Source organism: Seriola aureovittata, chromosome 15 (assembly GCF_021018895.1).
Source record: "Seriola aureovittata isolate HTS-2021-v1 ecotype China chromosome 15, ASM2101889v1, whole genome shotgun sequence".
Lineage (NCBI taxonomy): Eukaryota > Metazoa > Chordata > Actinopteri > Carangiformes > Carangidae > Seriola > Seriola aureovittata.
In genome coordinates, this window is record NC_079378.1 from 24077432 (window position 1) to 24149520 (window position 72089).

Genomic DNA, 72089 nt, shown 5'->3' on the forward strand with positions numbered 1-72089 from the left:
AATGAGTGAATCCTCTTTCTTTTTGTGTTGTGAAAGCAATGGCACACTTACTCAGACTTTATGAAATCGCTCCGTGAGCTTCTGAGTGCTGGCCAAAAGCCTCGTGCTGGAGGATGAGTAAGAGAGATCCTTTGTCGAGCATGTCTACTCCTGCCGTCTTACCTTTTGTCCTGCTCTGACTCAGTGGTATTTACACAAGCAACTTTAATTTTGCAGCAGCTAACATCTGTGAATAGAGCTCAGAAAACTGAGTCATGCAGTGCACACAGAGCTGCTTTCATTTAATCATGCAGGTCAACCTAAGAGATACTGGAAGGATAAAGACATATTTTTCTGCAGCAGAATATTCCTTTGCTAAAGGAACACTGGGTGGATAGCACTAGAGCTGTTACATATTTATTTTTGAATGGATAAGAGTGAACTTGAGACGCCTTCTGAATATGTTAGCATCACATGCTTTCTGATGAGTGTAAATAGAGGCACATTGGAGATGAGGAAGTCTGTTCTTTGTGTTTCTCTTCGTCCCACACTCGCTCACCTCTGTTGTAAAAGAGCCCCCACTAACCAACAGGTTCTCAGAACAAAGAAACTGTGTATTGATTCAGCAGCTAAAAAGCCATTTTCAATTCACATACCACTGAAACAGCCTTCCTCACACTTTTTACTCCTCCAGTTCCATTAACCTCACCCTCCCCTCTGGCACCCATCACCCCTCTCACTGGCCGTTAACCCCGTACGCTCCATTCTCATCTCGTCATTTCTGCCTATCATCACCTTTCTGCACACGTCCATCTTTAGGCATGATTGTGCAGTGATACAAATACCACTGTGATTTTAAGTGTGTTGTAAAAATGTAAAACCACCAGTGTTAATATCCACAGGACAGTTTCCCTGCCAGTGATCCACTTTAACAAGCCTGTTCAGACTGTTATAGATTCAGTTGGCAGCGGTGACGCCATGTGCAAACAAATAATCCAAGTCTGTTAAAAAAAAGGTAAACACCCATAAGAAAAAAAAGAGCTTCAGCAGGGCGGAGCTGAAAAGATGACGAAGCAGCTTTTAAACATGTTGAATATGTCACAACTATTCAAGAGCGCGTAGCGTGAAAAGAGCTTCCACAAAGAGGAGGAAGGAGCAGGAATGAAAAGGGTAAAAATCATGGAGGGTGCACGGGTGTGATTTCTTGAGCTTTTGCATAAGATAAATTATGAGGCATATCTATCTCTCCGGTATTGTTAAGTGCACCTCCTCGGTATCTGATCTGCAGGGCTGTGAGCAGTTTATTAAAAATGGAAGTCATTCTAAATGAGCCCGTAATGCTCAACCCTTTCAGGAAATCTTAATGGATCCCAGCCTATCTCTGACAAGGTTAAACGCTTGAGGAGACAGCCAGAAACGTTAAGAGACTAAATCATGGAGAGAGATAGATACTAACCAGCACGTGCTGCAGATCCAGCTGCAGCATTAGACACCATCATGGATAGATTTGGTTTGTTTACATGCACCAAGTGTCCCAGAGATGAGCAGCTAAACAATATGTCTGAGGTTGAAAGAGCTCATGTCACTGATCCTTCTCGCGCTGTTATAATGAAATGACAACACCTCTTTGAAACTTACAGGAGAGCAGGTGTAAGTTTTCACAGACGTGGACGTGGAGGAGCCGTCCAGCCTCCAGCATCAGCCGCCCTGCAGATCTTTGCTGTCGCTACTGGCCACATAGTAAAATCCAAAATCCTCGACTAAAGATCATCAACGCAGCCAAATAGCTGGATCGAGCTTCACCGGGTCACATGGAGTTATGTGAAATATAAAATGTAAATGTTTAACCAGGATGACCTGTCGACCCCTCTCTACATGTGAGTGTGTGTCCTTCAGATGACACCACTCAGAGGATAAATTCAGCCTCATTAACTCCCACTAACTCAAAGCAGAGGAATCTTGTGGTACAGTTTCACAACATGAGATGATCTGAATAAAACATTATCTTTGTTTGTTTGTTGAGCAGCGCCTTTAAGGTCCTCGGGATGAGCTGTTTGCATGCATCTTTAATGTCACGCTCACACGTCTCCATGTATAATGAATAACTATAATGGGGATATGTTCACAGATGCCATGGAAACTGTGTTTAAGTTGACATCCTGGTATGTGAACATGTACCAGGAGTATTTTTAGAGCTTCTTGTGCGTGGAATGAGATCTCATCTGAGATTTTTGTGAATATAACATTTAAATGTTCAAAGTCAGAGCCTCACATCTTGTATATAAATGTGAGATCTTAATATTTGGACATTTTCCTACATGACCTCTTAATCTCTGCTGTAAAGAAAAAAAAAAAACATGAAGCGCAGCCAAACTTTATGTACGTTTCTTTCACATAGGGGAGACCGGGGATGGTTGTAACCTAATCATCGAGCTCTTTTAAGTCAGTTTGTTCAAAATGTAACACAAACTAGTTCCACGTGTCTGCTATTAGATGGTTTAACTGTTGTCTCGGCAACACAATCAGAAAATGTGTGTCGTTTAGTCTCAGACACAAGAAGTGAAATGTTTCATATTCATTCATATCCTGGGGTGAAAAGTAACATCATGATATAAGATGGTGTGTGTGTGTGTGTGTGTGTGTGTGTGTGTGTGTAGACTCTTGTAACCATGAACTAGCTTAACTTACAGTTAACAGCTACAACATTAGCACTGACAACTAGCATGAAACAGATCTACATGGACTCACAATAAAAAGATATTACAAAATATCTGCTGCTTCCTCATGTGGAATAAGGACTAAACTAAACAGACCATGGATGTACAGTTCAAACTTTTTTTACAACAAACAGGAAATATGTTGCCATGGATACAGTGAGTTAAACTGTGGGCTTCAACTTGCGCTATTTTGGAAAATGAAATGAAATGAATTATCTATTTTAATGATTTAATGTTTGTAATGAACCATTGATGAACTGACAACTATCACTGATCACTGACTGTGGAGCTTCTTCTTCTCTGGTTTCTCATCAGGTTTATGGAGGTTTATTTACAGTGGTGTATTCATGACTGTGTGTTCAGGTGTGACTGAATCATGACTCAGATTTAAGTCTGATGTGAGTTTCGGATATTTTTGTATGTTGATTTTTGATGACTTGTTAAATGATCTTTTCCATCTGATTTGTTGAGATCAGTTTGAGTGTTTTGATACAATATGTGAATAAATGTAACCAGTAATATGAGACACGAGGAGCTCTCAGCTGCTTTTATTGTGTCAAGTAGCTCTCAGAGGAAAAGGGTAGGAGACAGTTGGAGAAGTAACCCAGAAGCCAAGAACTTTTTTGGCGTAATTCCAACAGAGCTGAATGGGCGCCATTTTTAGATCCTGAATCCAGGTCTTACCGATGATCAAACTGCTGACCTCTGGTGGACGAGAGAGCGGAGTATGTGGGGTCAAGAGCGCCGCGACTGGGGCTCCCCCACCGGCCACCGGCTGACAGCGGCCCGCCAGCAGCCCCCCGAGAGGAACAGGCCGAGGTCAATGACAGTCAAGATAACACAGGTAACACTAGGCCGATAATGTCTCTAATGGTTGTTTGAATGACAGCAGTCAAAAGAAAAAAAGTTTTACTGTGTGAAGGTGGTTTTTGTATGCTAACGGTTGAGCCGGTAGCTAGCTGCTAACGGTTTAACGGTACTACTGGCAAGTAGCACGTCATCAATCGCTACAGCTTGGCCTTCAGAATAAAGTAGTGATGTTTATTTTTCTTAGCGACCCTGTCTATTGACGGTCTGGGTGAGACAGCAGAACATTGCTCGCTCCGTAATAATGTTAGCAAATCACAAATTATGAACCATGTTTTCTTGTTTTTTGTTGTTGGGTGCTACTGGCCAGAACAGGTGTGACTGGTTGTTACCATGGTAACATTAGTTAGCCTTGAGTTAAGTTGCCTAATGTTTTTTGGCTTAAAAGTAGTCGGTCTTTACTTTTGTGAAACAGTCTTACTTGCATTAGACTGATCTATGAGCCAAATGAAAGCTGGTCACACAGTGCAGACATACAGTGGATATAAAAAATCTACACTCCCCTGTTCAAATGCCAGGTTTTTGTCATGTAAAAAAATTACATCAAGATAAATAATTTCACAACATTTTCCACCTTTAATGTGACTTATAACCTGTACAACCAATTGAAAAACAAACAGAAATCTTTCAGGGAGGTAAAGTAAAAATAAACAACTGAGATAATGTGGTTGCATAAGTGTGCACACGCTTTTATAACTGGGGATGTGGCTGTGTTCAGATTTAGCCAATTACATTCAAACGCATGTTAAATTGGAGTCAGCACACACCTGTCACCAAATAAAGTGCCTCTGATCAACCCCAAATAAAGTTCAGCTGTTCTAGCAGGCTTTTCCTGACATTTTTGTAGCCACATCTTCCAGCACAAGCCATGGTCCGCAGAGAGCTTCCAAAGCATCAGAGGGATCTCATTATTCAAAGATATCAGTCAGGTGAAGGCTACAAAAGAATTTCCAAGGAATTAAATATACCATGGAACACAGTGAAGACCGTCATCATCAAGCGGAGAAAATATGGCACAACAGTGACATTACCAAGAACAGGACGTCCTTCCAAAATTGATGATAAGACGAGAAGAAAACTGGTCAGGGAGGCTGCTAAGAGGCCGACAGCAACACTGAAGGAGCTGCAGGAATTTCTGGCAAGTACTGGCTGTGTAGTACATGTGACAACAATCTCCCGTCTTCTTCATATGTCTGGGCTATGGGGTAGGGTGGCAAGACGGAAGCCTTATCTTACAAAGAAAAACATCAAAGCCCGGCTTAATTTTGATAAAAGACATCTGAAATCTCTCAAACGCATGTGGGAAAATATGTTATGGTCTGATGAAACCAAGGTTGAACTTTTTGGACATAATTCCAAAAGGTATATTTGGCGCAATAACAACACTGCTCATCACCAAAAGAACACCATACCTACAGTGAAGTATGGGGCTTTGGGGCTGTTTTTCTTCAGCTGGAACTGGGGCCTTAGTCAGGGTGAAGGGAATTATGAACAGTTCCAAATACCAGTCAGTGTTGGCACAAAACCTTCGGCCTTCTGTTAGAAAGCTGAAGATGAAGAGGAACTTCATCTTTCAGCACGACAATGACCCAAAGCACACATCTAAATCAACCAAAGAATGGCTTCACCGGAATGAGATTGAGGCTTTGGAACGGCCCAGCCAGAGTCCGGACCTGAATCCCATCGAACATCTGTGGGGTGATCTGAAGAGGGCCGTGCACAGGAGATGCCCTCGCAATCTGATGTGCCACGCTGATAGGCTCCTACCCAAAAAGACTGAGTGCTGTAATAAAAGCCAAAGGTACTCCAACAAAGTATTAGTTTAAGGGTGTGCATATTTATGCAACCATGTTCTTTTAAGTTTTTTATTTTATATTTTTCCCCTTTAAAGGTTTCAGTTTGTTTTTCAATTGCATTGTACAGGTTATAGGTCACATTAAAGGTGGAAAAAGTTGTGAAATTATTTATCTTGCTGTCATTTTTTTACATCACGAAAACCTGGCATTTGAACAGGGGTGTGTAGACTTTTTATATCCACTGTATGTTAGTGAAACTGGCCCATGCATTGTCTCCTCTACAAGCACGCATCCCAAAATGTATTGTAATTTTAGGGATAATGTGTATAAAGTGATGCCCAACACCTCTACATCTATGGAAAGGTGCAGCCATTTTGGGTTTGAATATTTCACTCAAAGTTAGCATCATTTAGCTTTAATGGATGCTGGAACAAGCAGTTTCTCATATGTGATCCTCTCATACAGTGTGGATTTGTTTTATAGATTAAAATAAACATAAAGTGAAACTCAGGGGTTTATGGCAGATCAGTCCCTTTGCCATCAGGGTATCAGACATGGAAACTGTAAGTGGCCAGTCTGCCTTTAAGGACACAGGGCTTTCAAAAGGACAACCTGTCATGCATTATTACGTCTATCTGTGATCTGGGTCAAGCCCTTGTAATGCATGAGTGCATTTTACAGGCACACATAAGACCTCCACGCGACACACAGGACCACCGCTTCAGAAGAAACACAATCAAGTGTATTGTGGAGTGTGTGCTGCTCTGATTAACAGCCTCTAAATGGCTCTCAGCTGATGCGTTCGTGTACAGCAGCTATCAGAGCGCCTGCAGCTATCAGTCAAGCCTCACAGCGGCAATGCATTCATGTAGCACGTATGTGCTGCAACTGGCACAAGCCACTGAGGGAGTCATGAAGTGCTTTCCTGTCCTTGTGCACAAGCAGCAAGGCATCATAAATACAATAGAGAGAAAGGGGCGAGGGAAGGGGGGTAGTAATGCACACTGAAGGAATAAATCTGTGTTGTGGCTCTATTATCAATTTAGCCCCTTCTCATGCATCTCACAGTCATTCTCATGTATTATTCCTGCACATACCTACACATACGAGAGCACAAACAGGCACACACTCCTCATGAGAGAGGATGAAGATGTTCTGTATGTTCAGTATTCAGTATGTTCAGTCGCCTGCTTGCTTGACTAAGTTAAAGATCTGGCAAAGAACACTGTAACTACACACCCCAGCAGTGTCATGCAATCATTTGTTCGTGAATGACAAAAAAATGAATTTAGAAATGCTATTTAATCATAATATATCTGCTGATGTATTTTTCTTATTGACAAGACTCAAACCAACAATTGATCTCACTAACAGTCATTGCCTGATGTAGCTCACTGATATTCTATCCCATTCTATTGTCCATAAACCACTAAAAACACATCAATGAGCCAGACTGGTGATATGTACTTTCATCATGGTCAACAGGGCCTTTATAGTTCATTTTGAATCAATCCCACATACACTGTCCTGCGGCACCAAATACCACCTGTCCAAATACACACAGTGAGTTTTAATCCACAGCTGATCCCAGCTGTTTTAGAAATTTAAAAAAAAAGGAAACTATATGTTTGTGAGCAGTTTTTAAAGATTTACATCTTCAGTGAAAAGAAATGTATTCTAGTGCCACAGACAGGATAGAGAAGCCAGAAAGTCCTGACAAAGAACTAAGATGTTGGTGGTTTTGGTCTTTTCATGGAATTTGTTGACAACATGAAAAACACTGGCCAACAACCCTATCCTTTAACACTGTGGGGATGATTGCCAATGTCACTGATTTAAATTAAGTCATTTTTAATTTAATTTAAAAAGTCCAGTTAGCAAAGTCAACACTGAGTCTCAATTTTAGCAAGAGGTCGTTTACTGTAAACGCTCAGGTATAAAAGGGGGAACATCTGTCCCCGCTGACCTCTTTGATCCTGTTGAAGTTCTGGCAGATGTTGCACTGGGCAGGACAGATGAGAGAGGTGTGACAGAAAATCAACAGCAGCAACATCCAGAGCCACTCTCACAGCTTGGCGTGACGCCATTTACTGCACCAGGGAGCTGGATGCAGCTCTGACCTCCTTGCAGACTCGGAGGCTTTTTCTGCCTCCTTCTGCCATAAAACCATTTTATGTAGGTTAGTGGAATTAAAGGACTGTATTGCACCCGTGACTCCAGCCCACATGCAGAGCGGATGACTGGATCGATAGCTGCCCTCAGCTTCTCTCCCCTGTGGCTCCTGCCGGGAGAGCGAGGGCTGTCACCGAAACTGTTCCTTCAAAGAGAGCAGTTTCAATGGTGCCAAACATTTCTATCTACAACCCCAGACCATTTTCACTGTTGACTAACGGATAGCATCATGCTATACATGTCCCCTCTCGTTTCTTTCAGGTTAACTCATTTAATACCTGTTTATTATCTGCTGTTATCACTAAGGCCAAACATCACTTCTTAGTTCATAGATAAATAGCTTGAATAGTTCTCTACTTCTTAATATTAAGGTGAGAAAGAAGGTGTACAGCACTGACGTTAAAGCTGACGTTAAAGCTACAGAGCCGCATTAAAACTTAGAAATAGGAACTAAATGGAAGTAATAATCTGAACTAAAAATTAAGAAATGAATGTGTTAATATTATAATTGTAATTCTTATCTCTGTTACGATGCTTTTTCACCTTTATGGCACATGGCATATCATATTGTAGACATTTCTATCCGTGTGCATTAATTAGATCTTTTCTCTTTCTCTAAAAAAGGACCTTTTTCAATTCGTGTGTCATCTGGTCAGTGAAGCTGTTTTCACCTAGACTTAATGAGGAAGGTTGAACTAGTGGCAAAATAAAATTCTGAGTTTATTGCTGATCAAACGTTCCTTTAAAAATCCAGTAATCATTACAAGGACAAAATGAGATAAACTCAAACAGATGCTCATCACAAGTTACAAGGGCACAAAGTGATATCTGAGGAGCTGCTTAGTTAACAGTTATTACCCTCAACATTTTCAGTTTTGAATAATACAAAACATAAAAGCAGACAGCTCTCTGCATGAATGTGGCTGTTACTGATTAATATTAGGAATTATCGTCTTATTGACATAAATGGATAAAAATCTGAATCAATTCTTCATCTTTATTCTTGAATGAAATAATGGATCAGTGGTTTCACCAAATCGACCCCTGCTGGACACATGAACTGCACCAGTATATAAAGACGTGGGAACTGGAAGCACTGGTTTTACTTCTAAACTGGAAGAAGCTCCACTGTAATTGTGAGTTAACAAGATTAGATTAGATTATATTAGATTAGATTAACTTTATTAATCCCACAACTGGGAAATTCATTTACCACAAACAAACCAGTATAAATAAATCTTATATGCATTTACAGAGATGATTTTGTGTGAGATTGTTCCACTGCTCTCTCCTCTTCATGCTGTGACACACCGTGATACATGCTGGACTACAGTATATACAGTCCATGAGAGGGAGGTGCTGGCGATGTGAGGAGAGAGGATTCCCTCTTAATACTCATTCACCCCCCACCCCCATCAACAATATGCATCTGTGGTGATTTAGTCTCCCTTCCCTGCCTCCAATATTTCTGTCCCGTATGCTGTGGGACGCAGTACGTCAGCCCAGTGGTGTGGAAAATTAGATCATTAATTGGGAATCATCAACAAGGTATCTCTGATATGTAATTTAGTGAGTCTTCAGTTGTGGGGGATGAGCTTTACTCACCTTCTACAGTCTATTATAGGATGAGGCTGGCTCTATCTTATATTTTTGTACAGTCAAATCCCTTAAAAAAAAACAAAAAACAAAACCAACACAGTGTTAGTCGGTCTAATACTTTCTGACCTCTCTATCCAGTCTTTGGCACTCAGCCCAAAGCCCATTCATTCCTACAGAAGGAGAAAGTCTCACAAATATATATTTTTATTTAATTTACTAAAACAGCTGCAGCTGTAAACCCGAATGCTCCAATTAATCAATTGAAATAAGTAGTGTAAACTTAAAATTTTTTTAAATTTCTACTAACTCAAAAATGTTGCCAGTAGCAGTTTCCTTCTTTTGTGTTTATTAAACTGATCATTTTTGATTATTGTGAACTGTTTGCGGATTATGTAACCACTACTTAAAATAATTAAGTCACAGTTACTTAAAACTCTACATTTTAAACATGCATTTATGTCTTATTTTGAAAGAATAAATCAATTACACGTTTAAATAAGATACGATTAGTATTGTTATTATATTGGTAAACAGGATATATATATATGTGTGTGTATGTACAGATACACACACACACACACACACACACACACACACACACACACGGAACAAGGAATGAATACTTTTCATGTTGCAAGGTTGACTAGATAATTACTTAATTAAATAAAACCAACAAAAAAAATTACTTCCACCAGAAGTGTCTACATGATTTTATTTTGTAGTATTTGCGTGCACTTCCTGTTCAGACAGCGGAACAGACTGTAGAGTTTTGTTAACTTTCGGCGCCATTGGATTAAATATAAGTATTCAACATAAAACTTGTTTAATTGTTTGTTTAGAGGTTCAACGTGTTTTTAAACGGACAACGTAAGTCATGTTAGCCATGTAACATAGCTAACGGTTAGGTTAGCAAGCTAACAAGCATAGCCGGGATGTAGTTGTAAAAACTGGTGATGCCAAACGTGCAATGGTGGATAACTGTGTGTCATGTATAAGACTGTTCATAATGCAAACTCAGATTCTGTGTTGGAGCTGTGTCAGCGTTGTGAGTGAAAGCAGAATGCTAACGATAGCACCGGGTGCTGTGCTTAGCCTTGTTGGCTTAATGTTACATGTGAGGTAAATTAACTGGTTAAATTAAATTTGTTTTGTTTGTAATTGCTAAGACCAAAAATGTCATCAAAAATGATTTTGCTGTGGCTTTAATCAAAATAAGATGAGCAATTTGTGGGTTTTATGTAGCCTAAAACTGTGAGGACAATGGGAAGTTAAAAACTGCGAGGAATAAAAGATTGTTGATTGACGCAGCGTTTGTTTCATGTGCGCGGGAACTTATTTTTGCTGTGGAGTGCTGTTCAGTATAAATGTGCACGCATGTTACACACTTTCCTTCAGCCCCTAGGTGAACTATACAATTGCTCCCTGAGATGTTATCTCTTGTGCCACTGATTAATCTCTCCTCAAGTTTAACTGACCCGGCAGTGTGTGAGTTTTACCATGCTGCTGCCACCAGCCCAACTTTCTGCATAAAGTTTAAACAACAAGGTTTTTGTTTACCACTCTCCAGTGATACTCTCTTGTCCTGTATGATTAGATATGGTTGAGTTATGAATGCTTGCTAGCTAGCTAAGGATCATAGGTTGACCATCAGCATTATATAGCTAACTTGTTAGCTGGTGATGAATGCCACATCACTAACTGAGCAAGCATTCATAACTCAAACATATTTAATCATGCACAGCAGGAGAGTTATCACTTACTGTGGAGAGCAGCTACCAAACACCATGCTGACCTCTGGGCAGCTGTTTGATGTTTGGTCTCTTCTCATGTTGTAATTCATAATTGCAGACGGCAGAGATGTAATGTTATGCGATCACATTAAATCACACCCTTGAGTCTACGCTCATGTGATCGGCTGAAAAGGACGGAGACATCTGATAGGCTACAGATAATTCCCTTTTGATAAAAATAAGTCTCAAAACACACACACGCAGTGAAGTTCATACATCACATGCCGTTTGCAGATTTAGGTTCAACAGTCTGTATATAAATGTAACAACATCAAATGTTTTTGATAAATTGTAAATACTTTGAAATGTATTTGTGGATTTACATTTATTTTAAACAAGAAATATTTGTGTGCATCAGAAATACATTTGTGAACCGTCCTTTTTATGTGTGGATTTTTTTACATTCATATACAATAAAAAAATTTTGTGCTCACTGAAAGATTTTTTTTTTGGGCAGAGTCATTTATATATAAATTGTATTTATATTGTTATATTGTAAATGTATTTTTACATGTATTTCAAATATTTGTTTGTGCTAAAAGACAGTGGGCAAAAAAAGTTTCTACTCAACATTTGAATAGAAAAAAATATTGACTTATGCTTTAATTTGATGTTTGTTTGTTTTTCAAGTTAAGAGTACTCGATGTAATTAAGGCAATCAGTTGCCACAAATATTTTAAGTTTGGTGGTAAATGATTTTGAGTTTTATTAAGTTAATGTTTTTGAGTTATGGTTAAAAAAAAATGAAATGATTGAAAGAAGAAACTAATAAATGTTAAGTTTATTCAACATGAAATACTGACTTAAAATGATTAAGTTCTGTTAAGTTATTGCAATGAAAAAGATGAATGAATATTCGGAGTTGCATGTACTGAAAATACTTGAGTTGGCTTAATCAATAATTTAATTTAACTATACTCAAACAGTACATGTGAAATTAACTCCATTTATTTAAGCTCTGATATACTCAAACGTGTCAGTTTATGAACCCAAAGAAATTGTGGCAACTGACTACAATTTGATTACTTATTCGGTTTTACACCCAACAATGGAGGAAACTGCGTCTCTTGGGAAATATTCAGCAGTGGATTAATACAGATTTGTTGCTCTTGTGAGTAACTGTGGGATCAATTCAAGATAAACTACAGTATCCATGTTCATGGTAATGAAGGAACAGTGCAACAGTGTGGATCCTCGTGTTTTATTAACTTTTGGAAACAATGGAGCTCTGACACACAGGGATGAGATATCAGGCTTTGGAGACACATATGATGTTTGTTAGTTTGATCAATCTCTGGTTTTACTCTTTGGTTTTTGTTTTTTCATGGGCTTTAAGAAACAATAAGAAACAAACAAAATATGACCAGACTTATTACAGCTACTGATCCTCCTACATGTGTCCATGCTGTGCCCGAACACCTAAACTCTGAGTCTCTCTCACGCTTCCTTTCATTTCCTCTGTAAGTTGCTCGCCCTGCTGTGCCAACCGGCTCTGAGCCTCACATCTGCCTCTGCAGGCTACAAATGATGGCTGCAATGTGGATTTAAGAATGTGTGCTTCTGTAAACATTTGGTTGTGCCTTGGTGAGTGCCTGGGGGAGAAATTGCTGGTCTGTATGGCAAAATAACTGAAGTGCTGGCTCCTGCTGCAACCTGAAGTCCAGCCTAACAGTAATTCCCCCCCCCCCCCCCCCCCCCCCCGGCAACACCAGCAGAAAGAGGATCCCAGGAGTATTTAGTGAAGTAGGGAGAAACAAGGACAGACGCAGCAGATGAGACCAACTTCAATTTTAAAAATATAATTCAATTACCCACAAGGACAGACAAAATATATGGATCAGTTAGGATTATTAGTTTGCAGTTCATGTCACTTGAATTTGACAGCTGCTGCAGGTTTAGTTGAGTGGTCTGCCTCAGTTCATCTAGTCAAAATGACTCCTATCATCTTGAAATGGATCACTACCCTTTGCAGCGCGGTTAGATTGTTTGTTGATTGCATGAATAGAAACAGTCGATATTAAAGTCTAAATTGAACATTTTAGCTCTTCCTTCCTTCCTTCTTTTCTTCCTACCTTCATGCATGCCTGTTTTTCACATTTCTTTCTCTCCCAGCATAACTGCTGATTGACGTGCTTTACCCATCTATTGCTCATTTTATGTCTCTTAAGAGAAAAGCCAGATGAATGGTTTAGAGGGAGAACCAACACTGAATTTTTCTTTGTAAATGACAGAGACTGAGAGTGTGATTGTGTTTATAGTCTGAGGCGCCATAGAAAAGTGATACGGTTGGAAAGCTGACATTGTTATGGTTCTCACAAAACCCATTTGCTTTCACATGAATGTGAATTTTCCAGAGGTTATTAGGAGTCCTTTGAACGTTACATGCTTTCCTCACTTTTATCTCACTGTCTAAAATTGGATGATGTGACAGGTAGGGAAATTGCAACTTCAGTTCTTTAATCTTTATACTGTAGCAATTCTAAAAATGCAAATGATGAAGAAGGCTTTGAGCCATTTATAGTAAAACCGGCTGTGATATGGCCCACTGTTGCAAGTTTCACAGACTGCACGCTAAATTTATTATCCACAAATTATTCTTTGATTGTGTTTTATGAGCTACTTACATTGGGTCTTGAGGGTTTTTTGGGGGGGAAATTTACTACAATGATTTATACCTGTTTTTTTTTTTAATTCAATTTCTGGTTTTATCTGAAAGGCTGTGAAAAATTTTAAGAAACAAATCATCCAAAAAGTAGTTTTCATCATCTCCAATCCAAATCTTGGACACAAGACTGACACTGGTCCACTGTGTTTTTTGTACATCTCTAAAATGAATGTGTCTGATGTTCCCATCCAGAAGTGACTGACTTCAGTCTGTAATTGTTCATCAGATGAACAAAGTTTTGGAGCTGAATCGTCAGCAAGGTAATGACTGTGCACTGAAATGAGAAAGTAATGGTTGCAGTGTGTTTGTTCCATTAGACCTAATTTCTGAATCAAATGAAAAATAGCACTTTAAATTGAAATATGCAATAAATCATTCAAATGGGTGGAAGTATTTTGGTGACATAAGTCGTGATTATGTGAAGGTTGTCAGGAGAAGAAGAGAGAGGGACTTCAGGGGCTGGACTGGAGGAGGGTGGAGGGGCTGGAAAAAGGGGAGATTTTTTGGCTGAATGAAGGATGGTTTCAGTTTTTGGGGAAACCAGGGAAGGATCTTATATTCTCGTCTCACCTATATGTTTATTTTATTTATGCTCAGTTCATGTACTCACTCTTCTGATACTTCACTTCTAATGTGCACATCAGTGGCCGGATAGAATCAGGACCACAGACTGTCAGTAAAGATGGATGCAGCCTCTGTGACGACACCCTCAGGTTTCTCAAGAGCTGCTCCACCGTTGCCATCTTGGCAGTGTCTGACTCCGCCCCCAACTCCTGGCTAATCCAAATATGGTCAAAGAGGAGCGGCGTGTGTGGAGCAGAGACTTAGGTGAATGTTATTTTGTGGCAAGCATATGCTCACCCACCTGTCACTCAAAGAGGCCACGCCCTCAATTCTCCATAACTTTAGTCCTTAATAAAATGTAAACAGGTGAGTTATATAAACAGGTGTCATGAAGGAGGAAATTAGCTTTGGAGGCCAAACGTGTTTTTGTACAAGGCTGTAAACATGTTTATTTCTGCTGTAAAGTTGGACATTTTAACATGGGAGTCTATGGTGACTGACTCACTGTTGGAGCCAGACTCTAGTGGTCGTTAGAGGAACTGCAGCTTCTGGTTCTTCAGTGTTGATGCTTCATGTTTCAGCCTTCACGGTTGATGCTTGATCAGTACACTTAAAAACAAAAACCAACCCCCCATCCTGATCATGTTTGGACAGTTCCTACGTAGCCTATTGTTTTGAATCAATTTAAAATGTTTTACTGGAAATGACTTGCATTTAAACCCACACAGAGACGCAGATGTTGTTATTTTAGTGCAGGATTCTCTCTGTAAAAATCATTTTATATATTAGATTTTTCTTGTATCTTTTTTAAAATCTTTTCATGACGCACTGTGGATTACCAGCATGTTTCATAATGCACATAAATAAACAGACATTTTGTCATTTGACATGTTCAGGACCGACCTCAGTCCAGGTCATAGTTACATGGCGTGCGCTGACTTCTGGCTCATCAGGACGACCCAGTGATATCATTTAGTCTGCTATAATTACTGAAGAAAGTTGCCAGATGAGCCGACTCTTTGCCAGCGTTCCCTGTGACCCGTGACAGATGCAGCTTATTTGCTGAAGTGCACGTGATTATTTTGATGCAGAATGCAGCTTGTTTGTGAGTTTGCTCTTTGGTTAGCTCTCGTTTCCCTGTGGCGACAGAACCTCAGCTCCACCCTGTGCCACATCAGCTCTTCATTAGCCGTTGATCATTGGTGGAGTCAGCTTCATGCTCCTCAATCAGTGTCTCTGCTTTCACCTAAAATCTAATATCTGCATGTCCTCTCCTCCACCACAGTCCTCTCTCCCCTGAAGCACCCCCCCATCCTCCTCCTCTGCTGTACATAATAAATCCTCTTTCTCCCTCTCGCACTCAAAATTCCTTGTTTCTTTAATTAGTGTTTCTCTATTATAAATGATGATTCTAGCTACACTGGAAGATTTGTTACATTCATTGTCAGGGCCCTGTGGCTTTGACTCTTGCACTCCTACTAATGGTCTTATTTTTTCTTGGCTGTAATGTTGGCTGTCCAGGACTTTAAGCTATTTCTAGCTTTACCCTCAATGCAATCTGCCTCTTGTACGAGAACTTAAGCTCAATGAGTAAATGTAAATCACGACTGTCCAATTTGGAGTGGCGTTTAGATTCATCAGTATTTGCTTCCTGTGTGATGATGATGATGATGATGGTGAATAGGAGCACGCAGGAGAGGATGCAGAGCAGGAAGATGACACTGCATTTAGTGTTTATTCTTTAAGCAGACTCAATCTGATTTTCTGTAATGTTTCTGTCTTTAACATTTCTCCACGCTTTCTTTTCCCATTCTGATCAGTTCCTGCTTCAAATTACTGTCAACAGCTGCATCAATACTGGGGATGGAGAGGCGGGTTTCCGCGCCAGCTGCTACAGTTGAGTATGCTGTTTTTCATTGGGTATCTTGACATTAGTCTGTTGGTGCAGTCATTAAGATTTTGTACCTTACCTCGCATGGTTTGCAAAAAGTCAATAGGAAGCACTGTAGCTGTTGTGAGGCAGCAGTATGAATGTAATCAATGCCATTTTTCTCAGCGGTGTCCGCAGCTTTAGATGCTTAGAAGTTAAGAAAACACAGGAGTAAATGCACTTTTGGAAAGACTCCCTGTTTGTGGTAAATTACACCCAACACATCACACAGCCAGTGAGAAGTGAAACACAGTGGTCGGGGTGAATTATTGCTCATGACAGTGTTGATTAAATGAAAACTCCTTTGCTTTACGTGGTTTACAGCCCGACGTCACATGAGTATCGGTGCTGGCCGTCTGCTGAAGAACAGGATGATAATGATCACTGACAGCGAGGCTGCAAATGATACAGCCATGAACATCTTCTGTTTCTAGTCCTTCCATCACTGAGCTGAGAGCTGAAACACAACGCTGATTGGAAAAAAACAACTTTAATGTGCAGTAAAACCAGTGGTGATGGATTTTACATGTGTGAACGCCATGTAGAAGTTGTACTTGACTGTATTCTGTAATATAAAGTCCATATGCTCCTGCTCTCTCCCCCCTCGTTCTCACTATCTGCTTCTCTCGTTTTCCCACTGGGTGAAGGAGCTATAAATTAAAGTGGGGAATTACTGCTAACTGTTGGAATAAATTAAAGCGTTTTTGCGTCTGTAAACACCGTCTGACTGCGTAATTATACTCCCACTCCCACTGAGACGCCATGGAGAGGGAGGATAAGGAGAGAAATGCAGCATGGATGGAGAGCAGTGGCAGTGGGAGACAGAAAAGATGAACGAAGTGTCACGAGGGGGGTCAGATATTAGATTCAGTCCATCGCTGAGTCCTGGATGCTGGCTGGGCACTCCTACAGACGAGGGGAGAAAGGTGACTTTGAACCTCATGATCTCAATCACCATGTTGTTCATTACATCTAAATGATACAAGGCAAAAGTGCAACTAGCTCCAAACTACAGCAAACTGTTTCCGTGGAGTTACAGCCCAATATTGTAAAGATGCTTTATGGGAGATTCACATGGACCTGGTGCATGTTCATCTAAAGAAAACATCACGTAACGCTCAAGCTCTCACTCAGTCTGTAGTGTGATTACAGTAGGGCCACGTTAATGGCAAGTCACATCCAGCTGTACAATAGTTCTTTGGATGGACTGAGAGCCACTTAATCACAAAATGATCTTCACAGCTGCGATAACAGGAGCCAGGAACACAGGACAGACGCCAGAGACAGCGATGTCGCCGGTCTGAGCGCATACAGCAAATCACTGTTAGCCTGTGTTACAAGAACCAGGCAAATTTAATTAACATGTTTGAGAATGCGCACGCTACTGTTACACCCACATCAACCGCTGACAGCCAGTCATACACTCAAACAAGATTGTTGACATTAGCCAGTACAACACATCTGGCGTAATAGTCCACTCACTGTTTCAATTTGCACCCCGAGCAGCCAAATAAATGAAGGGCAGAATACATAAAGCTCAGCTCATCTTACCATTTGATTGCATAGCTGCTGTAAAAAAAAATCAACAGTGGGTCTGCAGACCATCTGAAATGTCTGGACCTGCCAGCATGAGGCCGGCAGTGATTGGAGCTATCGGTGACTTGCATGCACATAACGGCAGATGGCTCCTCTGATGGTTTTGTATATTTCTAGTAGGAAATGTCTGAGGCGTGCTGCACATTCAGCCAAACACTAATGTCACACAGTTTGCCAGAGGCACTCACCTTTCACAAGTAACTGACATCTACCAACAAGCCTTCTTTCTCACCAAACACCTCATGAAAATCCCCTGTCACAACACTGGTATGGAATCATGTTAGCTTAACGAGTTAACAGAGCACATCGTCACCTCTGTGACTGTTTATTTGTAGCAGGATCACATCATAAGGACTGAAGTGATTTGCACCAAACGTGGAGGAGGGATGGATCACGGCTCAGGGAGGAGCTCGTTCAGTTTTGGGGCCGATCTGGATCATTTACTATGAATTTTTTATGAACTTTTTTCTCTGAAGTCTGGCGCATGTTGTTTGACACTGGCCTTGGCGGAGGTCTGCGCTCTCTCGGTGCCATTCTAGTTCAGGTTAGGATTATTAAGATGCACATTCCCGTGCACCCCACATCAGTGTGGTGCGAAGAGACTGAAACAACACATCAAACGGGCCTCGTTGCCTTTCTGTCAATCTTCATCTCTCGGGGAGTAGAGCCGCACTTACTCTCTCTTTTCAGAGGGCTAAGGTTATCATTTGTGCCACGCTGCAACACTCTCTGATGTTGCAGTGATTGTTTCCCAGAGAAACACTGACATAAATTTGAAGTGCCCAAAATTACATCAAATGCACTGTGAGCACAGGAGTGCATGATGGCATAGAAAACTATGAGTGCTGCACTTTTCATTTTTCAAGGTCCTGCTGAATCATTAATGTTATACGGTGATGCTCTGCATTGTAATCATATGAGCCACTGATCTTTGCTTACAGTTTTGCCTTATATCTATAAAATTTTGCTTTTCTACACAAATCAGAAACACGGCTTTTCATAGAATATGATCGAGGGGTGTAGAACAAGATGAAAGCTGTAGAAACGGCACATTTTGCACGCTGACATGTGCACATGTAGGTAGGGAAAGAGAGGCTGCTGGAGCCATGCCACGCCTAATCACAAGCTCTCAAGCTGGCAAGTATTGGTTTTTGATGCACAACTGAAATGTAAGCAGCTGGTCTGATCTCAGCTCCACCAGTGGGACTCACAACACTCAGTCCTCACACGGCTCCATTCCTCCCACAGCAAACCGTGGTCCACATCACTCTGGGGACTGGACCAGATGCCCAACCAATTTGAGGACCGCTTTGAAAACACTCGCTGTCAGCCCTCGGACTAACAGTGCCATGATGGGACAGAATCATAACCTGCCCAACATGCTGCTCTGAGCTGAGTGGAGCTCTAATTAAAAAAAAACACAAAAAAAACAAACAAAAAAAAACATCCATCAATCTGGCACAGAGGGACGGACTGAGACCAGCCACGACTAAGTCTGAGGGAGATTTGTTTTTCAGAATGCAACTGCACAAAGACTCATGGTGATATCATTCATTCACAACGACACAGAGACAGTAGGTTACAGTAACATAGAGAGATAGATAGATAGATAGATAGATAGATAGATAGATAGATAGATAGATAGATAGATAGATAGATAGATAGATTAGGTCTTAATGGCAAGTTCACATAAGAATAAAAAATGGGAACAGCTGAGTGACAGAGAGAGAGGGAGAAGGAGAGGGAGGGAGAGACATTTGGGAAATATGCACGGTACTGTTTTCCAAAGGACATATAGAGGAAAGGCTTTCACAAATGTGTTCCAGCCTCCTCCTCCTTCTCCTCCTTTAATCCTCTCCATCCTTTACGCCTCAGTCTTTCTCTCCTCTGCTCCTCTACTCCAGCCTCAGCCGGCAGATTGGAGGGTTTTTTTTTTTTGGTTTTTTTTCTCCTGCTAAATAAAAAACAGGTTTCATCGTCTCGGGGCCAATTTATTCAGTGCAAATAGCGGATGTAGCTCCGAGCCAGCATATTTTGCAAAGGTGCACGGATGAGCGAGCACGGACCGGTCCGGCGACTAATTACCATAATAAGGCGCACAAGTTCGCCAGCGAGTCAGGCACGTTTTATGTCTCCGTATTACCATGTAGCCAGTGCCGCAGCGGGGAGATAATCGGGCGGAGGGAGCAGTTACAGAGGAGACACACGGAGAGAAAGGAGCTGGCAGCACATGATCACCCAGGCTATCCAGTCACTGATCTACTGGAGCATTCGTAATTGCGCTGGCGACAACATATGGGAATACAACAAGGCGAGATTGTGGTCACACCTGGTTCTGGAGGACAGCGGAGAAGCGGTACGGGGAGAGGGCGGCCAAATCTGAGGGACACAGCCGAGGGAGAGAGTGTGGCTTCCGAAGCACCACCCGGTAGGTGAGCCTTGATTGATGTGCACGGACTGACAAATATGCTTTTCATCACCCGATGTGGCTAAAAAAAAAAAAAAAAAACCCACCTCACTCACACCTCAGCAGTGTTTTATGGCGCGTTAAAGCCCAACAAGTAATTGACACGTTTTGGGTTTTTTTTTGTCTTGTGTTTGTGGCACGGTTCAAGAAACAATTGGGTCTGTCTGTGTGAAACAACACAATCGACTCTTTGCAAATGCCAAACCACTTGATTGAGGATGCGGGTTTCAGGGAACCGCCGGCAGTCAGTTATATAATCCGCGGACTGTGGTTCGAAGGCCCGGTCTGGATATTAATCCAAACAAAGGAGAAGACACAGCACACAGATGGAGGGGTTAGGGAATGATTGGCGCAGGTCTTCACGCAAGAAAAAAAAAAAAACAGTATTGAAGCATCAACATGATTTTTGCACTGTGTCTTTAATGGAGTAAAGATCTGCGTTTTAGTTACAGGTAGGTCTGTTTAAAATAAAAGCTTCAGTCTGAATCTGCTTCAATCCTGCACGAGCCGCCGATCTGGTTTTCGGGGGGAAGGGGAGGGGAGGAGGAGGGGAAGGGGGTGAAGATTGTAGGCTAAAGTTGGTCAGGTGAGTTCTGGATAACCTGCAGCCTCTCAAACCCCACCCCCACCCCCACCGCTAGCGGTCTATTGACTTATCTGACAGAGACTTGTGGACAGAATCACTGCATATGTGACTCCTGCAGCAGCGCCTCCTGCCATGAACGCCCATTAAATTATCATTAAGTTGGTAAAACAGCTGAACACAACATGCCACAATCTAAACGTTAAAACAGGAATGTTGTGAAGCAGAGGATCTCAGCAACAGGGAGCAGCTCGTGTGTCCACAGCTTGCTTCGTGCACTCGATCTGATCTTGATTAAAAAAAAATAAAGAAAAGGGAAATAATGCCACTAATAATCAAAATGAGTCAGACTTGAATCATTTCGCTGCATCTCGTTCTGTATCATGTCCTCGCCACGTTTCAAGCATTCGTGTCAGATCATGGAAGGATTGTGGGAGATGATGTTGACCAACCCAAGTCCATAACCTCACCCGGGCCACATTCCCACTGCAGCTCACTGAGTGATCCCATGTGTTGAATGTCAGAGTGGAGGTAGATCTGGCAAAAGCCCCCAGAGGTGAAGCAAGGCAGAGATGAGGACTGGTGACTGCAGAGGCTTCAGACATGCCTGCTGCAATAACTTGGTCTAACCTGCGCCCGTGGCACACAGGCGATAGACAAACAGATGGCAGTTCATCTTGTGAAAGTTGGAAGAGATATTCTTGGATGGGCTACCCTCTGACTCGCTGGCACCGAGGCCTGCTTCTGGCGGTAATGATGGCAGTCATGGTGAATGGCCTAATTACATCACTCGGTCTTCTGACTTATCCTCACCTTTCAAAAATAAAGACATAAAGAAAATCCGCCCAAAATCCTGCTGGTTGCACCGTCGCTGTGATGCTGATGCTGCAGAGTGTTGCTGAATTGATTTGCATGGCTCGGTCGTACATCAATAGAGACGGGGGTGATTCAGATTTACAGTTGGATGACCAGCTCAGCTCCTCAGAACTATTAGATGTCTGGTCATTAACATGGTTATTGAATAGTGCGGCTGTTTAATTCATTTGTTTGTGCGCAGGAGGAGCCACGTTAAAGTGCGGTGCATCTGTCTGAGGGTCGATTGTGTTACTTTTGTGATACAGTATTTGAAGTTACTGCAGATCCCAGATTATTCAGACTTATGTGGAGAACACAATCTGTTTTTATCGTCTGTCAGAGACTGGACAGAGGTTCTGCTGGGTCTGTTTATGTTGCAGTCGTTCTCTCACTGTGTAGCCGTGGATGCTAGCTACAAACGTCTCTGTGGCCGCGGTGCTGAGCGGCCTTGCTAATTACTTTAGTGCAATAAGGAAAAAACATTTAAACTCAGTATGTTGTGTTAGGTGATTAATGCATTTCGCAGGCAGCTATGTAATAAGATGGATAATGTATAGAGAGTCATTCATTGTTGCAGTTCACCTCGGGGCATACATTCAGTAATGACCAGCTCGCTGTAAGTCTGCCTTACTTGGCAACCTGTAGCAGATCGGCGACCGGGCTGTTGCTGCCAGTGATAAGCCAGTCCCAAATCATTAGTGCTCGTTTCACTTGGCTGTGAATGCGACTAATATTGCTCACTGGCATTTGGCTTATTGATGTTATTGACATTTGACTGATGTTCATATAATTTTGTCCTGATCTTTGACAGATTAGTTTCAACACATCATATAACATCAACATGACTTTTTCATGCAGAAACTAAAAGATGAGATCTGTAACATCACAGCTTCCAGATGATGCAGCTTCAGTGCAGCCGAGCTAGCTGCCGTCAGCTGCAGCGGCTCTCACTCACACTAGGAATATGTGAACTTCCTGTCTATAAAACATAACAGCATAGCCATTATATTCATGACAGCACAGTCATTATAGGAATGACAGCCTTCCTGCTACCCATTGTTGCCATTACTGCTGAAAAATTGATGGTTTGCAGTGTCTGTGGTGGGCAGTGGAAACCTGTCAGAACAGACCGGAGATGGACTGAGAAACAGGATTAAAACAGCCCCTGAGAATAAGTTCTGGTTAGTTTTGATGGAAAGCACCTACAGTCAATATTGACTCATGATGTTAATTGCAAGGTAAGTCATTCCAAGAATCCCATAGTGTTATTTTCAGTGCCATAGTGGTAAACAATGCTGATTAAGGAACTGCATGAGTACCAATTAGTCCGACTCTGTAACAAAAGGGAAAATTTATGAGCAGGTATTCAGATGAAGGGTATAAAAGAGGCTGTTTGTCATCAAGGAGACGATATAGCTGCATATATCCGGTGGAACACTGTGAAGCGCTCTTACAACTTCTGAGATCTAATTTCTGCAGATTTTCTCTGGGTTTACATGTAATCTTTAAGGAATCTGTCATATTGAAAAATGCATTTTACGCCCATTGTTTATACTGTTTTAATGAAAGCCTTCCTCCAGCCACTTGCTATTTGCAGCAGCAGGAACAGAAACACAGTCCTTCTCTTCTTCAGTGAAAGCGTTAGTTAGAGGGGAGGGAGGGGAAGAAAGGAGGTGAAGGAAGGGAGGGATTTCTGGAACCAGTGTGGCCCTCGGTGCCCTTGCCACAGGCCTGTGCTGAGCTGGACGGACTCTATCTTTGGCCATGACCACAAATTAATTAGTTGTACATTTGCAGGGTAAACAGCACGTTGAACTACTGCTGACAAAACTGAGGTTCATTGGATGAGTGTTAGTCAGCTGGCTGGGAGACAAGAGAGGGGCAGCTTGTGACAGGATGTGTCTCTACCTCCAGTGAGCCGAACGACTGCAGCTCCGCAGCTCGGTCTCACGACACCCAGCTTCCTCCTTTTCACGCTGTAAATTCCTCCATTATGATAATAAATAAAATATTGTCTTAAATTACATGATAATTACGGTATTGCGTCATCTTCTTTGTGTGACTTTTTGAGCAGCCATTAGTGTATTTCAATGGAGAAGAGTTGGCAACGCCGACTTTCATGGATTTATCCGGACATTTATTGTAAACTTCCTGCCATCCTGTGCAGCAGACGCCGGAGTTTTATGAGCGCTATTTATTTGGCAGAGCGGGAGTGGCGATATCAGCACATGCACTCCAAACCCAAATCCTTCCAAGGCAAATAAAATACAAATGGACATGAAAACATTTCCAATTGTTCCTTAATTGCTGCTGATTGTTGTAATGTTGATTGCAAACTAGGACGAAATATAATATACTAATGAATCCTGATAGTTATGAATACTTTTCACCGTGTGCGGTCTTCACTGTAAGAGTCAGTTGTGTCCAAGGTAAAAGGTTTTGGTTCAAATGCTCCTTAAACACAATCATTTGCAGCAGCTAAAGACGCCCTTCATGGCTCTACCTAGCATGTAATTTAACAGCCACCTAAGAATCTAACACCTTTTAGCAGCTGTTATGTATGAAATGGACATTCAAACGTGGCCTTTTACATGTTTCCAAGAATCGAAATGTGCTGAAGTCAAACAGAGTGTGAAAAAAGACCGTAATGAGCATAAATGATTGTACCTGTGACACAATGCATGCTGTTCATCAGTCCTGACATAAATCCAGGCGGTTTGTACCTCAGCTTTCTGAATCAACAGCTTTCACTTCAATGTTCTCGTCGCACGCAAGTGAGAAGAATCCGTCTGCATGTGGATAAACAGGATATTAGTTCGTTAAGACGACGGTGCGAACAGCAGGAAGTCCAAGCTTGTCAAAGTATTAAGAGCAATAAACTCACCCAGCAATGACATGATGTGTGGTACGTCTGAGAGCAGACAGTACCACCAGTTTACGCCTGTTTCCTGTCTCACATTGTCGGCCGATACTGTCTTTTGTTTTGTTAGTTTTTTTTACTATTTTAAGGAGGGATTGTTGGAAGTCAGATGGGTCAGCTGTTTCGTCAGCCTCCTGTGCAGATTGATGGTGTCGGTGGTGCTGGGGTGGCAGAACTCACATTAGGCTTCCACGGAGGTGTTTGTGTGTGAGACCAACCAGAGGAACGTCTGCTCCGCCACCAGCTCTGTGGAAACGTTGTTCAGCAGCTCCAGCGATTTGAAAACAACAGAAATGATGAGCTGCTTTAAAAATGTGTACACATGAAACAGCGAGAAGTGATGGATAAGTAGCTGATAGTTACTGACGATCTTCTGATATAGATTGTTGATACAGATCCCCAAAAGTAATGGATAAATAATTATTATATGAATTCAGTAAACACAGGAGACAGGATGCGAGGTCTGTGGGTGAACGTTGGGGAAGCACTAAGCACCAGGTCTGTAGCCTGTGACAGTCAGTCCTGCAGCACAGACTCTCGGCCTATCAGGTTATGAACCTTTGTTAATATGTAAAAGAAGAAGACAGGGTTAAGTTCACATTATAAAACTGAACCGCAGCCAGTGCAGGTGCAAAGATGAGAGATTGACAATTTCATGATATCAGTAAAAGGACCAGGCAGGAGCAGCTCCCCCCCCCCTGCTATGCTCCAGTCTTGCTGTGTGTGCAGTGCATATCTTTCCCTGATTACATCAGCTGTGATGCTGATATAACTATTTACTGTGGTTTGAGGCCAAAGAAACAGCTTCTCGCATTAATTTTAGTCTTTTTGAAAACTTTGTGTGTCTGCCGTTTTGACAGAAACTAAAGCTCTTGATGCCTCGGTCTTTTTCTTCTGCGAGCATCAGAATCGCTTTACTCGGGACGTGCGTGCAGAATGACCGGTTCGTCCACAGATGAAAGCTCTGCAGATAAAACACTGTGTTGGGATGCTGGGGTCATCTCTGCATTGCCACTGCTCAGTATCTGGCTTTACTTTTTAGAAGTGTATCTTTGAGTCTCTAAATTGAATGTTGAATAACAATAGTTGCGGGAGCAAACATCAGTAGCTTGAAGCTGCTTGTGGGAGCGTACTGAGCTGGAATAAAATCACAAAATTCATCCGTCTCAAAAGAGCCTGTGTTGCTCTACCACAGGCAATGTTATGTTATATTGAGATGTTCAGAGACTGGAATAGCAAACTACATCCGCTCTCAGTTCGTCCTTCATTCTGGCGTCAGGCCCTGGGAACAAACACACGAGATATAACGTTGATAATCTTGAGTGCAATAATGAAAAATTCAAACCTTTGGCCTTATTGTCTGGACACAGTTTCCCACTGGAAATGTGTTTTTATTACATGGGAGGTTGATTTTCTGAATCCTGCACATTTTCTTTTTAAGCTTTAAACCCTTAAAAAAAGAAAAAACACTGGTTGGATCAAACAGTTGCACGCCAGCTCCTTTTAAACAACTTGCAGTTCTTAACTACTTTTAACACAACATGGAAGTCAACCACTGCACACGGACATGCTGAGTATAATTACAGCTCAAACAGCCCTGAAAAAGCATGTCATTTAGACCGGTAGATGCGACGCTGGGTGGATCTGTATGGTCCATGTCGTGTTGCTCTAACTGATCCTGCAGCAGTTTGAGGCTTCCGTGTTGGTAATTATTATCTGCATGGATGATTTTGAAAATCACAGTTGTGCTTTAAATTTAAAAACTGAGTCATTTAAGAAGCCGAGAGCTTTCACATTTAAAATGCAAAACAGTCAGCAGTTAATGGTGGTTTACCTTTATTATGATGAGGCTCTAAATGAGACGTGAATGGAGCTTTCCGAGGAACCAGTATATTGACATTTGTCGACACTAAAGCGTTTAAATCCAGCTGATGATGCCGAATGTGTCTTGTAATGATTTACTGATCCCGTGTTCTCAGTAAATCACAGAAATCAGTGTCTTATGAAACGTCGACGCCATCGTGCTGTTTGGTTTCATCAGTAACAGAGCTGTATGTGACGTTTGCTGACAGAATATACTGTACACACAGTCAAAAAAAAATGAGCCAAGATTCAGAGCATTGCCCAGTTATACAGGCCACAGGAATTAAATATTAATGTTTCCCATGAGGTGGAACATGAGCGAGTTGTATCCATGTGTCATGCTCAGTCGTGTAACATGAAAGGCCTGAAGAAAAATCTATTAATCTGTAAATCTGCTGCAGCAGGGCAAAGAATATCAAGTAACTTCATGTCAAATCCAACGTGCTGATATCCAGTATTTTCCAACCAAACCTCTGTGCACATGCTCCTGACAGAGTAACTAAGCTGAAATTCTCTGTGTGCAGGGCATCGACTGTACGGTCTGTTGATTGATGGCCCCAAAGTCAGAGAGAAAAGTCGTGACATCAGATTTTTTACAGTGGGTTGTTAGTGCAGCAGGCTCCATTAGGGGTTCACTACAGTCCCCATTCATCATACTAGAGTAGAAAACAAGCTTTTCTCGAAAATGGACTTTTCATTTTTCTGCTGTTTACTAGTAATTGTAGTTTGCTTGTAATGGGAACGGAGCAGCTCTAAAAAATCTGAATGACTCCATTTACTTGTTCACAAACCCGCAGCTTGTGTTTCTCAGTGCAGAGGCGAACGTGGCACCAAGAAGACTAGACATCACATTTTCACTCATATTGATGAATTTGTATTTTCATCATATTTTGGAAAAAACATTTTTTTTTATTGCTGGCATAATAAACTGGGGCCGGTGCCTATTAGAGGAGGAAAACAAATCTACGCCCAAAGGATGTGTGTTTCTTTGTTCGGGCCAAAATGTGCCTCTTTTGTTCCTCATATGAGGAGCTGCTCTTTGTACAGAGGAGCTTTATTTTCCCCCAGTCTGTCCTAATTAGTTTGAGGAGTACTGTAATGAATACTGCAACAGGCTGTGGGTAAACCTGTACTGCTCTGCAAACAAAGCAATTCAAAGTATGCATCAGGCGCCACATTTTTCTATATGGTTAATGGGTCATGGGTTGCACTCATTTAGAGTAACGCATGAAGACTCACTATGTTGTGGTGTATTTGGTATTTTGTCCATCGGCATGAAAAATGGTTTTTCATATTTGGTTTCCATGAAATCACTCTCTCCTTCTTTTCCTTCAGCGCTGTTTTCTCTGACGTCGACCTCTCTTCTTTCGTGGCTGCCATGTTATTTTGTTATCATCAGAAAGACAAATGAGGAACGAGAGAGAAAGAAAGCCTCGAGCCTCGTGTCCTCACATCATCACCACTCCCTTTTACCCCCCCCCCCCCTTATTCTCTATCCTCCATCTTTCTGTCTTCCTGAGTGACAGCTGGCAGCCAGTAGGGTACATTGGGCATGCCAAGCCGAGTGCAGATTTTTGCCAACTGACTTGAGAGAATACACATTTGAACGTGACTGACTCGTGTGTGCTGTAAACCCGTATCTCTTATTGCTGCTCTTTTTTTAATTAATTTTTTTTTTTGATAGCTCAAACACATGCAGCACATGTTACCCTCCCTGCTGCCCGCAGAGCTCCGTGGTCATCTAAACATGCAACAGTATGTCGTTCACACAAGGCCTGTAAATGATTCTGGAGGCAGCTGCCATACATCAGCCACTGGACCTGAGGAAGAACTGATTAAAAAAAAAACATAATAATATGTGGACTAATTTTAATTTTAGATGGATTTCTTTTTTTTTTTTTTTTTTTTTGTCAAAGAAAATATCCTGAAATCATATTTGAACATATTCTGGTGAAGATGTTTGTACTTCCTGCTTCTAAGGCTTCTCAATTATTTCCTTTCTTGTCTGGACTGGAGCAATAATTAAGGTCCGCTTTGTTGCTCGTGTGGCTTTTTTCCTCCCTTTTCCTCTCTCTTATAAAAAGTGACGGGTGCTTTGCCTTTAAATTCAGGAGCTTTACCGCACACAGCAAAAGGAAGACATCTCCTGTAATGACTCTGCAATATGCAAACAACACCTTTTATTTTACAAACAGCGTGCGCCGTCCCGCTCTCCCCTGAGCAGAAAAACACTCATGGACATATATAAATGTTCAGCTTCACGCTGCATGCGGCACAGCTGATGCTGAGCCTTGATTCCCGAATATGAGAAATTCTGGTTGATAAGTGGTGTTGAAAACAGGAGCAGCAGTTACCATGATTATTCTTTTATAATTTCAACCATTTTTTCATTTTCAACAATTCCCCAATGGCAGACAGCTTCTTTTTTATTTCATTCCTTCACCCTAAATGGGAAGTGACATTTGGGTCAGGTTCTCTCGTTGATGCAGACTGAACAGCAGCACTGAAAAAAATCCAAGATCTGATTAGTGTTTTGTTGAGGCTGGATTGCTGAATTTTACAACAATTTAACAGGGTGGAGAGGTCAGTGGTTGCAAAGAGGAAATTACAAGACACAAGATTACGTAGAACTAGAGAGTAAAAAGAAAGAAGATGTGTGTACATACAAGGGTACGCATATACACACAAACACAGACACACACTGAATATCTATGTGTAATCTGGGATTATTCTAGTACACAAGGAGGGCATGTCCAGCACTTCATGCATAAACAGAGAGAAGAAACAGACAAAACACACGGCTCAGACTTGAACCTTGAGGGATAAAGAGAGACAGGCAGTAATGAAAAATCAGGGACACAGAGATTTGTTGTTTTGCTTTGATGGAGGACACAGACACAGAGAGAGAGAGAGACACACAGAGAGAGAGAGAGACACAGAGAGAGAGAGAGACAGAGAGAGAGACAGAGAGAGAGAGAGAAGCAGAGATAAAAACTGAAGATAAAAATCTCCTGGAAACACGAAGCAGGTTCACAGACGTTTCTATATAAACCTGATATCTGTGGGAATGTTGTTCCTGCCATTTGCAGCTGTTGTGTAACAACAGAGTAACAACTGATTTCTACCATTAGCCGAGACATTTGTTTAATTAAGTAAACAAACGGGCAGTCGCCTCGGAGCCTTCGCAGATCATGTGTCATTGTGTTCGCTGGAAATCTGATGAAGTGCTTTATGACATAAAGAGAGATTGGTGCTGGTCGGTGGCACAGGATGAAAACAGTGTTGCATCTGTCTTAGAACTGCAACGGTTTGCCAATTAATCTAGTGGTCAATCATCGGGAAATTCACTGACTAATAAGTTTAGGTCATTTTTCAAGCAAAAATGGCAAAAATTCACAGGTTCCAGCTTCTCAAACGTGAATATTTCCTGGTTCTCTCGGCCGTCTGTGACAGTAACATGAATATGTTTGAGTTTCCGAACGACTGTCAGACAGAATAATTCATTTGAAGACGTCTCCTTGGACTCAAAGAGACTGTGATGTGCATTTTTCACATTTTGCTGGCATTTTATTGACTAAACATTTAATGTGTTAGTCAAGAAAATAATCTGTTGAATTGACCAGGAAAATAAATGCCAGTTACAGCGTAATCATCCTCTTCAGAGAAGTGACATTTTTTCAGCGCATACAGAAAGCCCTTTGTGTTAGTGCTGTTTCTATCCTTTTTATTAGCTAATGACGTCACATGGTATTGGTTCAATGTAATTCAATCAGAAATATCGGGAGCATTCAGTGTACAGTCACATTTTCATCAGTCACCCAGCTAACATCCACCACATGTGATTTTACACAGAGAGAATAAGAATCGGGACGGTGTGTGACCAAACCTGACTGATGCACTTCAATCCTGCAGTGGTTTAGCAGCACGTCGGCTGCTCCGCCCTCCAGTCATTTAACTCACACTTAGGTTTCAGTGGTCATTGGGACTCCTTTTTACGAGCCCACTGATCAATCAGTCCCGTAATTCAATCCCGCGGTCAATCATGTTTAAATGAATAATTCACGAACCGTCACAGAAGGCTCAGTGAAATGTCTCACGAGCGAGGCGCTGCCCTCACACTGCAAGGAGACCTGAATGGAATCAATCCAAAATAAAAGGGAGAAGGAAAGTGAACATTTGTGCATCACTGTCATCAACACAAATCTATTTATTTGGCCAATGTGAATAGCCGGCAGCTGGTCAACAGCCAGGCTGATTTGCATACTGTTGTGATTTCAAAGTATGATCAATACGTGAAAAATGGATGAGAAGCTGATTACAGTCAAAGTGTCTCCATTTTCTAAAGCAGCAGGAGTAAACGCCTGCAGAACAGTTTCAGCCCATTCATTCCCTCTCTGCTCTCCACCGTCACTGTCGGATCCATAAGATAAAAATATTCAAGAAAAATGATTTTCTTTATCAGCGTTGAATTGGATCCCGTGTTTACAGTGTTTTCTGTAAGAGGACAGTTTTGGATATTACGTATCAGTGATGTCCATGTTTTGTCTTCTTACAGGTTTAACGTGGGCGGGGTCAGTTACAAAACAGATACTTCTGTGCACCAATCAGGATTTCCAAGTGTTAAACTCTTAATAAGTGACTTTGATTGTTGCTCATGTGGTCATGAATATTTAATGTTATATAGAAAATACTTCAGATCTGAAGCTTCCAGGGGCTTTAAGTTAGAAAAGCTGGATAATATACGGGGTCAGAGAGAGAGAGAGAGAGAGAGAGAGAGAGAGGTGAGCTCTGGCGGTGCACAACCCTGTAAATCCTGCTACAGCCAATTGTTGTGTTTTCTTGTAGCAAAACGAACATGGACGGCAACCAGAAGCTCACGCTGTTATATGCAGTGACATTTACTCTGAAAGGCCAAAAAAAAAAAAAGAGGGAAAAGGAAAAAACAATCATAGTTTGTTTGAGATCCTGGATGGAGAGGTATGGGCAGCTTAGCTTAGCCTATAGCTCATAACCTTCCTCACCTGGTTGGTTCATATCCTCCGCCCTCTTTCTTGTATGTCCACGTGCCTCCATCAGACGACACCCGAGTGACGTCATCACTCGTGTTTAAAGAAATCTTTATGGGAACGGTTTGCAGCAGCTGGGTTACTGAAGCTCACACTCTTTACATATCACACGCTGTATGATATTTATGTGGTCGTCAACACCAGCTGACCCACACTGGAACAGACAAATCATATTCATATAATCCACTGGACTGTCGTGATGTGTGTCCAGGAACTAAAGAGTTAAATATATAAGTGTAGAAATGAAAAAAACTACGATGAGTCTGTTGAGTAAGAAGTAGAGAAAACCTGCACTGTAATATACATGTGTGTGTATATATATATGTATGATTGGCATGTATTACATTGCTTCATAGTAAACACCTGTGCCTGTGCAACCTGTGAAACCTTCATGAAATTACTTCCTGCTCACAGCTTTACTTCTCTTTTTTTCCTTCAGTGTCTGGTTTCAGATTAATGCCTCCTCTTTAGTGCTCGTGTGCAGTCAGCTGTGGTAATTACTATCATAGAAAAAGAAAAACAATAATCATTCGCCTCTTTTAAACTGTTGTATCTGCACGAGATCAAAGCGTAGAAGCAATCAGAGCCTGTTGCACCGCCCACACGGGGTCGGATTACAGCGCCACTTCAGCCGCTCGCAGCGTGGACCTCGCTGTCGCGGCGCAATAACCAGCAGCCCACACGGACCAGGCCCAGATGGACAGGTTTACTGTTTCTGATTTCCGTCCCTGCTCCTGCCGCCGAGCAGCCCTCTCCCTGCGCTTCGGGCTTCAGGCTTTGTGCTTTGTGAAGTCAAGTGTGATGATCAATTGCGCTGAAAATTTCTCGGAAGGTTTAAAATGGAGTTCTGTGGCCCTGGACTGCCTCCTGAATTTTTTTACTTTCCTGTGTGCAGAAAGACAAATGACTGCCCTTTATGGAACAGCCTTAAGCAGTTTGATTGTTAATACTGTGTTTAATATTACAGAAGAGAGTAGTTGAATATACAAACACATTGCAATGCATTTTATAATTTATGAGCTTTTTAGAAAATTGCATCACAGCCTTTTTTTTTACACAAGTATCTGTTTTGTTTTTTTTTTTCAAACTAATAAAACAGCAGCTTTTTGACCCTTCGTCTGTATTTTCACAGTGGAACAGTTTTCAGTGTCGGAGCCACAATCCGTCATATTGGCCGTGGATTATTTCCAGCACATACACTCTCTGAGAAGAAAGGAGTGAATTGCGAATATTAAAAAATGCCAGGAAAACATAAAATTTCTTGACATTGAAGTTATTGGCTTTGTGAGCGGAGAGGTTTATGGCAGGGAGCGTTTCCGAGGCTAAAAGGAGACAAAGGAAGCTAATCTCACTTAGAATGGTAAAATCTGCTGTATAGCTAATGAAGTATTATACTGTGGTCAATGAGGTAGAGGCACTGCAGAGGGCCTACGCAGTGTGTACGTCTTGTGTGCATGTACGGTGTGTGTGTGTGTGTGCTTTGTTGCATGAGTGGGGGTTTGTTTGTCAGGAGGTTGCAGTGATAATGCTGCCATCAAGGAGTGAAGTCTTTCAAGGGAGAGTGAGCATGTACGTCAGAGAGAGGGCGAGAGAGAGAGAGAGAGCTGCGATCTTAGTGGAAGAGAGAGAATCAGGTGAAGAGAATTTACAATTAGAAGTGTAGTGAGACAAATCAAGAGATATATCATGAGAGGAGTCTCTGATATCCATTAAGGGCCATATCGTTTTTATAGAAAAAAAAAAGGCCACCATTGATTTCCATTAATTTCCCATATAATGTAGTAAAACAAGAAGCTGTGAGAGGCTGTGTAGGCACAGCAGTGCTGAGCTAAATGCAAACGCCTGCACGCTAACATGCTAACAGTGAGAGCGTTAACCTGCCGATGGTTATTAGGTTTAATGTTTACCTGTTCCCCATCTTATCTTCGTGTGTTAGCATGCTAACATTTAATATTAGCACGAAATACAAAGTGTAGTTAATGTCCAAACCAGACAAGGTTGTGGTCTTCGGAGAAGATGCTAAGGGATGAACAGAGTTGCTGCGATTCATCCGGAGGGAAACATGAATGTATGTATGTGGAGGAAATCCAGGAGCTGTTGAGATATTTCAGTCTGCAGCACGGAGACGAACCGACCGACAGAACGATGTCGTCATCCATTTTAATCAGTGTTTTTATCATCATGTCAAACCTGCAGATAGTTGTCAACAGACTGGTGTTCTCCTAAACTCCTTGGAGCTTTTTTAGCGTTTTTCAGATCATTGTTTTGGTTTTCTCGCCTGCAAATTTCCTGTTTTGGTTCATGCTCTCTGTTCTCATTGTTTCGGCTGCAGCAGGCAGCTGCTTTCACTTCCCGCCTCGCACCCAACGACAGACAGAAGTTAGCGACTAGCGGGTGAACACGGTGGAGAATTTAGCTGCTTAGGAGCCAGATATTTCCCCCAGGAGTTGGTAGAGACCAAACCAGAGCTAAAACCACAGTAAATATTGGACTTAAATTCGCATGGTTTCAAGAAAGACGACTCAAACTGACTCAAAATGAAAGCTAATGTTTCTCTGTAACTGCTGGATGTGTAAACAAAAACACGTTCAACCTCCAAGGTGATGATATATCAATGCTGTGTTGCCAGTTTGATACAGTTGCCCCCAATACCATACAGAAATGAATGCAAGCAATGTCTGTGTGGAAGGTGGAATAAATCATCTGAAACACTGCAGTGTGGTTTGCAGGATTTCATGCATCAAATATATAAAATAATAATATACCAGAGGTAAGTGAAGCGACTTCAGTGTGTAAATTTTGGCGTTTTTCAAAAACCTTCTAGACTCGGTGTAAAACATTATCTTTAACTCAGCTGGTGGCTTATTATTAATTCCTATTTATTGACTTTTAGAAGTCAATAGAAGACTCAAAGGCAAATCCAGCAAAGACTGTGGTTTTAAAGACATGTATAGGATTGCATGGTATTACTATCTGTACAGGTAATACTACTACAGCACAGTATATGTGTGAATATCATTACTGTGATTTGGCTAAACGTGTGTTAGTGATCTTGATCAATGCGTATTTAGTTATGTGAAATGTTTTCCATGTGATGTTTCGGACACAAGTCAAGGTTGAGTTGCCGTGTAGGCCGAGTCAAGGACGTACAGTTTGAAAGATGACAACTATATTTTCCTCACCAGGAGAGCAAATGTCATCAGTCCTGAAAATATGGCTGAGCAGCAGAGCTGTGGTCAGGGGTCACCAGAGAGAGATTTTTTTTTTATCCCCCCAGAAACCTAATGATGGTGATGGAGGACAACAGGTGTAATGGTAGGGATAAAACCTGGTTGACCTGCCTCAGGGGGAAATATGAAATTCTAGAGACCAAGTCGGTGTCGCTGCTGTTGCCCGGTGTCCTCTCTGTAGATTCTGCATCGACACTCACGTCTTCCACAACCTAATCCTAGTGAAGCAAACAACCACCAAACATCCACAACAGCACAGTGCCACGTCAGATGTCGTCAGACGTCGTTATTATCTAGACTTGATCTTGATCTAGATCTTGTCTGGTTTTTGTGTTGTGTTGAGGCTCCTGATGATCGGGGTCCCCGGGGCCGTGTGGGCGATACTCCAGAGGCGTTTTCTATTAAGGATGAAGGAAGCCTCAAGAGAGAGGAGGAAACCGTAGCTCCCGCTCTTCCCCTTGTGCTCTTGGTTTCTGCTGCACTCCATTTGTCAAGTCCTGCTGTATCATTTTATGCTTCACTCTCTTTTCCTATTACCTCGCGTACAGACAGTATGGCAGCCCATGGGATATGTCAACATGCAGACCCATTAAATTATTAGACCTCGTTTATTATTAACTCTGTAGCATACACAACTAGCTGCAACCTTTTAATATTCATGCAGCACGACTGATCCCAACTGATGCTAACAGGACCAAGAGGGATCGGATTAATGCCGTCACACACACACACACACACGTGCAGAAAAAGACAAGCAAGCGCACATTTTGACACGTGGCTTGTCCATAATTAGTGCTGTAAGGGTCGGCCTGTAGATGCAGGGTACTGATAGAGTGTGAGTTCACACGTGGGGGAGGATAAGAAGAAAGTCTGTTGCTCAGTGCAGCAGCCTGGTCAGATTGACGTGGCCGGCCGGATCAGCTCGGGCTATTTCTGTCTCTTCTGTTCGGAGCTCGCTGCAGGCAGGAGAGGCTGGAACACTGTCCGCTCGGCTGAGTGGTCGAGCGAGGGCGACCCATCACGCGAACCGGGGAAGACTTTTTTTTTCAGAGGAAACATTTTGGAAGGTGAAAGCGCTGGCTGAACTGCACTTCCTCCGAGCTGCTGCGGGCCTCCCAACGACATGAAGGAGCAGACGCAGCGGTCAAAGCTGCAAACTGGAAATGATAAAAAAATGTCGTTTGGGTCGGTGATGACATGGTGTTTTGCTCTCTCTCTCTCACGTGGCTGTAAATTTGTCATTAATCAGACCATCCAGACATGAGTCATCTGTGAGAATAGTCTTTGTTTCCCGCCTGCTCTCTGTCCCCCTCTCTTCTCATCCTGACTAATTTCCTCTCCGTCTCACATGTTTTGTTTTTTTTCCACAGCATGTTGACCTTGTCCCTTATTCCACCTTGTTCAATTGTGAGATCGTGTGTGTGTGTGTGTGTGTGTGTGTGTGTGAGAGAGAGGGGACAAAGAGGGAACATAGAGGTGGGAGAGAGAGGGGTGGAGAGAGAAGGAGAAAGAGAGAGAGCAGTGAGGTGTCCAGCACTTAAATTGCCTGTTTATTTCCAGTCATTGCATCAATTACAGCGATACAGCTTACAAACGAGTGCACACAGTGTGTTTATGTGTATGCGGGTTCGATGGGGGTGGAATAGAGAAACAATTAAGAACGATAGATATGGAAATTTTTGTGCTGTAGTCTGCAGTTTACGGCTTCACATGAGTCACAAAAAACACACAAGGCCAGGAAAAAAGGATATTTTTTTTGTTCTGTTACCAGGGAGAAGAGCGGAGGAAACTCAAACTGTATTTTGATTGTGATTCGTTTGACAATCAGTGGATTCATGCATAAAGACGTGGGTGTGTGTGTGTGTGTGTGTGTGTGTGTGTGTGTGTGTGTGTGTGTGCGCGCGTGCATGTGTGGGGCTGCACGGGTGTGTCTCTGAGTGTGTGTTTTGTGGGGTCAGCCAGTGGCTGCCCTGAGATCAGGAGCGTGATGGTCGGCTCTCTGGGGAAGAGGGGCGTGTCTGTGACAGGCTGCAGTGATTAGTGGAGCTCAGCGGGCAGAATTTATCAGACTCAGCCAAGGCCATGAACCATTTCGGCCTGCAACGCTGCAATTTGTCTCCCACTTTGCGTCATATAACAGCAGCTATGCGGCTTGCGTGTGCACGTTTGCAATATGCACGATTGTCTTGCCTTGTGCATTTCTGAATGTGCCTCCGCTGCTGAGGTAAATCTGAACTGATGAATGGTGAGGTGTTAGCAAATCCTGCGTTTGCATGAGAAAGCCTTTTACAAGACGGAGCTGTAATGCTGTGAATACGATAAATTGCTGCTTACTTCAGTTAATCTGTGAATTTGTTTAAAATTCATGTTGCATTCAAAGCTTGTTTGTGAAAAAGGACTTCTCAGAGCTCATGAAGAAGTGCTGCAAAGAACAGTTGATGAATTGATCAGTTGACAGAAAATTAATCTGCAACTATTTTGATTGGCAGTGAATCACTGAAAGTCATTTGTCCAGTAAGAAAAGCCAACGTTTCCCTTCTGCCAGCTTCTTAAAAATGACATCATTTTAAACGGAATATTTATGGATTTTTACTGTTGGTTGAAGAACAAAACAAAAAGAAGCAGATGTGCAGCATAAACATCTGCTCAGTAAGTCACATGTTATGTGTCTGAATCAGAAAGAGAGAAAATATATATATATATATTTTTGTTTCATGATGGCTTCATCTATTTGTGCATTAATCCAGTGGGATGCTGCTGGTTCTCCCTCTGCAGAGACGGAGAACATGTGAAATCTTTAGTATCGTCGGCCTTCTGTCAGACAGCTGTAGAGAACGCTGGTGAACCTGAAGCGGAAAATATTTATGTTGTGTTGTTTAAACGTTTCAAATGTCACAGAATTGAAAACGTCTTCACTGGACAAAACTAACACCAGTTGATATGATATTTAGATTTCAGTGGTTAGAGTCATTTTGTTAAACAGTTTTACACCTGTGGGTGAAAATGCCTCCTGAAGCGAGTGGAGAAATCGTGTCCTGAAGTGGAAGCAACAGCTGAGCTTAGCGAAGAAGAATCCAAACATTTATCGTCTTTGACTTGAGTGGGAGAAATATTTACCGTTTAATACCATCTCTCTCCTTTCAATGAGTGGATCAAGAACATCAACTTCAAGAGGTTATTTATCAGGAAAATACGCCACAGCTCGTCCAGCTGATTTGTTGGCACAGCGGCTCTCAGGTGCGCTCTGATGTCACGGTGAAAGATCTCGTGATAAGTTCAGGAGCTGAGTGAAAAACAACACAGGAAGAAGTTTTTGATATAAAATCAGCTGTGGCTCCAATTCAACAAACAGATTGGAAAATTGGCTGATGGCAGATAGTTGGTTCAAACAGAGAGACAGACATTTTGATTTTCTTGTAACATTTTCTTGAAAATCTGTCACATGTCAGTTTTAAGAACATTTTTGTCCCAGATTTATTTTAATTTAAAAATGTAAAATATCATATAAAAGTCATAATACAAATCCAGTTTCACACACAATACATGAGCAAATACATATTCAATAGGCTAAACCTTTTGCATTCAGTCTCTCTCTCTGTGTGTGTGTGTGTGTGTGTGTGTGTGTGTGTGTGTGTGTTCCTAAATGTTCCTAAGATAAAACCAAATGTAGATGTCAACATTATTTTTGACAATAAAAAACTATGAAATTATGTTGCTTCACTTGGTCTTTAGAAGAGTAACGTCCTGGTCCTGGAGCAGCAGGAGCAACATGTGAGTAACAACATGGACGTATCATGTTTTAAGCTGATGCAGTGACCTTGTTAACAACCGGTCGCTCATTTACACATGTGGTAGTTCAGCAGCAACATGATGTGTCTGGTCAGCTGGCAGATCTACGGTGCTGAGCAGGTCCAGTACAGTGGCTTCACAGGTTCACAGTGAACCTGAAGAGTAAAACTGTGGGCGGCTCAACAATCAGCTGAAAGTCTCTGTGAAGCTCCGTGAAGCCGGAGAGCCGCAGATTCAGGTGACGGTCGACCCCCTTTCAAACCGTCCAACTGTTTTCACGTCGTCGTGTGAAACGTCGTCAATATAAAAACATCATCTGTAGCTGCTCTTGAACCTGTGATGGGGATTTTTCACATTTTTCTAAAACATTGTAAAATGATTTACTTCTTTAACAAAACAACAAGTGAAAGATGAATTGCTAATGAAAATAATTGCTGTATTACTTTCATCGCCGTTATGAAGCCATTTGGTTTCCTGTGTGGGAAATGTCAAAGTAAATCCTCGTATTAGAAGAAACTACTTTTAATCAGCCGCTGAACAGCCAATCATACTGGCCTCACTCATTACTGTCAGAGGCAGAGAGCATGAAAAACATGGATGACAGATTTAGTGCCCTGCCTCTATCCCTCCGGGATACACAGTTTTTATGGTAAGGGAAACAATTCATCACAGGGCAATTCATCAGCGGATAACTTTTAATTAATGTTCAAACCTGCGGACCTTTAAAATGGCAACCTCAGCTCGCTCGCTCTCCTCGGTGTCCGCTCTGTTTGTTTTCCTCCCCTGTCGTCCAACACCTCTTCCTCGTCTTTACCTTCTTTGTCCTTAAAGTGCGGTTCATCTATTTACTCATCCACTTTCGCTTCGACAGCATCCCACTCTATTTTCCCAGCTTCCTTTTTCCACTCCACTCTATATTCCCTCCATGTTTGAATTAGTTTCGCTGGCAAGTCCTTGCAGCTCAGCCCCTGCCAGTGTTTGTGTTATGGTGAATGCTGCCGCCTAATTCCAGCATTTTATCATCTTAATATCTCTCCCAAACAACTCATTTATTTCCCTATACCCTTCTTTTTTCTGTCCTCTCCCTTGTCCCCCCTCTCTCCTGCCCAGAATTAGCAACATCAAGGCAGAGAATTAAAAGAAATGGCCGATCGGAGAGCGCAGCGGAAGAGGAAACTATTGGAAAGACTCAAAATGGAGCGGGTACGAGCAAATTGGACAGTTATAAGGACAGAAGCGGCCTTTGATGTAGAAAAGTCCACATAATAGGAGGAAAAAAAAGAGAGTCGGACAGATTGATTCTGAATGAAATTAAAGAGGACGAGGGGGAGAATGAGATAGAGTAAATTGAGCATTACATACTGCATTACAGTGTCTCTTAATTAACCGTGTAAAAGCTTTCTTATTAGGACTGATGCACTCCTCAGTTAACGAGGGAAGAGAGAATGCTCTCTCAGTTGTCATTGAGATGGGCCTCAAAGGAAAAAGTGAAATAGCAAAGCACCGAATGGGAAAGAGCGAGAACAACTTTGAGACAGTGATAGAGAAAGGTCCGAGCTAACTGCTCATGTGAAATCATCTCACTTAGCGCATTTTGTCTCAATTATCTGTCATCTTTGTCATCCCGGTCTACACTGCTCCCCGCCACCTCCCTGTCAGTGAATAGACACTATGTGCAGCTGCATTGAAAGTCTGATCACATCGCAGGGTATCTGTGTGTGAGAGTAGCGAGTGTGTGTGTGTGTGTGTGTGTGTGTGTGAAATAATTTCAGACTCAGGTTCTGCACCTTTGCTGTCTATCACCATTAAATCACAGAGCGGTATAAACTATTTAAAACACATAGACACAGTCATTTGAATGTTTTATCCTAACGCACAGTGAAGCAGTAACTGAAGGATTCAGTAAAGCAGCAGAGATCTGTAACGGCCTCAACCTCAACATGGACGCCTGATATTCTGGAGGCGTTTCCAGAGCGAGACAAACTCACACAGACATCGTCTATGACTTTAATAAACGAGTCAATGTTTACACTCATTTGTTTTCTTTCTTAAGCTGCACGCAGTAAACTGACATGTGACGACTGTACGTTAAAGAGCAACTACAGCGCTCTGAACATTAGTCTGTGGTAGCGCCTTTTTATATTGGTTTAACTCTGCATTTCACTTATCATGATGAATTATTGGGAAATGAATTGTGCCTTCCTGCACAGTACAAAGACACGTTCATGCACGGTTTAAACAAACGAGACGCGTGGTGGTAAATGTGTATTTAAGCAGGTTATCTCCATCGCTGCCTGTGTGCACATGTCTGAGGGACGAGGAAGGTTTTTGGTTTTTGATTTGATTTTATGTGGATTTTTTTTTCTTTGTCGTCGTTTTCTTCCTATGGACTCCCCCCACCGCCACCCCCACCCACCCCCCACCACCACCACCAACACCATGAGCTGTGTCCTTAATAAAGATTGAATGAACGAATCCCCCTGCCAATCTGACCGGTGGTGTCTTATCATCTAACATGAAAGCAGTGCATTTGCAAAATGTTGAACTTTTCTTTAAGTCTTTCTTCCTCCTTATCAGACGAGTTAGTGAACAAAAAAAGAGGGTAAAGGGAAACACCATGAAGGCAAACGTACACACACACCTTGTAGTTATATTTAGAAATTTGCAGTTTTTAAATTTTTTTTATTATTTCTGTTGCTTTTTTTTTCATCCAGTCTGTTTTTTTTATGCCTGTACTGGACAGGACAGTGAAGACAGACAGGAGACGCAGGATAGAGAGCAGGGGAACGACATACAGCAAACAGTCCGGTCGGGAATCGAACCAGGGACTCAACGCTCGGCCGTCGCCGTGCACCTTTAATCCACTATTAAAAGTCTGAGATGGTTAATGTGATATTGATGATGACATCAGGCCTGTACATCCAAACAATGTAACCTGCAGACAGTGCATTACCACTTTCTATTAAAGTAATGGAGAACAAGCCCGAGTGTATGTTGAAGTTTAGTTTGACGACTGTCTCGCTGCAGTTATTTTCAGATTGCTCAGCCAGATCGGAGCTGCAGCAGTCCAGATGGGAGACAAAGAGTGTTTATACAGGCAACTGGGTCTGAGTCAGCACATTTTACACAGAGCAAATCTGCAATAGCAGCTGTAGCGGTTGGTTGTCTGGAGATCAAACTAAACGTCGGTCTGGGCCGGAGCGACTGCGCTTGTGTCACTGTGATTGACGGCTCTTGTTAAAGGCAGGATTTCTGAGAGGAGAACAGCAGCTCAGTCTTGTCAAGGTCAATCAGGAGGTGTTTGGCAGGAGCCCAACTGGAGATTTCAGCTAGAAAATTGGAGATATGCAACCGAACCTGTGTGTCAGGGCTGGGAGTCAAAAGGTCAGTTAAGTGTCGTGGCAATGATGGGAAGAATTATGGGACATGGTGACAGAGCCAAGAGGTTTAGTTCAGAGAGAGAAGAGGGTTTGGCCCCGGTGGACGTCCTTGGAGAGGAAGATGTGAGCTGATGATACCTGTAACACCAGCTTTCATTTTCTAAAGGCACCGACCGCCGGCTGGATAGACGACGTCTGACTTCTACACAGAGTCTTCCATTCTCTCAGATCTGACTGCCGTGTGGATGTTAGAAGACTTGTAGACAACAATCAGACCTGTTACTTGTGATTTTAGGAAATGCAGTGAAATAAGTTGAGCTGGTTGTATGTCTGACTTCACAGTCACTGCCTCGGCCGTCTCTTCCAACAATATGCCAGTGTGTTTGCTTAGTGGTAATAACTTAGAGGTGCTCCCCTTATGGCCAGAGCAAATTATGACAGTTACTGTGATAATAAAACTGTTGATGTTTTTATTAGTGTCTTTTTCCGGCCGTCACAGACAGAAACAGCTGTAACGTCCTTCTTTATCTGGTCCATGAGAACCATGCTAACCAGGTTCTCTCATCGTCTGTGTGTCAGTGTGATTTGACTCAGAACGTGGACAATTGTTTCATCATAACCCAACCGTATAACTGATGGTATACTGGAATGATATCTGATTCCAAATTTTCATTTTCATTTACACTCAACATCTGTGAGGCCTGTGTCGCCTCCCCCGGGCTGCAGGAGTGTTGCAGGGGTGGTAAGAAGGGAGAGACTGAGACAAAGATACTGTGTGAGGTGAAGACGGGTGAAAACAACAAGTTATTGTAGCTTGGCCTGTGGATCAACACGGTCAACAGTTGGAGCAACAGCAGCTGCGACACACAGCTAATGGAGGCAGTATAAGTACGTCAAGCACTGCATTTCCACAGTGTCAAATATCACCCTCCTTCTCCGAGTCGTAACTCAGTCAGGTCAGAACACACGGACATGATACATATATTCTTACATTTAGTGTGACTTACACTTCCTGACGCTGTCATTTACTCTAATGTCCATCACAAATGAACATCCGTAATTCTGCAGAGAAATCATAGGAAAGAAATGCCCTTTATAACTCCACAATCTGCCTGATAATTATTATGTTTTTTGAGTTTTCTTCAGTACCAGAGTAATCCAGAGGTAGTTGTTTATACGTCCACGGGTACATTGCAAACATGAGCTGCTAATAGCTAATTTGGCATTCTTTTAATGGTGCCAATTTGGCAGGAGGCCAGTGGGCAGGGGTGGTTGCAATTGTCTGGATTCTGTCTGAGAGCGGGAGCACAGTGTCAGACTTTGACTATACTTAAAGCAGATATCGTGTTCTTCACTAATGTTTTCTTTTTTGAATCTGCAATTAAATGTAATGATAGAAAATGTGGGTTATGCTTCTACTCGAACCTTGTATGATCAATGCTGTAAGTCCTAATTTAGCATGAACCGACAATAATTAAGACAGGTCTTTTGAGACGAGCTGTCGGGAAAGATGCCTTAAAGAGACAACATTGACCTTTCTATTTTGGTTGTTCTGGAGAAGATTTTTTTGCAGCGTTTATTCGAGGTGGCACGTTCAAGAATTTAAGAAAAAACAAATGTTAAAGGAGCAACACTGCTCTGTAGTTTCAGATGTCTGATCGGATGAGGTTTGGATTCATGACAAGAGGAGAAAGCTGAACTGACTGAAGGAAGATGGCGTGCTGTCTCGTGTCACAAAGCAGTCGATGTTAGCCGTGAGACAGAGACCTGATCAGCATCGATGTGAAGGAAGGGGGCCGCTGCTGGCAAGGCTGCGGCGCCTCATCTGGGGAAACGAGAGATGGTTGGTGGTTGGGAACTTCAGATGTCATTAATCATTTTCTTTTCCAAGTATGTGACAAAACCCTGTGAGGGCAGGTGTGAGGGAGGTTGAGGAGGAGGAGGATGTTAGCAGCAGAGACTGGGAGTAAGGTTGCTTTGGTGGAAACTTTCACATCAACACATTTGAACATTTCGGCTGAGATTGATAACTTGCTTTGAACACTTTCTTTGAACTCACTTTTTTGATTTTACAACTTTATGATTATCATAGTGATGCAATCATCAACTTAGTGGAAAGGAACACTGCATTAGATTTGATGGAAAATCAAGAGGAAAGTACCGGGGTTCAAAAGCTTGCTGACTTTATAGTTTTATAATTGGCGTTAAAACCACTTTAAAGTTCAGTCCGTTTTTTTTTTTTTTTCTTTTTAGAGTGTTTTTGACTTAAATGAGTCAGACTCATCGCAACTGCACATCTGATTTATTTGGAATAAATGTAATCAAAGTTTCGTCAATGAAGAATAAATCACTTAATCCTTTAACCAAAAGCAGATTAAGAAAAGTAATGAAACTGTACATGACAGTAACAACACACATGACCGTCAGAGTCACGCAGAAACATCTGTAATGCCATTACACTTTCATCAGACACTGTGAAATCTTTGCATCTGATTGACATGGACTGTGATCCCTTATGACTTTGTCCGTCACTCTGTTTCTCCACAGAGAACGACTCTGAAGCCAGAGGTGACAACTAATCTGCATCGAAGCTGAGCATAAAAACACAGAAGAAAGAGTTGTTTCTGAACACACGTCCTCCGGCGTCACAGTTTACAGACTGCGAGTCGACGAGCCGGAGAGGACGGAGTCTGAGGACACTGAAGGGATCGTGTGGGGAGGAGAAGCGCCAATGGTGCCGCAGGACCTCCTCCCCTGTCAGCCCCACTTCCAGAAGTAAGCTTCACTTGTTCTTGATTTAGTCTATTTATTAATATACTAGAGAGGTTTTGCTAAATGGTTTTGTATCAGTAATTTCCTCTGTGTGTGAATTTGTCACTGGCTGACTGTGCTTCATGTCTCCTGGAGCTATTGTAACAATACAGCTCTGTGTCTTACCATTACATCTGAGTCCTAGCATCCATTGCTCTGAAAAGAGACGCCTGTAACGAACCCAGGAACATCGATTAACAACAATTATCTTCAGACTCTTCTGTCCAGCTGGATGGAAAAATATTCTGTCCACTGCACGATGAAAAAAAGATGTTTAACCCATTTCCTGAGCTGTGTCTCTTTTTCCCAAACCAAAACAAAGATGGCAACTGGAAATGACACATCTCCTTGTTCAGTCTGAACAACACGGAACATGTTGTTTTGCTCATGTTTTACAAAAAGAGCAAGGACGTGATTGAAATACAATTACAAAACCTTTTTCACATAGCAAACAATAGTTTTCATCCACATGATAATAAGAGTCATTTTAAACTTTCTAGTCCTTCAGACAACACTAAGTTTTGTTCAACAACCTTCGGGTTTTTGTCAAAGATTGGCAGTTAATTATTCGTCCGATAAACAGAAGTTTAGTGCTGTGATGGTAATAAATGTGAAGGATGAACCCGGGCTACCAGCAAACATTTGTGTTAGGATCAAAATTTCAAAAGCATCAGTCTACAACAGACTCAACTCAATAAAATGCACAAAATGCAAAGTAACTATTGCTTGGAAGTACGAAAACCGTTTGTATGCTTTCATCCAAAAAAGAATCCTTAAAGACCTTAAAGCTGCTGCTAATACAAACCTAGTGAGACGACCACCTTGACTGTACCTCTTCTTCAAATGGTGGCAGTAATTAAATAAGAGATAGAAGAAGCCATTAAACAAACTAACACTTATCAATGGTTAAACAGTGAGTAATAAAGCTCGATTATCCCCCTCATTTTCTCCTTTGCAGGCAGGAGGCCAAAGAAAGCAATCAGTAAAGGTTGCTCTAAGAGGCAGCACACGTTAACGAAATATACTAACTGGCTGCTGTCGCTCAGGACTGGAGCTCGTGACACCGTGACTGCCTCACCATTTCCAAATATTATAATATAATGATTCTGTTTGAGAGAATACATTTGAAAAATAATATTCTGATATATCATTTTCATAGATTTATCCTCTCAGTCAGTAAAAGTACAACATGTCCTGTGTTTTGAACCCAGTCTGACCAGATTTCAGGGGTGAACGTGAGGCCACGTTGTCATAAGAGAGCCAAGAGTTTTGGATGACTGTGCGAGGCGTCTCGGGATTCAAAGCAACTTTTGCTTAAGACGCAAACACTCCTACAGCTGGTATTTCACGCAGCACAAACCCACACACACTGAGGAGTCAAAGTCAAGTGTTCACTGCACAGGATCTTTTTTGAGCCCGGAGGCGGCCTGGATCTATTTATCCACTGCGATTTCTCTTATGGCGAAAGATAAACGACAGCACAAGATAATACTCACTTCATTATTGCATGTGCACACCAGTGCCTTTTAAACCACGGCTACAATTCAATCACACATGGACTCATTTCCTCACATTTACTAAAATTAGATTCATTTAATGGCTCTGTATTTAATTTTTTAAGTTTCATTTGTGCTGTAATTTTCCTTTGGACAAGATTTTATCAGACAAAAGTGGATTTTAACAGGATGGTATTTACTAACATTGATTATTTCAATCAGTCAAATGAAAAGCAAGTGTTTCATTTGTTTTCCTTAAGATTTCTTAATGGATGATATAAAGACGGTTTAAAATGTGGATTAAACAAATGCTGCATAGAGAGAGGGATATAGGGAGAAAGAGAGAAGCTGCTGCAGACTGAATGCAAAGGAATAAACTACAGAAAAAACCCACCAGCTAAAACTGAAAAGAAAAACAAAATGCAAGAAGAAACATCATGAAATCCTGTTGACATAGACGATTTACAACAAGACACTTTTGATATTTGTAAATGAAACACAAACAGGTGACAGGCCAGGCAAACGTGAACGGACGACGTGATTGTAAAGGGAGGCACGATGAAGACGCAGAAGAAAACTGGGTCTCAGTCGGCCGCCTCATTGTTCCCATAAGCCGCATGCATGAGTGGAGAAACTGTGACAGAAAAAATGTGTTTCCTCTAACTGCAACACTGATCTGCTTTATTTAAATCAATGCAGATTGAAATTGAGTCCTCGTGGCTGTGTGCAGGAAGATGTGCACAAACATGTTCTGAAAGTACGGCATCAGCTTTAATGTGTAACCTGTGACGTGTGGGGTGTAGATGACAATATGAAGACGAGTAACACAGAAGACTGGGCCGCGATCAAGGCACTGACATCTGATGGAAAGTGACCAAACACAGGAGGAATAGACTTATTTATTATTTTCTGCTTGTACATTTTATTTTGGTGGATTTCGGGCAGGATGTAAATTTTGTTTTGAAATGTTGTAAGGACACTGTGGACTGCATCCAAGAATATAGACAGTGTGAATATTCATCTGAGCTACAGCGAAGAGAAACAGTTCCTGAGAATTTAAGATGAATTTAGTTTAGTTAATTAGTAGAAAAAATCTTGACTTTGAATTGAATCTTAAATTAGTTAAATTAGTTCCTCTGTTAAAAATCCAGTGTCCAACCTTGTTCACGTCCATATGATGTTTTCATATAATACAGACATATGATGAGTGAAATAATCATCAACACCATGACTGAGTGTTTCCACCTTGACCTGCAGTGAACCAATGACAGTCTCATAAACACAGATTCAGACAGCCAGGGATTCGTACGTCACAAACCTAAGGAACCAATCCCGTCAACTTGTGTGGACCGGGGGCGGGGCTAAATACACCTGAAACCTTATCAATACAGAGAGAGAGAGAGTTAGCATTAGCACAACCGCTAACACTGTCAGCCACGGCCACTTACAAGCTAAGAAACAACAAATAAAAGATGGTAACTGCACTAACTGTTCTGATTCGTCTGCTAGTCTCTGGTTCTGGTCTCAGACTCCTCCTCTGAGTCTGGGTCTGACTGAGGCTCAAACATGTGGCTGAGTCTCTCTGCTCTTTCACCTGTCCACCTGGAGCCAGCAGGTGGTGGGCGGGGCTCAAGGCCTGATCCAGGTTTCTCAGTCAGGAAGTAAGAGTATGACCTCATAATCGCAATCACAGTTCAGCAGTTTGTACTTCCACCATCCACCCCAACCACCTCCTGGTGATCTGAACATAATCCAGTGATGACATTTGTCACCACAACGTAATTGGAAAAACAATGTCATAATATATAAATGTCATTTCTAGGAGACAGAATTGTGGTTGGATATTTTCAGTCTGGCTCTCTAACATACAATCAAGCTTTACTTTGAAAATCTGTTTGTGTTACAGCCTCGTAATCTTACACTCTAACTATAAAAACAACCATCATGAAGTGGGTTGGAATCAAAAAGTGACATTTCTTCATTGATTATTGTGATTATAATGTCAACACTGATATCCACCCGCCAGAAACGTATGTTTGTTTGAATAAACAAATAAAAGGGTTACTGCCACATCCGATCATGTATTGAATAAGAACAGCCAGGAATAAATAAATAACATAGAATTGATTAATATAGAAAATCAAATAAGTTAAAGTATCAAAGATTAGGGATTCTCAGTCTCTAAAATCACAGGGTGTTAACTACATGACAGGGATGGTCAGCAGCAGTGAACAGCTTACACTCAAACACACAGACAGTGTGTCTCATATCACTTTAGTTGTGATATTTTAAGGCATGCTCAGCTGTTTATACCTTCTGGGCCTCCAATATGGCTGCCCCACATAACCTGACAGGCCTGTACAGGTGTCAGGGATACAGAGAGGTTTTTCCTCTGATGTTATCTCTTTGTTTTTCCTCTCTTGTTTCTTTGATGTGGAGGTTAATTTTCACCCTGGAAGCAACGTGTTGTCTTGTGACTCCGGTGCCTGGGCCTCCCACAGCCCTGTATTTATATCGCAACTTGTCAGGCTTGAATTCAAATTTTACCAATTAAGCTAACCAACCCCCCTCTCTCCTTTTCTCACAAATACAAAAATCCAATCAGAGTTCTAGCTGAAGCGTGACAACCACAGCTTGACTCCTTGACTTAAAGGCAGCAGATAAATTTGCCTTTATAAGTCCCGTTTAAAATGATCAAGTGTGTTTTCTCAAAACCAAGAAGTTAGAACCTTCTGAGAATAAACTGTTTCCTCTATTTTATGTAACACCAACATTACCGGAAAAAACAGCACCATTAAAGGCAGTGCAAATGATTTCGGAAGCCGGTTATGCATTGATCAAAGACTGCATTATGACCACTGTCACAGACTGACACATCTAAAGTTTATTTACCAGCTACTCTGCCAAGCTTGTGCTTTCTCATTGTATCATCCTCCAGTGTGGCACAACAGCAAATCTCCCATTAAATATCAAGACCTTTTCTTTAATTGCTTCATAGATAAAATACAGAGGCGTGTCGGTCAGTTGAGTTTTCCATTCATTAGCAGACAAAGGCAGGGAATGCTTGCTCGAGAATATTAGTCATTTGATACCAGAAAGGTCTTTTCTTTAAATGAATCCTAATGTTTATATTGATTTTAAACATGTATGGCTCTACTATTGTGAGCTTAATGCTAACATCAGCATGCTAACACTCTTAAAGTCTGGGTACGATTTGACCGACCCCCATCTGCCTCCTCTGAATTATTTTTATCCCAGGTGAGGACAAAATTTATCCAGTATGTAACAGTCTATAGTGCAAACAACAATAAAACCAGGAATAGACCTTCACTGTCAGCAATCCTGCTACAATAGCTCATTTATTTTTATGTTGACAGCACATTGTGCTGTTGTGTGCTTTGGCACGATGTGGCGCTATCCATGGTACTGAAAGCAGCATCTCATCCTGGCACGTTAAATAAGTCTTTACCTTTTCTTTTGATGTGTACCATCACATCTCCCATGTGTCCGCATGAGGAAAGGACACAACACATGGTCTGACTGGGAAAGAAATTCTGCCTCGGACATATCTGCTTGTACCGGCCGAGGGAAGGGGTGGTGGTGGTGGTGGTGGGCGGGGGGGACTTTCCTGGACACATAAATTATGTTGTTAAAACAAAAAATACATTTCTTCTTTGTTCACTGTGATTAAAATGACGACACAGTGACAGCTGCCTGCCAGAAACTGAAGTCGGGACATAAATGAATACCAAATAACACAAATAGAAAAAGTGCAAAGAATGTTAACTTTATTTTTAATGTGAACTGTCCATCACTGTCAGACAGGTACAGAAAACAACAAAAAGGACTTGACTTGATCCTAAACTCAAAGGGGTGTCACAGAGCGGGGCCCTCCCTGACTGATCGCTAACAAAACAAGAACATTTTGGTGAAACTGAGGGGAGTCATCAGTTAATCTCTACCCACTGTCATCTAGTCATTGAGGTGAATGTAACAGGACTAAGAGTCAACAGCCATGCTACCATCTCAGAGAGGCAGTACTGTGGCACAGCGGTGTCTGAACTAAATGCTAATATCAGCATGCTAACATGCTCACAGTGACAAGTGAAAGCAGGTATAGTGATTAAAATTTTCACTATCTTAGTTCAGCGTGTTAGCAAACTAACACAAATTAGCACAAATTAGGCTGATGGGAATTTGATTTCTTTATTTTTGCAGGTATTTGTTAAAATTATAAATTAATTCACTGGACATTTTTACTGCTGTTGATATATTTTACTGACAAGCTGACATTTCTGTCTCATGCTGCTAATGTGGCTAAAAAGCAAATTGTTTTTTGGATTACTCAGGAACAATTATTTAGCCAAACAAGTTTTTGTAAAACTTAACAATAAACATATTCAGCTCAGTTCAGCACAGATCACTGAACCTATTACTGTAATGTCCTCGAGAAACTTGCAGGATCACACTATTGATCAGGGTTAGCATGTGCATTTTGAGCACATTTTGAACATAACCCTCCCAAAACCCTGTGAGCATCATGTAAGATTTGTTCTTACTTTTGCACACAACGCAGGAGCATAGTGCTGCAAGAAGCTGTGGTCCTTTTGTTAATGCCGAAAGGATTTACCTGTAATCTGTCTGTCTTAAGAAAGAAACACTGAGCCAGAAGAATTCAGTGGCAGCAGCTGCAGCTGCAGAGGAGAAGAAGCTGGTGGCACGACAGAACATATTACAGCGCTGTAAAGATAAAACATGTTACAGTGCTATATGTCAAGTCACTTCAGAGCCCTGTGAGCTGCACGCAGCAAACAAAAACCTCTAAAACGACTCCCCAACTGTGAATCATGTGAAACCCCTTCATATGTGTTGTGCTGTGTCTAGTACTTTACAGCAGCACGCTTTCAAAGCAACATGTATTATAAACTGTGACTGCTGCTTTTTGTATTGTGCTCATTTTTCTTTTCTTTATCCCTTATCTTTCATATCTATAGGGCAAATTGGATGCACACATGCTGAGTGTCTGAGAGTGCATCGTCTTAAACATACAGCTGAATATGAATATTGAAATGCACTACTTTTAGTTAAATCATGGGTACATATGCAACTTCACATGTTTGATGTGAAACATTTAGTTTTCAGTTTGTTCAGACATGTAATTGATTCATTTTTGCTGTTGGTGGAGTTAAATCATATCACATCACTCAAGTGTTAATATAGACTTTATGACAAAAATAATATTTGACACTTAATGCATGTCACATATCCGGGGTCTTTGTGTCAGCGGCTGAGATGAGAAACTGCTGAGTGCAAATCCAGTCACTTTTCAAAAAGCTGAGTTAGGACAGGAGCACATCCATCACTTATTTAACCTTTAACCTGGTGTTCGTTCTGCCTGTGAAGCACGTTTTCAAAGAGAAAATGATAATAGATTTAAAAGCACTGTACTTCACTGGTACATCAAAAACATTATATAATTAAATGATAATTAAATTATAAAATGAAATTATTAAATTAATTGAATTATAATTTATTATGAGCCACAAACGCAGGGACTCATTTTGTTTGAAAATATGTAGATGGCTTTATTCAGAGCACTTGAACATCACTCTTGATGATGACAGTCGTGTCTGTTTATTTTACATTAAAGTGACACTAGAGATCTTTATTCTGAATATATGAAATAAGCTAACTGAAGAGAATGAATGTTTCTGTGTTTCTGTTCTGTTGTTTTGCCATTGTCCCTGTGCTTTGATGCATGTTTGAGTCTAATGCGATGCTTTTTGGGGATTCAATTCCATTTCATAGCTCTATGTTTTAATAGCTTGAAGATTATCGTACATTATTGAGACATAGACATAGTCTCAACCTCTTTGTGGCTCCAACAACCTCTATGATTATCTAAAATCTATAGGCCGTGCTTTTCTGGCCTTGTATTTTCTTCTATCTCAGATCCCTTGATTTATTTCTGTCATCACTGTGAGCATCATGTTTTGCGTCATCCTTTCCACAAGTCCAATCTGTAAATCTAAAATATGATCCATGGACATGGCATGTAAGATAAGCTGTGGGCCAGTATTATCTTTTCCTGCCATCAGTAAAATGGATTTCCTGATACATCAGCAGCCCCCTCGGTCATCCAAAATCCAGTTTTCCAGATTTCTGTGTGCTATCCCTCTGTGGGGGTCTTAATGGCGAGATGGGATTCAAAGGTCTTGCTCAGAGCTGCTTTCTGTCACTCTCGCTCTCTCTCCCTCCCTGTTTTTTTTATGTAAATCGATCCAGTCTTGGGTTCCAGTATTAGATTGGGGGTTGTTGTGTGTCCTGTAGTCTGCCTGAGGCGGCTGGCTGTCTGGCTTACACATTACCCCACATCCAGGCTTTACTCCCCTCTACATATAAGTGAAATGTAGACTGCAACCATATAGATTGTCCACATATGGGTTAATGTTTCCAATGTGATCGTGCATGGATAGACAAACACACAGTACTTTCGAGGCAGAAACATTCACACGCGCAAACACAAAGAGCAGCCACGTGCTTTTCTATCAGTCTCTAATAGAGCAAGAAAAATGAGCAACAATAAGCCAAAAAATAAATCCTGAAATGTCTGTCAGCCATTCTTTGTAGCACCTGCTTAATCCGGAGAATCACAGCTCAATATGCTCCATTAATCCCTCTGGCTCTCTGCACCATTTCAATCTCACACCACATCTCTCTTGTTTTTAAAGGGCTGACCCAAATACTCCAGCGTTCAACAGACTCACTGCTGAAGCTCCTGGGATTCAAAAGTCATTCATTCTTTAGCACTACTCAGCCTCACACACACACACACACACGTGCACACACAAAACCCTTACAGCAGAATCCATGGAACGTCTCCTCAGTCGTAAAATGAATCAATATCAAACTGCTTAAAGACACAGTATGAGCCCGTTACATTTTAGAAATGATTTCACTCTCCAGGTCCCACTTAGAGTGCACTGACACCACTCCAGTGTGTCTCGAGGACTGAAGTGGAAGACGGCACAAAAAGGGAAGAGTGGTTTGTAGTTACTTAAGAGTGAATGCGAAGATCTTGTGCAGCTGGGGACGCAGCACAGATGTTACTCTCACTTGAGATCTGGAGTTTCACGATCACTGAGCTCCGATGTCGGGAGACGATGTAAACGATCCTGACGGACAAAAATCTAACGAGGGGCAGGAAATATAAAGTAACTTAACAAAATAATGCACAACAAACTGGTGGCATCGCTGAGAACAAGCATTATTATGAATTTATTCATTTTTTGACGATATCACTTTGAAGTCCCAACACTTCTAAAACACGGAGAACAGATTGTCAGTGTGATTGATAGAGATTCGACGCAAAGATTTCTCTAATAATGTGCCCTGACAGGGTTACAGATGTGCAGACCAACATCAGAAGGGAATAGGAGGATGAAACAGAAAACGCTTTGAAGTACCAAAAAGTGTGAAGCTATTACAAATGTGTTTCTATTCTTCACTGAAGACAGCTGAGCTCAAAGAACTTGTTAGTTTTGAACTTTTTCTTTATAAGTTCAAACTTTCCAATGCTTTCAAAATGTCATTTTTCTGTGTGTGACACATTCTGCTGCAGAAAGAAATATATACCTCGACCTCAGGCATCCATTTTCCCATGTGTGATGCCCCCACAGCATTGTGTTCTAAATATGTCACCACCTTCAATGCTTCCTCTCCGTTTTATATTAATTATTATATTTATATTTAAGGGTTTTACAGATCAACATAGACGACACACATTGTTTTAAGTGGAAGTATCAAAGGTTTATGGAATAAAAGTGTTTAGTCTGAAGTCCAAATCAAATCTAACAGAACAGTGAATTATCTACATGCTCACAGCTGTGGAGAATAAATACAATCCTCCATTTGTATTTTCAAAACATTTGAATTGACAAATCATAGACAGCAATTACTTTTTCATTCATTGATCCCTGGCCAGCCGCGTCTGAGCAGCTGCTGGAGTGTTAAATTAGAGTTAAAAAACGAGTGAAATGTCAGTGAAGTTTGTTCACACTAATGTTCACCGTTTTGGTAATGAATAAATGCACGCAGATTAATGTTTGCAAATATATTTTCAACAAAGTCAACTCCCGGCAGAGATGCCATTCATTCGGTTAATTATCGTGCCGTCTAAGTTACACTCCTGGGAATCCTGTAATCTGCATGAGAGCCGACCAGCTATGGCAGATCACTTTGGATTTGTGAGGAAATCAATACCACAGCCTCACTATGTTTGCTGCTGTGTGGGCCTTAACGAGTTGACTAATGGCCGTGGTTATTGAAGACTGCGATGGGCTCAAGTTGTCACTGACGGAGTGTCGTAATTTGCCAGTTTTCAAATCTCCATAGTCAATACTGTACTTACTGTTATGGAATCTCTCACTTCGTCAGTAACAACAACAAATCATGATGCCAATCAAGTCGTGAGTGCAGCTCATGCGCACGCCCACAGCACAGTTGTGGTGGCATGAAATTGTTAATTGGCTGTCACATTATCTGCGTTCTGCTGCAGATTACATCTTTCCAATTCTACTTTATTGTTCTTTATTTATACCATATAACTAAATTAAGAAGATGTGATTTGTGGAGAAGTTTTTATGAAGTTTCATGGTGCCCAGTGCCGTCCCGACATCCTGATGAGAATTTAGCTCTTGAAGACTGTGGCTCTGAGCTGAAACATGTTGTTCCTTCTTGATAATGAAAAGTATCTTCAGCTCTGTCTGGCTAATGCAGCCATCTGCTGGCAAGTCCTAATGGAGTTATGGGGCCTCTCAAGATCTCTTAAATAATTTAGAAGTGGAGAGTATTCTCAAGACTTCATGTGCACAAGGCTTAATTTTAATGTAGGATCGGATTTGTCAATTCCATAGTCGCTTTTCCGAAGACTAAATATTCACTCTGCTGTGAACACTCGGTACAGTACACACTGAACTTTAGTTTTATAACTGTCTGTAATCTTGGATTGCTGTTGCTAATTCAACATAATTATTGCTGGCTGTGTGGTAATCTTTGTGTCTTTTTGGCTTAGAGTGGAAGGCACAGTGTTGTCAGAAGCTGTGAGGAGAATCCATGTGCACACAGCTCCCTGATGATATGATTATTAATTGTGAAAAAAATAGTGTTATTGAGAGGCAGATGCCTCTGTAGGTTCTCTTCAGATATGATCACGGAAGCATGTTTCTTTTTATAATAATGGTGAGACAGTGAAATCGGCTCCTGTCTCGTCACCTGTGACCATTAACTGATTCATTAGTGCGTCAGTGCTGACTGTAATTTCTCTGTCTCTCTCAGGGTGGAGGTCACAGGATTCCAGCTCACATCCCGGATTTGAGGATTAACCGTAGACCTGGAAAAGAGAGACAGTGCTTATGTTCACCATAATGGCACCTGCCAGAGTGGCCAAGCTGTGGGCTCGGCTCTTCCTGCTGTTTCTCTGCTTCACGCTACATGCCGGCATGCTTCATTTCGCTGCAGCCACGATACAAGGGTACATTGGAGACAGGGACATGATCTGCCCATCTGTGTGCAGGTGCGATGAGGACTTCATTTACTGCAATGATCGTGGCCTGAACTCCATCCCCTCACTGCCTCCTTCTGCATCCGTCCTCTACCTGCAGAACAACCACATAAACAACCCGGGCTTGCCCACCTCCCTGGAGCGCCATCTTGCCGTGCGTGTGGTCTACCTCTATGATAATGAACTGGATGAATTCCCCATGCACCTGCCACCCTCCGTGCGTGAACTGCATTTGCAGGACAACAACATCCGCACTATTCCTCGGAGTGCGCTGGCTCGGATGCCCTTGTTAGAGAAGCTCCACTTGGATGATAACTCAATTTCCACTGTCAGCATTGAGGATCAGGCCTTTGCTGACAACCCACGGTTGCGCCTGCTTTTCCTTTCACGCAACCATCTGTCTAGTATCCCCTCAGGACTGCCTGCCTCTCTGGAAGAGCTCCGTCTGGATGACAACCGGATCTCCACAATCCCAACTCACGCCTTCCGAGGCCTCACCTCACTTAGATGTCTTGTACTGGATGGGAACCTGTTGGCAAACCAGCGCATCGCCGATGACACGTTCTCCCGCCTTTCCAACTTGACTGAGTTATCCCTGGTGCGTAACTCCCTCCAGACCCCACCTGTCAACCTGCCCAGTGCCCATCTGCAGCGCCTGTCTCTACAGGACAACGCCCTCACTCACATGCCACGCGGCTCCTTGGACGGCATGCGCAGGCTGCAGAGGCTGGACCTGTCGGGAAACAACCTGACCACCCTGCCGAGGGGACTCTTCAAAGACCTGGACAGCCTGGGGCAGCTGCTGGTGCGGGGTAATCCTTGGCACTGTGGCTGTAACCTGCGCTGGTTGTATGACTGGCTGCATGCCCGTGGCAACTCCATCACCGTCAGAGGTCTCACCTGCCACGGACCTGACAGAGTGCGAGACATGGCTTTGACGGACCTGAGCAGCGAGATGGAGGAATGTGAGGTGGTGAGGACAGCAGGGACCAGAGACAAAATGGGCGGAGGTGGAGCAGATAGCTCGACTACTCACACCCCTCCACAGGGCTCGCTCTTCACCCTTCGCTCCAAACGACCTGGACTGGGGCTTCCTGACTCCGGCTTAGACTACACTCTCAGCAGCAGCGGTGTGGGGAAGAGCCTGGCCCTCAACGTGAAGCCTCTCTCTCACAACAGCGTCCGTGTTACCTGGAGCGTGGCCCAGCCCAGCTCCTCCTTCAGGCTCAGCTGGCTGCGGCTGGGCACTGGGAACGCCATGGGGTCGATCACGGAGACGCTGGTCCGGGGCGAGCGCCGAGAGTACCTGCTGACCTCGTTGCAACCGCGCTCCAGCTACATCATCTGCATGGTGCCCCTGCCTGCCAGCTCGGAGAGCAAAGGGGCCGTTTCTGGAGATGCCGACTCTGATGAAGCTCTGGTGTGCGCGAAAGCTGAAACATCAGACGTCAGCCCTCTGGAGGAAGAGGAGGATGACAATTCACAGCAAATGACAGTGCTGCCGTTGGCGGGGATTATTGGTGGAGCTACTGCCATCGTCTCTTTGGCTCTTATTTTTGGCATCTTCTGTTGGTATGGACATAGGACTGGGCATTTGTGTTCCCGTGACCACTACACTCGCAGCAGCTCTCGAAAAAGCAAAACCTATGACGACTACATTGAGTCGGGCACCAAGAAGGATAATACCATCTTGGAGATCCGTGGCCCAGGGTTCCAGATGACGCCTATGGCGGCTTGCCAGCCAATGCAGCCTAAACCCCTACGAGAGGATTACATCATTCATACCATATTCCCCTCCAATGGCACTGGCCTGTACAAAGGTGCCAACCATGTTTCTAATGCAGGACATGGCACCAACCGTGGCTATAGAGAAGGAGGAATCCCAGATATAGACTACTGTTACACATGATGCACTGTACCAGATCCTGTTCACAGTGTTATTGGTAAACTGTATAGATGCACAATTTCCCTTCGCATGGACACTTCTGAAGCACCCCTCTGTGCCTTCTTCTTCTGGTCACCCATTCCAAATTACCTGCTGTTCAGTGCACTGAAAGTACTGTATGTGATTAACTGGACCTGAAACCATGTGGGAATAGTTCACTGCAGGAAGCAGCAGCCAGTACCCCCCCAACCCAACTCCCCACCCCTCCCCGGTTGAAAATGCACAGCTGACCGTTTCTTCACCATCTTAGTAATGGCCTGTGTATGTTTTCTTTTCTGCTCTTTCCCTGTGACATGTAAACAAAGAATGTATCCACTGTGGAAAGGTCAAAGTGCAGGTAGAGATCCTCTTCCACACACGGGATCCACAGCAGTCAAATCTGAACGGATTAAGAAATGATGACAAACAGACATTTCTGGTACTCATTTCCTGCTCACTGATCATACACAGTATGTAGTCTTATCAACTCATTGTTCCAAATGCCTCAACTATATTGATGTGCCCTGCCAGCTATCTGAGGAAAGGGCTTTGTAAAGCTGTGAATTGTTCTATTTCAAACGATCCAATAACCACTTGTCTTAAAGTAAGCTTGTTATTACCTTATTCATTAGTTGTCAGGTTGAAGATCTTATCAGGGCTGGTCGGCCTTGGTTATACCTCTCAAGATCATTCACCTGAGATCAGTATTGTAGTGTTGCATCAGATTAGATGCAGCACAAGCGTGTAGATAATTTCCTTAGATACCGACTGGGCTGTGTTTGAAAAATGCTTTGCTATTTTTATCAGTGGTTTGTTTAGCAATCAAATCCTGCACAGCTCTCTTTATTTATTTATTTTGTTCCTTATGTGATGGTTTTTGTCTCTGCTAAAATGGATTTTTTTTATTTTCACCCTCATGTTTGCCATTACTGGTGAAATCCAGCTTTGATGAAGACAGTGGTTCGGCTCATCTAAACAGCAAAACATGAGAAGTGAAGACAAACCCCCCCCCCATGGCTGTCTCCAGGTTCATGATTTCCTAAATGCAGCAGAGTGGATTCTTGAGCGAGACTGTTTATAATATGTAATCTGAAAATTAGCCCCCGCCCAAAGACGAGCATGTCAGCCCACTGAGACGATAGAAACCAACCTCAGCCCCTCTTTTCCCATTTTGTGCCTGTGTGCTTAACCTGTGACTTCATTTGACGACTTATGGTTATAAAATGTTTCTTCCACATTCTGAAAGCGACGGCGGTGTTCACCGAGAATCCAAAATGGACAAAATACTGATGTGGAGCCTCCTGTGCGAGGCAGACTCTTGTGAGTGAACCTTGAAACGAGGGCGAGAACTGTGAGTGCAACTGAGGAGACTCAAACCGCAACACTGTTGACCTGCACTGTGGGGCAGCGGCCAAGCTGTGGGTGGGTGGATGGACTGGTGGGGGAGTTTCGGAGGGGGAGTCACTCCTCAGTGAGGGGAGCTCATTGATGTTTGTTTTAGCAAAGGTAAAAGGCCTCCACTCACTCCACCTCTTTTATTACTGAGCAGCACTAAAAATGTAAATGTATTAGCACTTAGCAGAGAGCAGGGATAAATGTAACGACAAGGCGCGGGGAGACGGAGGGTAAAGAAACATCTCCAGGCACTGACGAGGATGCGGTGTTGATGGCTGTGGCACGGAGGAGTTCACCCATGCATAAATATGTTTTTCATATTCAGCTTCTCCCCTTGGGTTTAATATTGTCCATCAGTTGTTTAGGGGAAACCAATTGTGCTTCCATGACTGTTCTGTCTGCCAGAGCTTTACACTGCTCTCAGACAATATGTCAGTGGAATGTATATTTTATCTTGCACCCAAAATCACTGGCTTAAACAAATAACATCTTACTGGCCTGGCTAACTCTGTTTTTGGGAATGTTGATATAGTGTAATTGGTATTTTATAGTGGGTCTATTCGAGACACGTACTTCCTGATCATTTGTATAAATAAAACCATGGCCACAGCCACATGAATATTTTTTCTGGTCAAAATATAGAAAGTAAAGGTGCCATAACTTTGCGTAAAAAAAATTATGTGAACCTGAGATATGTGTGGAATTTGCTTTATAAATTCATCTTCAGAGGGGATCAATAAAAAGTTTTATAATCTTGTTATTACTGCAACCTGTCATTTCACCTAATGAGACCGACCTTTCTTTCCAACTCAGTCTAACTTCTTGAACTGAAAACGACCTAACTTCTCTGTCAGCGTGCTCCAACGAGCCCTACGTTTTGTTTCCATTTGATTAGCAACACTGGGATGGGCCGTGGCCGCCGACACCGCCCGAGGCCGGACACTTGGAACCAGCTAAGCTTATAAGATGGAGCTGAGAAGAGTCAACAGGCGGCTGCCCTCGGTGACTTTACGTTTACATGCAGCCTGAGACTCGACGAGGCCGAATGAGCCCAACTGCAAATGAGCAAGTTCATCAGAACACTTTAAATGAAATGAAGTAATCAGCCTCTACCTGAATTGAAATTCCAGTTCACTTTAAAGGCTTCAGTTATCTCCGAATTTCACCATCTATGAAACGGCCACTTGTTAATTTAGTAAAGGAAAACCAAGTTGTTTCATTTTCAGTTCGAGTTAGTACAAGTCAGTTACCGTCTTTGTCCAAATATAAGACTTATTCTTAGATTTGAAAGAGTGTCTTACATTCAAGGACTAGACAATTACATGTTCACGGCATCTGATATCCTTTTTGAATGAGAGAGAGAGAGAGAGAGAGTGAGTATCAGTGTACCTACAGCATTTTACACGGTGTTGAATTATGGGTTGTTTGTTGCCTAGCCATGTCGCTAGGCTAAGGAGTGTTTTCAAGCCTGTTTACAGTGTGTCTTTCAGAGTTAGTCAACCCTAAAAGTGTTTTGTTAGACCAGTTTAACCTGCAGGAGTTTCTGAGGGCTTGTGTAATGTGTTTTGTTGCCACAGTGAAAATCTGTGATGATTGAAAAAGAGTTGATAGCCTCTGCCGACGTCTTTACTGCAGAAAAGAAGCGGGGGGGGGGAAATCTGTCAAGCAGCCAAGAATTACGGCTGCCACAGATAATGAGCTCAAAAAGAATGAAAAATGCTGTCAGAGAAAATGATTTTGACCGTTTCCAGCAGTCAGACAGGAGACAGTGTGAGTATGTGACTGATAGACAAGCTAAGCAAATATGAGTTTTACATATTTCTGTATTTCATGTTTCACTTATACGTGAGAAAAGGCTTCAGCTTCTTTAATAATATCTCAGGGAGTGTGAAAGTCTTTATCTAAAAAAACAGTTGTTGGAAAAGAAGGATATTCATATTCAGGCCAATACGGTAATGAAGGAATGAAAGCTGCAGACCAGAACAGTGATGTTTGCTCTATTGCACCTGTAACCACACCCAGCAGTGATGTCATGGTGTCCAGTCAGGAAGCAAAGCCAGTTAGGATTTTCATTGGGTATTAGATTACTCTTTTCACATCTGTCCGTGACAGTGAAAGAATCACCCACTAATAAAGTGGTACAATCACAATTTATTATTTGCTACTGTGCATCACAGAAAGCAAAACATCACATCACTGCAAGCAGATTGTGTAGAAGTGGAGCCTTTGTGAACCAACAGTCGTGTTTATTCCTAATGTCTGAATAGTGGAATTAGTGGCTGTTGAAAAAGCACTCAAGTAAACCACCAGCTGTGAACTTGAGGTACAAAATACTGAAACTCCAAAAGAAATCAACCTCCTTTTGTTACTTTACAGCCACTGTGTTGTTTTGTTTGGTTTTATTTGCCTTCTTCAAGGAAAACTTGAATTTCTTGCCATCACGCATTTGATGAAATACGCTGTCATTTTTCTTACCCATGGGAGTGTGGTCGGGCTGTGAGAGATTTGATGAGTATCACTGCGGATCAACAATGTAACTGCTGTTGCAAAGCTTTGTGAGCAGTTTGTAATGGCAGCTGAATTCCCCATGCAGAGCAACAGAAATTGATTGGATTGGACCCCTGCTCAACATGCTGGAGCTGTGAGTCAACCCAATGCAAGTTAAATCATTTCACGGGTGATTGAAATATATACGGTTTATACATGCTGTTTCTGTCACACTCCGAGTGAAAAGTCAAGAGGGAGCAAAACATCTGAAGGTATCTTTACTTTGCCAGCACTTCTACAGACTCTGGTCAGGTATGGTTGAATTAAAACTTACTTAAATACAAATAAAGAAGCACATGAACACATTTACAATCAGCAGGTTTCACCTCCTACAGGAGCAATCTGGTTCTAAAGGGGAACTCCACCAGTTTAAAACATCACAGTCAGACCTCTGTTTCCTGCTACTGTCTCTGCTTGAGGCTGGTTGCTCGAGGCGACATTAGCCCCTACTAGCATAACAAGCCCACAGCTCCCACTGACCTGTCAGCGGCCAAGAAGCAATGTGGGTAATGTGAGCACCAACACTGGGGAAGAAGAAATAAAGAGAAAAATGAAGAGAAAACAAAAGACGATATCTAAGTTTCTGCTGCATCGATTTTTAAACCGTCCATTTTGAGTTTGTAAGAACGTGATGCTAAGTCACAGAAACCTCAACAAGGATAATCATAGTTTTCTCACTTGAAGACAACAATTTTGATGGTGCTTTGGAGATGAAGATGCCAACATCTGAAATCTAAGATTATAGTCAACAAAGAGAGTATGGTTGCATTAAGAAGGAAGGTTAAGACAGATGATTCTTTGGCCATTGCAGCCAAAATGAAAACCCTCTCCGGCCTCATGGTCACCAAAGAAGGACTTTATGTCTCTGCTGGTCTTGGACGGCACGCTCCCCTTCTCCGGCACCTTTTGTGCTCACAGATGAAAGAGTATCTTATTGTCGTGGTCACCTAGATCACAACTCAAATAACTGTGACCTGAAGGTTGGGTGCTAATCTATTTCTTGCCTCACTGCTGCACAATTGAAGAGACCGTCCCCTGTAAATCTCAGTGTGCAGTGCAAAAAAAAAAAAAAAAGGCCAGGGGAATGAAATATGAGAAATACTTTATTGGAAAAGAAGCCATGGGGGGGGGGGGGGGGGGGGCGAAAGAGATCGTGAAGATGTTGGCTGCAGGAGTCGTTGAAGAGTCTCACAGCAGATGGCCTTGCTTAGTTTCTAACACAGATGGTTTAATAATGTTTTTTTTCCAAGATTTCAGCAGCGAAGGGTTGATAAACTGGCAATCTGATCATCTCGAGTAAATGTAATATAATACTGCATGGATTTTGGAAGGAACGCCTTGTCCGACCCCTTAAAATCCTGAGGAGAAGACTCAACACAATCCTCAACAAAGTGTACTGCTGACTCTGAGCGACACAGAAAACACAAAGTGTATTGAGTTTTTCAAATCGATGCTGGACCTCAAAGATGTAGGTACTGTAGCTGCAGCTCATTGCTGAAGATCACGTAAAGACCTTTTTTTTCTCTTGCTGGTTCATTTGTAATCATAAAATCGAATCTAAGAGATCAGATTGCCGTGCTGTATAAATAGAGACAACAGTCCAAGGTCTCAGAAATACCCTCTGTGCCACATTGGCGTATCTTGGAAATGATTATCAAAACAGATACACGAGAGGTTGTAAAGGGAGGAACATAAAATGAAATAGGAGTTGAGGAACAGTCAGTACTCTCTGCATCAGGAGGAACCTAATTGTAATGGACCAGGCAGGAGGAAGGAGCGCTCATGACGATGGCACTGGAAGGTCTAAAATGTTGTGTGTGTGTGTGTGTGTGTGTGTGTGTGTGTGTGGACGGGCCGTGGATGTCTGTGAACACATAGACTGCAGACATAATTAGTCCTGTCCATGAGGGACATGCAGGAAGTGGACCTCAGTGCTGTGTATTGGGATTACAGTATATGCTCTTGAACCCGTCTTGAGATCAACTGAGCTCTAATTACTATATGTGATGTTGGTTTATCAGTAAAGCTGCACAGTTTCCCGATGAAAGAGACCTAATAGCAGCTCAGCTTTTATTTCCAAAGCTCTTACAGTATGTGTTTTCTCTATTTCAGCCTGTGACTTTGCCTTCTTCATGTGGTACCCCACCATTTATGAGCCAGAGTCTCTCACTTTCAGACATTTTATTACTGTACAATGATCCTACAGTAATATTATACCAGCCCCCTGCTCTTATTCTCGTCTCTTCAAGGTTTCACAGACAGACTGTGGCAAAGATTCTCAGAAATGTGCTCAGCTTTACCTTGCAGACATACCATATCATTTTCTCGATTTGCCACAATTAAGCTTGTATTCTTTTTTAATTACTTAATGTGGGAGAGAAACTGAGGCATCATTTCTGCATGTGGGTGTGAGAGATTTCCTCTAAGAGTGGATTGAAGCAGAGTATTATCAAAGGCAAATTTGTTGCAGCACAAATCTACTGTAGGTACTCACCTAACATCTGTATGAAGTGTGCTATTTATTCTGAAGCAGTAGTAATCACCGTGATGTGGCTCAAATTACTGAGGTGGTGCTCCAGACTGGAATAAAATTACATTTTGTAAACCAATTTAGCTTAGCTGTTATACAATTAGATCAGTGGGGTGTCACTGACACAGTTGTTCTGGATGGTGAATGCATTCTACAGGAGTCACTTATTAAAACTAATACCATTCAGAGAACACTTTAATGCATGCTGGCAGAATATGAGCAATTTGCTCTTAGTGTTTCTGTACAAAACTCCTGCTGTTACAGTTACAGAGCCATCACTTAGCACGTGTGGACCAATGGTTTTGTCTGGCCATGTTAGCCTTTGTGTGTGTGTGTGTGTGTGTGTGTGTGTGTGTGTGTGTGTGTGTGTGTGTGTGTGTGGGTGGCCAGGATAAAAAAATAATCATAAAGAGCACAAATGAAGCTGCAGGAATCTGCTTCTTCAAATTCTGTCAAGACTTCTGGGAAAATGGTGCTCACATCATCTTTTTCAGTGGCCACAGCCAAACCAGCATGTGACTGTGGTTGTAATTTTAGTATTCAGTCAGATTCAAATTAAAAAAAAAAAAGCTAACCTTCTTGACTGTTAGCAGGAGATCATCATTTTGTCTTTTTTTGTCTAACCATCTTACCTTTGTGTGTTTTTGTAAATGACTCCCTTCGGTGGACTCACTGAAGGGGAAAATAAATATTTTGTAGAAAGGAGGTCTCTTTGCGATGTGATTAAATGTGAACTGTGGGAAGAAAAACTCATTTTGGTTCCTTAACAGGATGGCTTTGGTTCTACTTTAACATGTTAGCTATAAATGACCCGTCAAAAATATTTCTGTTTGTTTCATAACCATCCTCTAACCCCTGGTGGTTTTCAGCAGCATGGCTCAACAGTCAGCTGTCCAACGCATCAGGTCCCGCTCTGGATGATGTGTAATCGTTTTCCTCTGACTTGTCACCTAGCATCATTATCAGGTCAGAATTTCATATACTTACCAATACTTTGGTTTATGACTCAATAAAATACATGAAATAAATAAAAACTAATGACATTCTCATCAACCACAGCTGTACTTTATGCTTAGTGCTGATTAGCTAATGTTAGCATGCTAAGAAGCTAAATTAAGATGGTGAACATTGTAATTATTATACCTGCTCATGCTCTACTTCAGCATGTTAGCGTTGTCATTGTGAGCATATGTTAGCATCCTGATGTTAGCTCCAACCACCACTGTATCTAAACAAAGCTCAGTAGAGTTGTTAGCATGGCTGTAGATCTTGGACTTCTTTAATGGTGGACATTTTATTCAGTTTGTTATAATACATCATCAACCTGTGGTTTTGTTTGTATGGCTTTATGATTTATGATTTTCTCATCTTGCATCTTAGGGAGCAGTAAATGTATTGTACCATTTAGGTTTAGTTTCCTGTTGCTTTCGTCCTTACACACATTCATTCTTGAAAAGAAAATCATGGCAGCACCTTGTGAGTGTGAGTGTAAAAAGAACCACTGACTTCATTGCTGTAGTCTTCCAGCAGCCCGCGTTTTCCATGTGATAGACATTTACATGTCAGCCCAGCTGTTAACACCATCCCATAACCCCTCCACCTCCTCATTATACACTCAAATATAAACACCTATCTTCTCATACACCTGTCTTGTAACATTCAAAATGTGCCACAGTGTCATATGCAATCACACAATTCATATCAGGTTGTCTCATTTATGCAAAACAATCTAACCGGGAAAATATAAACTTAACAATAAAAGAAGTGGCTGCTAAAAAAACTGTCAGTCGGCATTTATCAGGCAGCAAAAAGAATAATAGCCTCATAAAATGAAGAGCAAACTGTGTTGTTGTTTTTAAGCCTTTCACTTCAGGTCCTGGAGGAAACAACATCTCTCATCACTGACACTGACTCTAATGAATATTGAAAACAGGTCACCAATTTCTGCAATTAGTTTACATTTGAAAATATATAACAGCACTTTAGTCTCTGTCCTCGTCTGCACAGTTTCTTTTTAAAAGCTTCCATTTGGTATCACATAAAAAGTAGGTCCATCTTTCAGCAGCTTTAACTTCATTCAAAAATCTCACTTGAGATGAACAGTCTTTGAGTCAGGGAAATTGTTCTGACAAATTCACAGTGACTTCTCATCTTTGTACCAAGAGATATTTTCTGTGCAGGACAGATCCAGTGGAGCGTTCACTTTGAATCAATTGAGATTTGAGCAGCGCTCTGATATTGTTGACAAAACCATTCTGATCAAACTCCTCGAAGGTAGGTGAAACTGACACATCACTTTAATAGTTCATCTCCTTCAGGTCTGACCGAACATCTCCATTACACTGATCAAATCATTGTCATCATCTGCACTAAAAACAACTGTTTTCATCTCTCGTCCTTTACTCCTTTCACTTCCCGTCAGGGGGCAGAGGGTGTGAGGGACGTACAGCACCTAAACAAAGGCCGGGGTGATTCAGCATGACAGATGTCTTTGTTGTTTAACTGCGCTTTGACACCGAATGGTCAAGTGCAATTTAAGCTCGGTTAAACTGGGCCTATCAGAGCCACTGGGTGATGCAAGTCACAGACGGCTGACTAACTTACAAACAGCTGCTGGACGTCATCAAACCAGAGAGTTCACAGATCATGGCCAGCCAAGCCCCGCCTTCATCCCCACAAAGCTATCAATACCCTTTTAAACAGAGATCCCAATATATTGTTATGGCGGCTTTACTTGTTTACACTAAACCAAATAACGGCGGCAGAGTGATTTTTAGATAGCATGCGGCGTTCCGAGACATAACTCTGAACATCGACTGTTCTGTGTTTGTACCTTTTTATAAACGGCAAAAAAGGAACAACATTCCCGCCTCGAGCAGGCTGTATGAAGGGGCTAATGTAATCACCACGGATCAATAGGATCTACCCCTGTTCTTCATCCTCATTAACTCATATGCAACAGTCGTGGTGAAGGGTTTGGAAAACTGGGCTCCAACAGTTAGCCAGAGGAAATACCAAACCTGAGCCTGCTGTGGTCCGCGGATGTTGATCACAGGATGTGATTTTATCAGGCACGCAGGTTTCCAGAGGGTGAGTCAGCGCACACCTCCAACAACAGCATAATAAGACCTCAGACTAACTCAGTCTCACTGAAAAGGTTGGCCCCTGTCTGTCTCAATGAGCAGTGAGGATGTCTAAAAGCATTCGGAAGCCAATTTAAATGTATTGCATGATTTTAATGATACAAAAAACTACTTTTGGAGGCAGTGACTGGCTTCTACACTGGTGCACTCGCAAGATAAGAAACTCGTTTCAAATTCAGTGCTCAGCAGCGAGATAAAGAGATACAAAATGTGATTCATCTGGCCTAATTAACGCCAACACAGCAGCAAATAGAAACATACTGTTCTTCTAGTGTTTGGTGAGCTTCAACACATCCTTTTTTCTTTGCAGGCCTGTGGACTGGAGCTGTACTCACAAAATCAATCAGCTGGTGGTACATCGCAGCATCCAGCCCTGTTCCCTATCAATTATCTTTATATACAACTAATTTGCAACAGCAAATACGTTAGTAGGAAACACAAATTCAACCAGATTACATCTATTAACATAATGAGGATATGTTGTTAATGGTCGTGCTTGGAAAGTTGCGAAAACACAATATCCTGTAGTGATTGCAGCATTGGTTTAGGCAACAGGAGCGCTTTGATTAAGGTAAGGAAACACTGTGGTCTGGTCTAATACAGACATATGTTTTTAAAAATGTTTCTTATGTGTTTATTAAACCAAAACCCTGATCTTTCCCGAACCTTGACCTCGGTACTAGCTAAGCCTGGTCAAGGACGGGATGCAGCCTGGTCTGTGGTGTGGCAGTTATGTGCTTTGAATGCCCACTGACCATCTTCTGGCCCCTGCCATTAATAAATGTGGCGCTTCATTCATTCAAAAAAAAACATCAATATAAACCCTGAATGTGATTATGTTGCCACCATAGTGTGATTGTTAAAACAGCTTAGTGGTCTATGAACATAATTTCTAAGAGACATTGTTGCAGTATAAGTACCTGCAGTTAATTACAGTAAATAACTAGAGTGGCAGTCAAGCACATACCTCTGCCAAAGCCAATGTACATAAAAGGCCCTTCTCGCCATGTTAAGGAAAGTGATTCTGGATCTGCCCCTTTGATCAGATCTGCACCAAAGTGTAAAGGGTTCGTCCCCGGCCTGTGTCCCATCCCTCCACCAAGTTTGGTGCAAATCAGTTCTGTACTTTTTGCATAATCCTGCTGACAAACAAACCAACAGACGGGTGAAAACATGAGCGACTTGGTGGAGGTAGTGAGTCAAACATTGAGATTTCATGGAGTGATGAATGTGGCTAAAACTCATCGTACATGACCAAGATGCACCTCTTGTATTGAGCCTTGTGAGTGGCCAAGCTTCATGGATGGTAATGTCTAAGAGCACCTTGTATTGGGGAGTGTCAATTTAATTTACTGTTCCATTAAGCGGGTCCCTTTGAGACTTTCCCGGTGATTACAGGCCGTCCAGAGAACCAGCTGAGAGCTGGGTGGGGGGTGTTACCTTCCACCTCTGCACACCTTCACTCTCTATGAGCCAAAGTATTTAATCCTTGCCTGCATGCTCTCTGCCTTCACGGGTGAATCTCCACTGTAAAGGCCGGGTTCTGCTTCGTCTGTTGTCGTGCCCCTGTCTTGATCTCACAGAAAGGACACGGACACACTTTTCTTTTTTTTACCTGCAGTGCTGGAAAATTTCACTTTGTGTCTGTCATTTCAAAAACTGAACGTTGGGTCAATCTCGTCGTTATGCACTTTGGATTTGAATAATGTCATGCTGAAAGCTTCTTCCTAATTGGCTGAAGATGTGTGGAAATTTTTTCCATTTTAAACGGCAGGAGGAACCAATAATAAAGCTGATAGGGGGCGAATCCTGGGTGGAATAAAACACATTTTAGCTGATTATAATTCTCAGCTGTGACAACGCGCTGCTCAGAGTAATACACAGTATATAGCAGGCATCTGTCAAAGAAATTATTCCTTAGAAAATACTGGAGTCTTTTCTCTCTCAGCCAGTGTGTGTCTGTGTGTGCTTGTAAGCGAGTGAGTGGGGGAGAGAGTCTGGCAGTCAGACAAAAAGCACCTAATAACCAATCACTCATTTTTATTGTGTTATTAATTATTTTTGTGCTGGAATGCAACCCTGCCTACCAAATGAAACACAGGGAAAATATTTGCACAAATACACTTTATACGCACATTATGTGCATGACCTGTCATTTGTGCAGCAGTTATGTTTTATGTTTTATGTCCCACTTTCCTCACTCAGCTCCGAGACGAGGACAGTCTAAGTGCTCCCGACCTCTCAGTCTGTTATAAGATTACAGGCTCCAAAATTAAATAGAGGCATGTGCAAAGGTTGGACGGCCAGGGAGGAGTCAGACAGGGCTGAGGTAATGTCAGTGTGTTTCTGATCATTATTGGGAGCGACACAGACACAACCTCCCTCCAAACAAGCGCGCACACACACCCAAACACACATACGCGCATTTCCCTGTATCGATTAGTTGAAAAAAAAGGGTTGAGGTCAGCAGGCATATGTCTGAATTTCTTTCTCTCTGTCGCTCACACTCCATTTGTCTCTGTCTGATTCAATACTCTCCTTCCCCCATCAGGGGGCCATGCTTCTTCCATATATCTGCGACTCCCCTCCCCTGACCTGCTCTCACTCTCTGTGGTTTCTTTGTGTCTGTCTCTTTGCCCTTCACTTGACATACATGAATCAATCAGTCAATCCAATTTCATTCAGAGCAAAGCCTGATGGATTTGCTTCTGAGCCACCGTCCTGATAAAGTAACAGTATCCACAATGTAATTACATTCCAAATCAGATGATGTGGTTATGACCATGGATGTGATTTTACTTCATTTTCAGTTATCATACACAAAAGTACAAGAGGAACAACAAAACACATACAAACAAATGCAGAAATACATTTCAAAGCTGCCTGTGAAACGGGGTAAACACATAGTTTTCATCCTGCAGACTGGGACCACCAGAGGAACGCTCCACTGTTTCAGGTACTCGAGATGATTATGGAACAAGAATAAAAACACACTGCTTCCAAATAAATGTATTTTCTATTTTTCCTCTCTGATAGCAGCCAATTGTTTTCTCTTGCTCAAAACTCTTCACACGGTTTGCACAGCAGGACTCAGACCAAACAAGAAATTATTTTCTTTCATTGCTTTGACACAAAAAGCATTCAACTCATTTACAGTGAATGTGTTCACTCAACAATCTCGCATTCTCCATTTTTAAAAGTAGATGCACACGACCTCAAATCCAAGTCTTGAAACTTCAAATTGGACAACAGTGATACTGACAGTGATCCCCTTCCTACTCCTTAATTACACAGTCATAAAACATCATTACATCACCTCCCCAAATACCTAGGGTTAGATTATAGTTTATTTCACCTTTCCTCTCAAACGTCCAGGTGTTTCTCGCTTGGTCCCAACAGTCTGGTTTTCTTCCACTGTCAGTAACAGTAGGAAAATAAATAGTTTCACTGTAAACATTTTGGAAACAACTTGCTTTTGTAAAATTAAACAAATTCAACTGAAACCTCTTCATTGAAAAATCATATGTCACAGTGTAGTGATATATTATGCCTGATTTAAAATAAAAAATTTTCTTTTTTAACTATTTGATCAACAATTATAGGAAAAGTGATTTCTACATGGTGCATGTAGAAACAAGACGGAGGTGTAGAGGATAGAAGAGAATCATCAGCAATTATGCAAGACTTGAAAATTAAAGTCAAATGTCAGGACAAGACATGACATGATATGGAGGAAATTATTTTCTGAAGTCCTGAAAACTGTGACAAAGCTGCGTGAAGCATCTCTCCCATGTGACGGACCTGAATCCTTCATGCACAATCAAACTGACTGACTAACAGGTCGGAGGTTCCAGCCTGTGATTGGATTTCTTACTGTCTCCTTTTCCTGTGGTGTAAATGCAATGCATGTTTAAAAGGTGTCACACATCAAAATGTCACAACATCAAGTAAACAATGGCCTCGGCATACTATCTGTATTTTCAGCACCCCTCTGATTTAGGGTCCAATCCCTTTACACTCACATCAGGGAACCGATACATTAAACAAGCCATGCCTGAATCTTAACACTTTCCCCCCACAGATAGAGCTGATAGCTGATCAATAGTTGCCAGACTCAATCAATCAATGTGCTCCCACCCACCCCGACAACCTCTCCAGTCGGTGTTTCAGACCCAGCTGCCTCAGCTCCAGGGCTGGTTTGTCCTCCAGTGCCTCTGTCATTTGTCTTTAGATTTCCCTTCCATCTGATCGCACCGGTGCTTTTCAAATGCCCTTTCCACATGTCCTTACCCCCTGTCTGTGATTTATGTGTCCCTGGTCATAACTGACAACACTATAACATCATGCTGATTTGCACAAAGCCATTTAGTCTCATGTTCATATTTTTCTTCAATGAAATTAAACAATTTGCCACTGGGGGTGAGATGGTCCCTCATATATCCACAGTTGCTCTTTCAAAAACTGCCTATTGAAAGAAATTTCACGTAACAAGGGTGGATGAGAATTGCTCCACTGATACAATCTACTTTTTTGTTAAATGTATTAAAACTATTAGAGGAAGTTAATTAATTTGTAAATTAGAAAATTTTATGCCTTTATGCAAAAATTTGAAGAAGGATTTTACACTCAATTGCATTAAAGAACTTTTTTATTTCAGTGCCTATAAGACCTTAGAAGACCTCACATCTCCTTCCACTGTAGGTGCTTCCTTTTCATTTTTGATTCACTCATTTCGCTCTCATCACTTTCCTCCACAGGCAATTCACATGTGCAGTGAACTGTGAAGGTTCCCTCCTTCTCAAATACATTCATGGCCATCTACACATACAAGCAGACATGCATACTGTAAAGAC

At 42.0% G+C, this 72089-nt stretch overlaps 1 protein-coding gene and 1 long non-coding RNA gene across 5 annotated transcripts; both read left to right on the forward strand.

Moving 5' to 3' along the window:
* The first annotated feature begins 15966 nt into the window (after positions 1-15966).
* On the forward strand, positions 15967-16490 carry LOC130183080 (uncharacterized). The gene is made up of 3 exons (XR_008829776.1): positions 15967-16045; positions 16218-16284; positions 16404-16490. It is a non-coding gene; the product is annotated as an uncharacterized LOC130183080 (long non-coding RNA).
* Positions 16491-19963: 3473 nt separating this feature from the next.
* flrt1a (fibronectin leucine rich transmembrane protein 1a) lies at positions 19964-59776 on the forward strand. Of its 4 annotated transcripts, none has more exons than XR_008829775.1 (4): positions 19964-20103; positions 44376-44603; positions 55472-58091; positions 58565-59776. XR_008829775.1 is itself a non-coding variant. In XM_056398425.1 (4 exons), exon 4 carries the CDS (start codon positions 55549-55551, stop codon positions 57604-57606), a length of 2058 nt encoding a protein of 685 aa, XP_056254400.1. In that variant the 5' UTR covers positions 20000-20103; positions 43473-43671; positions 44376-44603; positions 55472-55548; the 3' UTR covers positions 57607-59776. The 4 variants fall into 4 exon arrangements, 3 of the variants coding, with proteins under 3 accessions (XP_056254398.1, XP_056254399.1, XP_056254400.1); XM_056398425.1 differs by adding an exon at positions 43473-43671 and having other exon boundaries at positions 20000-20103; positions 55472-59776; XM_056398423.1 differs by having other exon boundaries at positions 55472-59776.
* The last annotated feature ends 12313 nt before the right edge of the window (positions 59777-72089 follow it).

Bases quoted from the DNA above. Each gene is read 5' to 3' on its own strand.
- flrt1a (XM_056398423.1), top strand. From the start codon at position 55,549: ATGTTCACCATAATGGCACCTGCCAGAGTGGCCAAGCTGTGGGCTCGG.